Raw genomic sequence first — 51,101 nt, 5'->3', positions numbered from 1 at the left:
TTAAGATGAGGTCTGATTACACCCGTCAAATCACTGAGGGGAAAAATATAACAAAAACCCCTGCCAAATAAAAACTGACTTAGGGCTGCAGCTCCTTTATTTTAATTTCAAAACCATTTCAGCAATGGCCTATAATGGACTTACACAAGCACTTCTTGCAAGCATAGCTACCACCTGACAACTACTACATTTAAATAAATGTTTCTGAGTGTTGTGGCATCATGTACTTCAGGCAGATGACCACAAAAAACACCAGAGACAAAATGTAAGGATTTCCAAAAGGGATAAATCAACAGCAGCTAGCCCAACAGCGTACAAATCCATGGCCAGGGATCCTCTGAACTGACAGACTGCAACTGCCACCTGCAAAATTCCAAACAACTGATTTCCAAGCAGAAAGCCCCAGCTCAGACCTACACTGATTTTACAACTAGCATGTTTCTAGAAGTCACAGCAAGGCTTGACTTTGGAAAACAAATTTTTTCTGGAATGATAAGAGGGTGCCCCACTTGATGCCAAGACAAATCTCTGTGTAAAACTACATCTACAGATTTTGGAGAAGGAATTCATAACTGAATGCACTCCCAACATTAAAACTCCTTTTTCCAGCATAGTTACACTCTTTCTAGCAATTTTTAGCCAACCCTGATCCTTTGAGTTGCACCACTCAGATTCTCTCTGAAAGCAACAGTTCACAAAGGTGTTAAAACATGAGGAGATCCTTTGGACGTGGCTCACACCCATTGCTCCACACCAATACCACACCACAACCCAGCCAACTTCACAACTGAAAGCTCTTTACATTCAGAGATCTGCACCAAAGCTAATAAATTCCAAGCAGCAGGGTTTGTTCACACCAGAGGTTACCATGACTCAACAAATCAATAATCAACAGCTTCAACTCACGCAAAACTGACAAGGCTGAAAATTTTTAATCACATTTCAGGAGATTAGTCTGGTTTTGCAAATTGTGCAAGACTTGACTACAGCTGTGTCACAAGCCGCATTTTGGACTGCATATTCTCCCTCAATTTTTTTTCAGTATTTCAGGAAGAAAATAAACTGTATTTGGCACAGAGTGCACTGTATTAGTACAACAGGCACACAGCCAGCATCAGCCTATTTCCTGATCTGTTCCACTTCTTCTCATCATCCTACTTATAGCTCTTCAGATCTGCTTCTCTTCCTGCATCACCCCATAAAGGTAAGTGATCCAGAGAGTCAAAGATACATTATGGTCTCTTATCACCAAAGAGCCATAATTTTGCCATGATGATTCAGGAATCTTGCCCAAACAGTACTGCAAGAGACAAGTTAAAGAGTAAGAACCAGAAATGCATATGGATTAGTGTCAGCAGAAACATTAAACAGAATACTACATGAAGGCAAGTGCTCAAAATGCTCAATTTCCAGATTAAAAAAAAAAAATAAAGTATTAAGTTTACTCTAATTGAGTTCTTTTTTTTTTTTCCTTTGTGCATAAGCTCAGGGCAAGGGGAGTGTCATTACACACTGTAGTGTTAAGACTTAAAAAGAGCTTTTTGTGCAGATGATGTTAGGCAGCATTACAGTTATTACATATCTCATATCTCTCTTCAGTCTAGACAGCCCAGTTTAATTCCAGTAGTTTTCTCACCACCTTGGTAACTTCAGTAAAAGGTTGTTTATTGCATGGAGAAACACGGTGTTTCCCAGCCAAACCGTAAAGGAATTTTGGGATACAGATATCTCGTCAAGTGTGAAACTTCCATTTTTCATCTATAAATGCAAAATAGAAAACTTGTAATAAATCTCATCCAAAGGAGTTTCTATGGTTTATAAAATTTACGTCATTTTTTTCATCCAGATTTTCCAAGTTTTAAAAGCGAAAAATTATTCAACTAAGTTATTATCAATATTAGCAACTTAACAGTCTGAAGTTTGGTCAGCTTATATAACAATAGTTAAAAAGACAGAGCAAAATTATAAATGTTTACAGACGTCTGAAAATCCTGTTGAATTTCTTTCTGGATAAAAGAAAAATAGTACATTGTACTCTAAGAAGTATAATGCAGACATTTGGAATAATCAGTTCAAATAATCAAAATCTAGTCCATTGCTTAAGGTCACTTTATTAAATTTGTTTAAATAAAAATTTTTTAAAAGGACAGCATAAGTACAATGATTTTTGTAACTCCGTATGGAGCGGGTTTTTTTTGCTTTGACAAGTATTAACCTATTTTATCCTTTTTTTTTTGTAGTAACAGTACCAAGGAATAGAACTGGAATTACAGATATTCTCCACCAAGTTATCTGCTTATATCAAAAAGGTCAAACTCCACTGCAATATGCAGCATTGGGCCAGTAACATCAGAAAAATGGCAAAAAAATATTACAGGGGAAGTTCTCATAACTACTCAAAACAGACGATGACTTGAGAAGTCAGAAGATGCACAAACTTGGAAGAAAAGTCATGTTTCTGGAACCACATGCTGTCCTAACAAAGTCCATCAAATTTTGTACAGTGTATTATTTTAATAGTGACATTTTTCTTACATTGTGGCATTTAGTACATGTGAAAACAATTATTTCACTACTGCCACAATATGCTTCTTCCTCTCTGGCACGAATGGCATGGATCCTGGCTTGCTGTGCTTACGACGATTCAGCTCCCTAGAAACAAAACAGAAAAATGAAACTCAGTAGTCATCACAAATGTTTAAGAAATACTGTCTTCCTCCTCAAGCTACTAAGGAAGTCATCCTACAAAGAAAGCCAAAAAAGTCAAAAATTGCTCTGTTTCTAACAACCAAAAGCCACATACTCCTTTGGGAAGAAGGACCATCCCTTTTGTAAGCAATTTTAAAGCTGGCTAATTTACAAAGGTTTCCAAATGAGCCTTTCCTTGGGAGCTCAGCTTGGTTTTCATGTCAACATGATCAGCTGCTCAAGTTTGTGGAGTTTTTAGCTAATAAAGATGACTAAGACCCACCACTTCAATGTTAATTCAATGGCTACAGCAAAGCATACCACCTTCTACTCCTAGAAATTCCAACGTGGCAATGATCCAGGTGGCATAAAACATTCATCCTGGAATCTGGCATTATCAAAAAAAAAACCAAAACCACAAACCCACAAGAAACCGAACAACCCTCCACACACCCCATAACAGCCCATCCTATTTCCACTGCAGTGGGGCATCATGTCATGCTTAACTCAGCACTGTGGCTCTTTCCAACATGGCATCTGTTGCCATGTCTTCACTGTACTTCTGGGAAGCAGCCAGCCCTCACTGCTACTGGCACTGATCTGCCTTCTCCTTACAATCAATCCCAGCTCATGATCCCTCATTCAGAGGCTCAGAGGAGCTCTATCACTCCCACAGGCCACCGCCACAGCAGCACTGCAGGAAGAGAAGTGAAGCCAAAGAGGAACACGCACTTGCGCCGCCGAGCCTCCCTCATGATGCGCTGCTCCTTGATCTGGCAGTAAATGCTCTTGGGCAAGTGTCGGTGCTGAGCTATGCGCCGGATCTGCGGGTGAAACTGGAACTTCTCTTTCAGCTTCTGATTGTAATTCATAGCTGCCTTCTCTCGAGGTGCAAGCTGCAGGGAAAATAACACAGACAAGCACGTTATAATGGAACAGGGATTTAATTGTCAATCTCTTCTACAAAACAAAATTTTAACTTTTCATTCGCATGGCTTCTTTCTAGTAAATTCCTTCAGAATATGGGTAGGTAAGCATTAAAAAACCTAAAATTCCAACATTATCCCAATGCTCAAACACAAAACGTTATCATTTTAAAGCTGAGTGGAGTAACCCAATTTAATTCCTGAGAATCAGATTTTAATGTGCTGTAGAGTGACAAATGAGAACATAAATAGCTGACAGTAAACACTCTTCGATTAGTCTTCCCTAACCTCGCATGACGACCAACTTTCCCTGTAAAACAAAGATTTTCATGCATTTTAATCACTAGCCAGTGTAATTATAAATGCTGTAGAGGAACTGTCTTCATGAACAGCTTTACAGAAAGCTCTTCAGATAGCCTGAATCTTACCCAGCACCCTGATCCCCTAGGAAGCACAAAGCATGGATCACATTTCAAGTATTAGCTTGACTATATGGCACACAGAGAGTGCGTGCCAACTTCCATCAAGCAGCTAAAAAAGTCTTACTATCACAACCACATGAAACACAGGTGAGCTGGTATTGCCATAAAAGACTATTTTTAAATTAACGTTTAAAATTCTGTCCAAGTCACCATCAACAACACCAAAAGTAAGAAACATCTCCTGACAGCCAATCTACAGAAGATTTTTTTTTTTTCAATTAGGCTTTTTTCCTTTGGTCCTAATGTCTATTTATCAAAAGGAAAAAAATGTGTTTCCTGTGGTTTTGTTTAAAGCATGCATTGCTTCATGAGGAAGAGCAATCTCTATGTATTTTGGATTTACTTGGATCTTTGGGAATTTCAGCTGCATTTCAGTCTAGTGAGTTTTCATATAAATATAAAATTTGTTAGAATAAATTCAATATGATTTTAATACCATCCTCTTTTTCCTACCCTCCTGCCCAAACTATCTAACTCCAATATTTCAGACATCTTAAAAACCCTTCACACTTTCAATTAAACCATGGCACCAGTCTTTTGCCATCCCACATTTATGTCACACTACTATCTCCACCTGAAACATTAAAAGTAAAACAAAAGTTCAGGCAACTTCTATTTATTCAGCTTTGCAAATGACTCAGTGTCACTAACTTCTCACTTTCAAGAAAAGACAGAAACTGATGCTAACAAAAAAAAAAAAAAAAAGCAGTAACAAAACCAACAACTTTATTACACACACAGATGGAAATTTCACTTACAATATAATGAGACATGTTTTTCCCCCCCTTGAAATCAGCAATTGGCTATTTATTCTCCACTCTGGAGGTAACTTTTGTGTGTGACTTCTGGTAGAATTTTTCATGAATTCTGAATAAATAAATATGGCACTCAGATGATTTTGGTCCAGAATACCATAAATGGTTTGAAAACAAGCATTGATAAAAACTACCCCAAAGGAGCTTCTGATTTGGGATAATAAAGAAACCAGGTACCAGATACAGAGTTGCTCACGGCTCAAAATATTCTTATTCAGACATCAGAGATACATGATGCTCTTAACCTGTTTCTCCACACCTTCTTGTTCATAAAATCCAAATCCTTCTACTTATATTCATTGTGGCCTCTGAAATCAAAATTGAGTATATTTTACAGTCTAAGCCCACTAAAGCTACCCTCTCCTTTTACTGAAATTCCTTCTTGTGAGCCAGCCTGTGAATAGCTGGTTCACTCTCAGTAAATCCCAGGTGTTCCCACTTTGCAGAAAACTGCCAACATAATCCAAATTAAAGAGCTTTATTTTAATTAAATGCAATGATTTTCCTTTAATTTTAGAAGAGCAAATTGCTGCCGATTTAGTACAACCTTGATGATTCTACAGACAAGTGGTGAATCTGTAAATTAAAGACACATCCAGGACATCTTATTTAAAAAAATAATATAGATTAAGACATGGTAGAGCCTGACTCCATTTTTATGGGTAATGTGGTATAGAGAAAGGCACATATCTGCTGACTTTCCACCCAACCACCAGATGCCAGTAGCCAATACACCCAGCTGTGCTACATGCTCCCTCATCCACACGATGGGAAAAGAAAATTTTGCAGAAATGACAAGTTTCCTTCATGAGAGATAGCAGATAGCTAAGAAGGCACACTGCAATAATGCACTGACTTCCAGCTCTTTCTAGCAAGTCACTTTACAAAGGCCAGTGTGAACAGCTCAAGAGAACAGTGTTGCTTCCCATTCTGTTTTGGGCTGGAGAAGATGCACAGCACAATTTGCAGGATTAGATATTTCATTTATAGGGACTAGAACACTTTCCAATTTAATATATGTAATAAATTAGGATTTATGTGACATCATGAGGGGAAGACATGCTTAAAGGTGACATATGACTTTTTTCATGGGTTCAAATAATGAATGTGCAATTTCTTTCCTACATGAGGAAAATGAAGATGTGGCAGAAACATAACTGATTTGTGTCACTACAGGAGGACTTCACAGCAAATATTTAAGGTGAAAAAAGGGAAAAATAACTCCTTAAATGCAACCAAGTTGTCAGCAGTAGGAAAATGCCTCTTTGAGTAAACTGCCCATGCCTCTTCTCCTCCCTCCTGATGACACAGACTGCTTATTTTTCCATCTAAGCAGAGGGAAAGTAAGCATTTTTGCAGAGCCCTGATTAGAAGCTAAAACTACCCTTAAAAATTCTTCTCTTCAAGAGGGCTGTATTTAAAATTTCACATTATTAAGACTTCTGTAATTCAGCATGGAAATATGAAATGAATGTTTATCTGTCCTCTTCAGGTTGCCCTTCTAGGTTAGGGCAGGCAAGAGCACAGATGCAATATATTTTTAGAATCCAGATATATCCCAGCAATTTTCTACACCATAGCTTGTCTTTATTTATTTTTCTATTGCTCTGTGGAAAACACCTTCTGAATTTATAGCTATGAAGTTCATTATTCATTTTTTCCTGGACCAAAGATTTTGATCTCTTCACATCTAAATGGATGACAAAAGCAAAAAACCAGAAAGGTAATGTAGAGCAATGTAGATGTTAAGAGCATAAAATCATAGCTACAGGGCTGAAGATGCAGGTGCACTGAATCACAAGCTGAAAATCACTAAGAAAAGAATGCCATGACCCACAGTGTCTGGTACTGCTTGTTATCAGCATTATCTCAGAAAATGGAACCACATACTAGAAACAGACTGAAAGGATAAACAATTGCTTAAGACAGTTTTGACGTGCTCCTGCTAATGCACTTTGCTAGATCAAAACCAAGATTTCTAACAGCACTTTCTCCTCTCTCTACTAGCCCATACTCAAAATCTGGTATTTCTGCATTTTGAAAGAAAGCAGTAAACCTATGCCTCACCACTTTTCACTCGCTCATCAGTAGTTTCACTAAAATTCTAAGCATCCTAACCCACTGCTCTGTACCAATTCATAAAAGTAACAGAGACAAAATTTTGCAGCTGTTACTCACAGAAGCAAAGTTACTAAGAATTCACATTCTAAGAAGTGCAGGTATAGTTTCTGTTTTGATGTGGCAGTAGACTGAAGAGCAATACAGCTTTTAAAAGTTTCAACTGATGGTTCATTACTTTCAGTACAATTCAGAAAAACCTAGCCTATCCTTTTCTTTCCATCAATTACATTAATTGTACACTATTAACTGAAATCCAGGATATTACTGCTGCTTTTTCAGCCTTTCCACTCAGACCAGGTTCTATTTTCCTCCTCAAAAGTCAAAATCATTTACCTTTTCATATATCCCAAACTTCTTCAAAAGCACAGGTAAAAAAAGCATCAAACATACTTAACAAGCCATATTTTATGTATTTGAACAGTCTAGAGTTTCTCAAGTCTAAACTGAGTCTTTTGCTTCTGGGCATGCAGAGATAGATGTTCATTGCTTTAAAAAAACACCTGTTACATCCTATTTAATAAAACATATTAATCAATTAATGAAAATTTATTAAAAGCTAAATGTAGAAAATTATTTCGAAGCAACCTTTGCAGTAGCTCCAACATAGACATTTGGGTTTTGTTACCCCTACATAAAACCTGTGCAGACTTAATTGTCAGTGGAGTAGAGACCCAAGATGCCTCTGGCTCCTCCAGAAACTTTTCTTCTTTCTTTCATGTTTCACTGATTTTGAGTAATGAGTGCAGTGCCAAATACATTAAAACCCAAAAGAAACATGCATGTCAGAACTGATGACTGCTCGGGTACAGCTCAGAAAGCACAACTTTCCAACTGGATAAATGTTCACCAGCCACAACATGAGTATTATATATTCACTATAACTTCCTTTGAACTTAGCAATGTGAAAAAACAACTAAGTACTCACCAAAGGAAAAAAAAAATGTTTGATTACTATTTTTCTTTCTTTTTCAGGATGTGGATTTCTACCCACCCCCAGCACAAAAAATATCCATCTTAAAATACAATGTATTGCAAGATTTTAGCATTATATCAGAAATACAGTGACCTCTGGATGAGTCATTCAATCAAATCTTCTCAGCAAAGAAAAACAGCAGACCAAGCAACTAAGCATTTAAGACATATTTTGACACTTCTGACAGAATTACTGAATGTTCAGCTTTGAATATTCAAAACATTCAAAAAATAGCCACAGACTGTGGAATGACTGGACACTTATAAAATAAGCAAACATATGCCTGTGAAGATAAGAACACCAACACTCTAAAAAAAAAAAAAGCAGATACTAAAAAAACATCAGTGGAACCTGCTAAATAGCCATTAACAGTTGCATTCTTAGGAATCACAGGAACTACCAGGCTGGATCAAACAGGGGTTCACACTGAATCCAAGCAACATTCCCAAGATATATCCAAGAACGTGATGAACCATGAGGACTCCTAAGTCCTATTAGCTACAATTGCTGAAAAATAAAACTTCATAGTGCTTCTAAAAAAATTTTAAACAACTATAGCCACTCCAGACAGCTTCAAATTCCGTATCTTGCTAAAGTCACGGCTTCAACAACACCATGCACGAACACATTACCACATAAGATATAGGGGTGTGAAATGTTCTTTTCTCATTGTAATGTAATTCTTCACAAGTTCATCTCTGTTCTGTGAAGTGAGAGCAATTTTTCTATGCCCCTTTTAAGCTCTTCCTGTATTTCTAAATAGTTTTGCCTTCTTAAGATGACTTTTGATGTTGCAAGGTGTTTTCTCTAAGATAGGATGATAAATTGTGGGAGGATTTTCACTTCTGACAAAAAAAAACTTTAAAAAAAAACCAAAAACAAAAAACAAAACAAAACAAAAAAAAAAACAGAAAAAAATTCCCCCAAGAATAATTCAAAAAACAGGGAGGAAAAAAATCAAATAATAAACCACATATCCCTTGACCTGTGTCATAGATAGTTATTGATTTGGTTCTCTTGGGAGCTGACAGCCCAAGTGCTGTGACAGAAATACACACCCTTACACACACATTACAAAAACTTCACTTGGGAATGATCCCACAAGAGCAGAACCATATTGCGGGTGCAGCCTCCAAGGGGCACATCAAGCAACAACACTGTACTCACAAAGAAAAACAACAAAGGCTGTTTTGTGTAGGATTCCAGTCAGGTCAAGGAACACAATATGTGCAGACCATATCCAATAGCCAGTAGTCACAACTAAGTAGTGTCTTTTTTTTGGCCCATCCATGTCCGGTTTTCACTGACACAAATACTACAGAAAACAGCAGAATGTCATTTACCAGAATGTCATTTACATTCTGAACACTTAAACAATAGCTAAGCTGTCCTGTATGCAACATTTCTGCAATGTAGGAGTAGCTGTGTTTGCCTATTACTTCCCAGAGTCAATTATTCTTACTCTTTCATAAGAAAAGCAGTCAATGCCATCTAGTAGTCAGTACAGTGAACTTTTTGTTCACATCTGAAAATATCAGGAACCTTTCTACATGAAAATGGTATTTGTGACATTCTTTTTACCCACTTGTCCTTCACATGAAGGGCTCAAAGTAAAGATGGAACGTCAAAAATACCAAACAATTCTGTAACAGAACAGCATCCTAGAGAGGAAACATCATGATCTCTTGCTAAAAATATAGTGAGCAAATGGAGACAGCTTCAGTTAATATAATAAAATTAAGTGAAAAGGGTGTTGCCATGGGCATATAGATATAACAGAAAGAACACAGATAATATTTCTACTCAACACTGCACTATCTAAACAAATTCAACATGAACGTTAAATCCAAAAGTAAAGTCTCTAATGAGCTTTGTGGAATTTCCAAAATTAGCAACTATGGAACTCATATTTAAGTGTCTGACCAAAGCACCACATGGGAAAATACCAATAATCAATGCAGAAGAGCAGGAGGGAAAAAAAAAGAAAAAAAAAAAGAAAGAAAAAAGAAAGAAAAAAGAAAAAAAAAAGAAAAAAAAAAGAAAAAAGGTATCCATTAAAAAATTAAAATTAAAAAAAAATTCAACCTAAACAGTCATTTGTAATCACAATTACTGCAGAGACCACAAAGCTGTGGGGTGTTTTTATCTACTGCTCTGTAGCAAAACTGAGAATACTAACAGGATTTCCCAATATCTATGGTGGGCCATGGCTGAAGATACACGTTATTTTAACTGTGTTGCTCCACATCCAGCGCTTCAGAGCACACAGCAGTCCATGAATTATCCTGTTTCCAGTGTAGCTCTAAGTACTCCTCCAATCCCTCCACCTGCCACCTCCCCCAGCTCTGTTTCACTTCCCTCCTACAGATAATTCAAGTTGATGGAGCTTCAGGTAATCACAAGCAGTCCTAGACATTAGTATGCAACAGATCCAGCATCTCAGCTGTACCACATTCTTCCCTGAATCACAGCTTCCCTTTCCTCTCCCCACAACCTTTCACAAGATCAAACAAAAACTCCCCCAGACATTATCTGACAGCTCTGCTGATGGGCTCAGAAAAGGCAATGTAAGCACCTCCAAAATACCATAACAATATAAAGCTACATAAAGGGATTACTCCCAGCAGACAAAGTGCCAGATTCATCCTCCAAAGTCACTCAATACTTTGACTCAACTGTGCAGATGAATCTATGCAATTGGTAACTGAAAGGGAACAGCTAGGCTTTGTCTGTACACAAACATTTGAACAAGTATAACTGAGAAGACTTCTCTAATGAGGCTGGTGATCATTCACACTAGGAACACCTCGACCAAAGAGACTCACATTGAATTAATCAGACTTCAGATACCACCCTAGTTTGCCCACTTGGTATCTGAGAGTTACAAAGTTTAACAATCTCGGTGTCAAACTACACATCAGTGCAAACAGTCTACTTGACAACACATATGCTTACCACAGCATGATTTTTTTTAATATACTTTTTTGTTAACAAACTGCATGAATGAACACAAACTAATAACATGCCAGTCAAAATCTTTAAAAGTAGTAATTCTAAACTTCAACAGAATCACTTAAGTATGGCTAAACAGAATTTATTACCTTTTTCCCAGTGGTAAAGGATGAATTCTAACCATTAGCACACAGGTTAAAAATTCAAGTCTAGTTTAGATAGAACTGATGATTATTGTTAACATTAAACAAGACCAAAAGAAGTCATCTTGTATAGCAATAATGAGGCATCTCATTTTCTTGTTATTATTATAAGCTGCAGTAAATGCAATGAGGTGTAATGCACATGTCAATCTACACAAATGTCAAACTATAGTTTTACAGCTTCCCTTCGTCAAAAAGTTGAAGAGGCTAACTGGTTGTAATAACAAAAACCCCCAAACATCTTGTGATAACAAAAAGCAAAATGCAACTCTTACCACTCCCAGTTTTTCAGAGGCATTAGCTTTCCACAGGCGAATATTCATCTCATCTGAGCCACACAGAATGTATTTGTTATCTGAAGTCCATTTCACAGTGATGACGTGCTGCATTCGTTTGGTATGATAAACCTCCCTAGAGCAGAGAAACATTTTTAAATTATCTACCATCACGTTTCTCACCATTACCTTTCAAATAGCAGAAAGCATTCTGCTCAAGGCAAATTTTTTTGTATTTTCTTGCTGTTGTTTTTTTAAAAATCTGACTTTTTAAAACACTGCTGATCTTATCTTTCTATAGGTAAAGATACAAAGGAAGTGTGATAGACTGATAAAGGACTACCTAGGACAAGATGCTTTTTAAATAAGTGCTTTCACAGAAATAATAGTAAAGAGTTATTATTTAACTCTTTTTGCAAAACATGGTAAGGGTATACAGAATGAAATGCATACTGTTCCTGAAATAATTTTGATTAATATGCTTTTACATTGAGAGTATTACAGAATGGGAATACAGAAAAATAGGTGCAAAAGAATCTGACACCAAACAGCAATGAAACACCTCCCAGCTCTTCATTTATGATATGGCAATGGATTTGCTACTCTTCATTGTGATTCCCCTCCTTTACCCAAAAATGGACTCCATTTCTTTTTTCAATTCTGCTGTTGAAAAAAGTTTCTGCATGCTACATTTAAACCAATATTTAAGTTAAACTCTTGTCTAATTTTCATGAAGTATGTATAAAACAAATTTATTCTTTTATTTCTGCTATAAAATAAAGGACTAAATAATTTTTTAGGGAATTTTAGCTATTTATTAGCATTCTGAAAAGAAGGAAAAAGTAAGGCCTATTTATTGCCTACCAATAGCCACTCCATTGATGCATCAATCATGCTCTACAGCTTATTCTTCTTTTTCCACTCAGTTATTTTTGCAATGAAAACCAAATTAATAATGTAAAAGAAACATGGAAGCAACCTATTCAAGTGGTGTGGAGAAACTGGACTGGGGTTGAGCTGAAATGGTTGTGAGAGAAAGAAAAGTAATCAGTATATCAGAATAAATAAGCTTTAATAAGCTTAATCACCTCTTTTAATTCACCAGGAAGCAATACTCTACAAGAACAATTATGTGGAAGATCGAGCACAACTACCATCAGAAAACATTAATACTCACATCAGCTTTTCAGTGTTTAATGGCATGTGTGCACATCTGCACTTCCACAAGAATTTCTATGTTTTACTTTCCTTCTACCACGTGACTCAGTAACAAAGCTCTTCTTCACCCACCTTTGGGGAACTAAGTCCTTTTCCTTTTCATACTTTGAATTTGCAGGCTTTGCCTATCCTGTGGCTGTCATCACAAGGTATTAAATGTCATTTTTCAGGGACAGGAAAAACAGAAAACATGGCCAAATAACCTGGATCTGTCATTTAGAAGTTTGCACAGAAATACAGTTCTGTTTACTAAGCATTTACTAAATTTAATCAACTTCATAAAAAAACCTTATTTCTTATGGCTAAACAATTCCACTATTTAAATTTTCATTTAAAAATAAAATAAAAAGCATTTGAAGTTAGGAGTTTTTCAGATTGGCAGGACACCAGAAGTAAAAACTAGAATAGCACCAGGATCCTTATTTACAGGTATTCCTAACTGCCCTCTCAGTTTTCCAAGCAGGATCAGATCTTCTATTTAGAGACTTTCTCCATTCTGTGAGATTAATATGAACTGTGCAATTCTAAAGAAGCCCAGCTTCTAAAAAAATTTAAGTGTACCAGAACACTCTAATCAGCTTACATGAAGCAAAATTTTTCAGTTGTAAAGTTTCTCCTCACTAGATTTATGGCTACAATACAAAAGGAGGAAAAGTGTGGACCAAGAAAAAACCCCTCCCACAGGCCTTGGCAACAATCTGCTAAAATGTGAAATAAAGCCTTTTACTGTTGTGTTATGGGGTCTGCAAACTTCTCCTCAGTGATGTGTATTAACTTTGCACATCACCACTTCCGTGAACATTATTAATTCCTACAAAGGAGCTGCTAACCATATTGTTTAATAATGGAAGTCAGAAAAAAAACCCCAAACCTACAAAGAAACTGCACCACCTAATTACATTTAAAGTATTATTGCAAGACAAAAAGAACATAAAAACTATCTGTAGATTAGATATAGAGGGAATGTAAATAGCCCCTCCCACTATTTAATGCAGCACAGGAGCACAAAGTTACACAGCATGCACAATTTCATCAATCAATAATAAAAATATACTCCTTCACCAAACCAGTATTGCAACATTTTCACCCTCAAACCACCTAGACCTTGCCTTAGTAACAACCTTCTGGGAGGACAAGGATGGAGAGAGGAAGTCAAGCAGAAGTAAAATAAAGTTAAGAATAAAGAAAAATGAGGAAGAACTGACAAGAAAGAATAATGAGGGCAGGTTTATGAAGATCAAATGATACCAGAAAGATCAGATAACTTGCTCCAGTTTTTATCAAACTGAAAGAAAACCAAAAAATAATAGAGACACAGTAGATTCAATCTGAACTCCAGCAAAATATTTAATATACTGACTTATGAAACCTTACATGAAAAACAAACTCCACGTGAATTGTATTCAAAGCACTCTACTACAAATCAAACCCAGGTTAATAAAATATTAACAAAAGGTAGTAAGTGCACTGAAACAAATCACAAAAGGGTCCCAAAACTGATCCTCGGGTATTCATACAGCAATCTATTTTATATAATGTCTTTAGCAATCATCCACATAGGATGAAGACAATCCCTAGGAAACCAAACGCTACAATGCTATAATACATTGCAAACTTAAGTGGTGACAGAAACAGAACACAGCAACCTAAAAACATTAAAGATGCATCGACAGGGAAATCAGATGGGATTCACCACGGTAAAATACAAATGACGTGAGCACAGCAATCCACTCTAATTTTAACTCCATATTGTGGAAGTACTGCTACTTGTTCAGTAGTTCTACTCTTGATCCATACTCCAGAATTAAGTCAACTACACAGCCTGTCAGTTTCAAGCTACCCACAGAGTAAGATTTCAACACTCACAGGAAGAAAAAGCCCCAATGAAGATGTTAATGAATGAATTAGTAATTTTGAGGATTTGGGAGGAAGTCACTGGAATGAAGAGAGAGAAAAGGTGTAAAACTACTCACCTGCTGTGACCTTTGTCTACAGGAAAAATGCGTATGGACTTATCAAAGCTGGCAGACACAAATTCTTTCCCAGTGGGTGAATAATCCACGTCAAGAACAGCAGACACGTGATCCATATGCACCATCACAGGTGATTCAAGAAAGCGCATATCAAAAGTGTATAAGCTTTAAAATAAATACATCAGTAGCTTAATATCATAACAAGTCCTAAGTACATTTTACATAAACCAACTTAAGGATAGAGCCATATTGCAGAGGCTCCTCAAAACAGCTCATAATACACAAGAAGAAAGAAAATGGCATTGTTTAGGGTTTGAAAGAAGTTTGTTGATCTGAGGATCTAGTTATTGGATCAGGTTTCTTGCTCCCTACCAAAGGACAGATAGGCTCCACTTCATCATCTGTCCATGGGTCAGACTGCAGGAATCACACAGGCCTCCTTTATTCCATCTTCCCACCTAAGTATGCACCCTGAACTTGTAAAAGCATCTCTCAATCATTACAACAAGCCTATCAGTTCTGAAAGATTTCTTAATATTCCCATGCTGCGAACTCCTAGTAATTCAGAGTCTACTGTAAAGTTCCATTTGATTGGCACCCTTTGTTACTGCCTAATTATCTTCAGCAGGAAAGTGCAAGGAAAGCTTGGTGTAGCAAGTCTAGGAGTGCAGGGAAAGCTTGGTCCTTACCCATGGAGATGCTAGTTCAGCAGAGCACACTATCTATAGAAAAACATTATGTTAAAAGTAAACACCCAGCTGCTGGACCACAGCTGGTTTGCTCTTAAGGACTTTAAAGCTCAGATAAGGCCTACCTCTACTCCCTTTGGATGAAGCAGCTAGACATAATCACCACGTAGATCATCAAATAAGCATATGTGCTTTACAGACAATGCATTTATTGGAACCTGATTAAGATATACTATTTAGTGGAATTAAGTTAAAAATTCAATTCAACACGTCTCTCACCTTTCCATCTGCAGCTGAATGCATAACTGAAATTAAACATATCTCACTGAATACAATAATGGTGATTATTGCTTTTTCTTTCTAAATTCCCCAAGAGAAAGTATGCAGGATCTTATTCAAAATTGCTACTCCATACAACCAGCAAATACTTGCATATGCATTGTTAATGTGTACATCGGCCTTTGCATATTAAATGCTTCAGGCTGCAAGAGGACAGTTGTCCCTGACAGCAGCAGCTATAGTTTTTAGTTTAGCAAGAGGAAGAAAAAAAAAATTTTAAAAAAACCCAAACCAGACAAAAAGCAAATTCATAAAGAAAAACCCCAAACTTATAAACAAACAGATTAGGTAGTCTGATAGTTTTACCATAACATAAATACAAGAAAAACAGCACATTGAATACAACACCACTTTCAAAGTCTGAGCCAGATTCCATTTCCTTAGAAAAACAGCCTTAAGATAAGTGATAAAATTCCTATGTTCTAGAAGAAAACAGTGATCTATTGTTAGATCACTGACTTCCTGGAAAAAAGGATATGGAGCATATTTGCAATGGCCCAGTTTTGAAGAGACAGCTTTTTCAATATCAGATTAGCTGTTCACATGAATAGTATCATTCAAAAGTAAAAAACTGCTCCAAGACATCGAAAGGATAAGTACTGCAGTCTCCAGAACTGTCTCACAAAAGATTAATTTATTTTTTTAAGAAATGTTCTCATGAAAATAGCTGATCAGTACAATGGATCAAGCTTCACAAGAGCTGGCAAGAAAATAAACACTTATATTGCCTCAGACTGGACCAACAGTACTTATTTTCTAGGGCCCATCTCAAGCTATACTTGCATTGGTTCAGCTGCATTTATTCTAAGTTACACTGCTTTTTACCCCCCAAGTTCTGAGACACACAGAGAGAGGCAATCAACTACCAATTCATATTTCCTAAAATCAGTACTCCTATAATTCTCTAGGTTATAAAACTATTCAAATTTTAGAGTTTGAGTAGTCTTTTTAAAATATATTTTAGCATAATCATAAATAACCAAGATACAGATGAAAAATATAACCTGTCCAGGATTATCAAAAACCAAGGTTACACTTACTTGTAATCTTCATTTGCTGCAGTAAAAATGAAAGCTTCCATAGGGTTCCAACACAGTGTATTTGTCCTCATGTTCAAGATAACCTGAAATGTATTTACACATTGCTACCTTGTTACAGGCTGTAAAAACTGCAGTTCAAAACTTCCTACATACCCCTGAAGACAAGCACTCAGCAGATAGAGAATTATGGCAGAGGAATAGTACATGACAGAATGTTTCCTCAGCAGTGTTAGAGGTGAAACCCAGGAACCTCCTGTCCCTCAGTGCATGTTTACTGCTTTGGGCTACACAACAATTAAATTTTCCTCTGTAAATCACCTTAGAATCAAATTCTTCTAAGTGGTCATACAACATGACAACCTGCTAGTGGTCAACAAGTAAATCTGGAACTTCCAAAAAATTTCACTTCTCTGTTCTATTTACCAGAACCTTTAGTTAAGTAATCTATAGATTACTTACACACCTAATTAAATGGTATTTCAAGGGACAGAGTCATTAACTGAAGCTGTGAACCAGCATTTGCAAAGCAATTGTAACATGTTTATGTTCTCCCAGTTATCACCCCTTCATTATTTTATGTCTAAAATTGCGGTTCACCAATTCTCCTGGCCAGTTGCCATTTCTTGTGGAAGTGCCAAGCAAGGCACACAGAAGTTCCTGTGTTGTCAGGTACTCAGCACTCTCACTGTATCAGCAGTGAATCATTCCTCACACATTTGTAAGATTTGCTTGCTGCTTGTAAGCATATGGCCAACAAAGAGGCCAGCTGGCCCTGAAGCAGGAGGAAGGCAGCTGATAACAGATTAATAAAACCCTTCTGCTTTCTAACTGCAGACTAGATAAGAGGCACTATCAAGCTGTAAGTTGGATGTCCCCACCTTGGAGGACAGCTGGGCCCCTGTGGGACAAGGGAGAAAGTCATCTGACACACCAGACACTGCAACTTTGGCTTCTGCTGAGTCTAAGAGGAACTTCCAACCATTTACTTGAAAATAAGAACTATACAGTACGCCTGACGCAAAGTGGATGTGTAATTACAGAGCAACTGATTAACAAACTGAACAACTCTAAACAGGATTTTCTACAATGCTCCAGGCCAGCTATAATCCTACTTAAAAATCCTGAAATTTGGGTGTTTAACGCTATGGTACTCAAACCAAATTTTTGTTCTTGGCTTACTACACTGAACACCATAAATGTACACGCATATTTCAGAATATAGTTGTACAATTATAACCCTTACAGTAATGAACACAGTCTCAAAACAAGTTAATAGTGATGATTTTACTGAACATCCCTCCAAAAGATTGCAATGAATGTGTCTATTGAATGAATGTCTATTCCTGTAATTCTCATTCTCCCTAAATCCTCATTTCCAAGGTGATACCATCCTGTTCATTAGAAAGTCTGTGCTGCAGAACACTGCTTATTTTCAGGAACTGCATGCAACCAGAAGTGAGTGCCATCATCAGATCTCTGAAGTGATCTCCAGTTTAAAAAGTAGACACTGAGATGTCCTCTGTTTACACTAACGTGACAACTAGAATTTGCTCTGATTTCAGTATTGTTCTAGTTATAAAACTTGCACAAAACTGGGAAGTTAATAATCAAGGACTGTTCTTTATTCCTTCCTGTACAAGTTTACCAGCCACTGCAAAATGAGCACCCAAATAATGTTAACCCACCCTATGTATAGCAAGTACTTCAAATCATGTTACAAAATAACTTCAATATTGCCAAAAACCCAGCTCTTTCAAAAGGAATCAAGTCCTGTCATGCTCCAAATCTCTATTTTTTCACCAAAATTTACAAGCCTTCAGTTGATTTCAGCAGTGGCTTCTGGAATTAAAATACTGCCTAAGAAATGAGACTGGCTCTACAGTTCTAGCATTAGGTTTAGTAACAACTATGTAAGGCAACCTGAGCTGGACGTTATTTAAGTAGCTGTAAATACATTAATAATGGCATTTCAGAACGATCTAAATCCATGCCAGAGCCATTTTTAACTGCTATTTTTTAATCTATTGTATATATTAGAAAATGGGTAAGTTTAAGTCCCCACTAAGACAACTGAAAATTGTGAAGTCCCCAAAGACTTGGTCCTCTGGGTTTAATTATTTTAACTGTGAACAGTTGCTTACAAAGAATGTCACTCTGGAAATGTTGAGATTACTTTAATACAGAAACATTATCCAAATAATTAACCTGTCTTCCTTTACTACCTACAAGGTTGAGATGAACACCTAAGAATGTAACAAGCAAGAGAAAACACAGTTCCTGTCAGCTGTTAAAATGCTTAAGTCTATCTTTACACCACCTTAAGCTTTCCTGATCCCACAGGTTGCACAAGAATGACTTTTGAAGTATACCAATTCCTACCAAAACATCTTCCTCTTGTCTTTCAACAGAATTGCTTTCATTTATCTTTCCCAGCTTTTTATTAGACTAGTTCTTCTTTTGAACCTAGGTAGCATCTACCTCATCCCTCCCTTTTTTAACACTTAAGGCTCTGAAACACACACTCAGGACAAATGGGCAACAGAGCTCCTGCTTCAAGATGTGAGAAATGTGTGAATAGGAGTGCATGGGTGATGTACTCCTATTCCCAATAATGAAGGGACTCCCACTGAGTTCCAGCTGCTCTGCTGATCAAATCCCAGGAATGCAGCAGTGCCAGAAACCAGTGCCCATACATAAGTAAGGTACCCCTAACAAGCAAAATCCTTCTCTTAGGAGTTCCAGAGCTCTTAGCTCTCAAAGCAGAAATGGACATTTCACCTCCTCTCCCCAGCAGAATTATCCCTATCCCAGGAAGAAACCCAGTACTGTGCCCATGGAAGCAAGGAAGTACTAACCAGTGTTTTATTCCTACAGAAGGAAATGCACCTCAGCATGCTGTTTCCATGAGATACACATATACAAACATGTGCAGAGTCTACAATAATTCTACATGCACATGTATGTACAGTCATATATTTGGTATATACACATATGTAAAATTCTGTTAGATTCAAACTTAGTTCACAAAGGATCAAGCTGCATCCTTTGACCAGATGCTGCAGCTCTACAGCACTGGCTGGGTTCAGTTCAACATTCAGGTCTTTAACTGGCATCACTGACAAGTTTCTATAAGCACTACCTCAGTGGCCCAAATGAAACTTCACTAAAAACTGTTGGGGCGCAGAGAAAGAAAGAAAGACTGTTATGCCAACAACATGCCTTTTCACAACTAAGCACCATTTTAATGTTGTAGTGTGTATCAGCTCAATGACACTGCTGATAGTATGTAACACAGGAGAACCTGAGTGCATATTCAGCCAGAATATTGTATTTCAAGAAGAATATTGTTAAGATAGTTCTTGGGCTTAGAACTACTGAACTTGATTGAGGTTTGATATGTGTGTATGAATTACCAGCCTCTTATCTAAATAAATACAAATATTCTGCTAAATAGGAATCTTTGGATCATGGGTATGTTCCACGTATAAATATTATTTTGATTACACTGCAAAGGATTTCTGAATGTTTATGGTGGGTATATAGGGAAGGTTTATCTCCCTTCGAAGGAAAAACACCTTTTCAAACACAGAGCAAGGCTCTCCAGTGGTGAAGTAACCTTGTTTCCTTTTGGTAAGGAAGAGAAAAAAAAAATTTTAAAAATCACACATACATAGACAGAATGCAATAAAGGAACATAAAGTTCTTATTGTGAAACTGCTGTCAGGTCAGGCACTTGATCAAGAATTACAACAGAGTGAGCATGACAGCCTGTCTGAATGCAGAAAAAGGCCCTTCTAACTCTGCATTGTTTAAATCCCAACCTTAATTCAAACTCAGAAGATTCAGACAATGAAAATTCAGTTAACTCAGATTTCAGAGCTTCTCATTCTCTACTGTCACCAACAGTTACAGGCTATTAATATATTCAGTATGATTATTAGCACCAGTAATTAATCTTGAACAGAAAAATATTACCTTCTTTAATGGAGTTGATTTTCTCATGTCATACAGCACAATATTTCTGTCAGAAGCACAGCTTCCCAAAAGGTAAGTCTGGAAAAAAAAAACAACAAAACCAGTGTGTATGGTCTTTTGAATACTTCTAGAGTGTGGTTAACAGCTTACATCAGATACCTAAGCTATTTCACAAAGCTGGTCATGAGTTTATTTTTCAGTCAAGGAAATACATTCATCAATTTTTCTGTGCAGCTAATTATCTGTTTTGCTGTGGGGAGGGTGAGAAGTCTCAGTCACAGGGAGTAGAATACTGGAACAGATGAACTGGCAGCTCCTCAGCCACTTAACTGCTACGCTGTATGACCGAGGTACCAGGTATGTTATTGTTGTGGGCAGAGTGGAGGCTTCCCTGCTTTTGTTTCTCCTCTCCCATATTAACAGAGACAAAAGATAGGAAGATAAAATTATATGATACTACATTCCAAAATAATAAAATATATTTATAAATAATATGAATCAAAATCTATGTATACATCCCCCTATATATTCCAATAAAACATAAAATCCGAATTTGGAAGAAAAAAATCAAGATGGTGTAAACAGAGTTTAGATCTCATACTGCTCAAGAAAAATACTCATTTCCAATACATTACACAATCATTACCTCAATGGGATTAAATTTGACACTGCTTATGCTATCAAAACCCCAAGTCAGAGAACATTTGGGGGTTGTCCTTTGTTCATCCCAAATGTCCACTTGATGGCCACAGGTAGCAAAAACAGGTTCCTTCCAGTGGTGATCAATTCCTGTATACACTGTCTTTAAGGAAAAAAAAAAAAAAAACAACCAAAACAACAAAAACAAAAACAACAACAACAACAACAACAACAACAAAAAAAAAAAAAAAAAAAAAAAAAAAAAAAAAAAAAAAAAAGAAAAAATTTTAAAACACAATTGTATGCATAAATTCTCCAGGATGTTCTGTTAGAAAAAAATCAACAAACCTTTGCACATGCAGCCTTACATAGTTTTTCTCATTTATATTACTGAAAATTAAGTCACCATTGCTACTAGAAACTAAGCCTTATCGGATGTACCCCTTCCAGCAGGCAAGTTTTCTTTTCCATTTAAGGTGCATGTATGCATTTCTTGTTAATTTGCAATGGACGTGGCACTAAAGGCATATTTACAAAATCCTGACTGATTTTAAAGCAAATGAAAAATTTAGGAGTGCAACTGTATTTTCAGTGGGGACTTGAATGGATTCCACAGACATTGCAATAACTAAAGAGTTTCAAACCATCTATTTGAAAAAAGCATTTAATGTTTTTCTTAACACAAGCGTATCATAAATTCAAAGTGCCAAAATATCTATTTTTAGACTGCTTTTGTCAATAAGGAAGATGTAAAGCTAGTATTTTATATTGAATGGCTGTGAGATATTGATATGAAAAGTAAGTTATTTAATGCAGACTAAGCACTGACAGTACACATCTGAAGAGACTACAGAGAAATGTGACCAGTTTGCAGGAAAGGGATAATTAGTACAGACAGAGCTAAGCAGTCTTTGTTGGCATTTGAGGAGTCCTTTCTGGTTACATGTAAAGTGAGTGTAATAAAAACATGAAGATACTTTAAAATTTGATATAAAATTTGATACCAGCAAATTACAACCCATTATGATAACAGGTGATATCAAATTATTTCTCTCTCCTTCAAAAGCTAGATAGGAAATGATTCAAACTTAATGCAAAAGAAGAGGTGTGGAAAAATCAATACTTGGATTTACTACCTTTCCAAGAATTGTATGAATAGGTTCTTCTTCTTCTCCGTATTCTGGGCTCTCCATTTTCCACTGCTTCACAGTTTTGTCATCACCAACCTGGAAATATTGGAGAAATCATGTACAGTTTTATGCAAATATATTCCCTTTTTATTTTTCTAGATGTGCTTTGCAATTAAATACAGGCATCCTTAAAAAAAAAATATTCTGTGATATAGACAAATGCTTCCTCCTGCCTGTTCCTTGTTCCATTTTATACCTCCAAGCCATAGATTAGCTCTCCTGGTCATAATATATTATTAAAACAGGTACATGGTCTGGCTGCTGTGAACATTCTTTGTAGCAGCCCACCCGGCACTGTGGTTTTGATGTGTGGCTGAAACAGCCCTGATGCAGCCCCCAAGCCTTGGCTGTGCATTCCCCACTGCTCCCACCCTGTCTCCATCATCCCTGCCTCACCCACCAGTGACAGGCTTGGGGTGGGCAGCAGACTGGAGGGGACAGGGGCGTGACAGATGTCCTGAACTGGCCAAAGGAGTATTCCATACCACAGAACAATGCTCTGCAATAAAAGCTGCAGTATTGGGAGCAGAAAGAGCAGGTGGGGGCTGGCTGCACAGTGGCTGCTGCTCAGAGATTGTCTGAGGATCTGTCATCTTCTGAGAGCAGGCGATTGATTCCCAGTTCATCACTTGTTTGCCACCACCACGTTTCCTTTGCCTATTCCACTGTCCATCTTGAAGCACAAGGCTTTCCCAGTTTCCAATACAGATAGCTGAACAGGAAAAAGGTGAGCTGGAACAATGGCGATTTTGTAAGGCTACATTTTGTGATTTTTAATCAACTGGCAAACTAAACTGCAAATTATCTTCCGGAACTCACTTTGGTGAGCCTGTAATCAGTTAAGAGGCACTTTCCACCTCAGTTGCTCTGCTCCAAATTTTGTTCTACCTCTTGCACTAATGCCAGCACAAGCTTTTGCAGGGCTGTGCAGTGACCTGGATCAGGAGAACAGGCCTAAAAAATGTTAGCTTTACAAGTTTATCTGGCCCTCCCTCACTGCACTTCTACTGTTTCTCTCCCTCTCTCAATTTTCAGGCAGACAGATTGTCAAAAGGGGAGTAACTAACTTGGAGTCACTTAGGATTTTTAACTGTGACTTTCCCTATATCCTAACTACTGCCCCTGTTACCTAGTACATACCTTAGAAAAAAATAAATATACTGTAGTGAGAATGGCTCTTCTATGACCAGTTCAAACAAAGCACAACCTCAGGACACTTCCTGTTTTCAAAACCACTTCTTCTTGTTGTATTATCTTAGAACTGTTTTAATGCCAACAGGAAGACATACTATTTCCAAGCAGTTTACATGCAAATGAATCTGTTGTGGTTTTTTATGAATTAATAAAGCTTTATTCACCTGGAATGGTCTTAACTTAATCAGATTATTTTTAATCATAGTATATGCAAATGGTTACTTTTTTACATGGTATATGTATATGCAAATGGTTACTTTTTAACTTTTTTACATCTTGCAATGAACATAGTCCATTTACTACTTTAACAAAAACTACTTTACTAGTTTTAATTGCATGACCATCTGTTAGCTCTTTGCTGGTGTTTATCCCTTCAATGGTCCTGAATGATATCCATATCACAGCATCAGAAAAAATTTCATCCTAAATAGAACTGTGGGGTTCACCGACACATTTAATAAGTGTATTCATACAATATTTAAATGTTCTATGGCAGAGAGTAAGCTTCTCAGTGGAAAACAGATGGTGAACAGGTACTCTGCTGCTGCACTGCTAAGGAGCCACATAATACTCACAGTGAAGAAAGATGTACCACAGAAACGGGCACACATGCCTCGAACAAAGCCTTCGTGGGCTTGTATCGTGCGGATACACTGTCGTCTGGTCAAGTTCCAAATTTTAACCTGATAAAACCAAAAAAGCAAATATTCCGTAAGCTTTCTGCAGCCCACAGCTGCAGTTCCCAATTCAAGTACAAGAGATCACACATGTTGTAATGAAGGGGCAGAGTTGGCTTGGACACCAGTCAGATTTTATTCTGTTAAAAACTAATTATTTCTTCCTTGAAAAATAATTTTAAAAGTGAGGCTCTTTGGTTCTTACCCTCCCCCCGACTTAAGCTGTATACTTTCTGCATTTTGCACTCCCCTATTTTTGAACTAGAATCCGTGCTAAAAAAACAGCAGCAGTTATAAATTTAGCAAAATAATACCCCTTTAAAGACAAAAGCACAAATAAATTTGGAACCAACAAATTTTTTTCTGTCCAGCTGCTGTACTATATTGTCTATAGATGTCCACGTCTCACACAGGTTTCTGTTTCAAAGCTTTTGGGCTCATTTAAAAACCAACAACAAAGAAATGGAGGTCACTTTTTATATTTTTATGTATTTACAGTACCCAATACTTTACTTGTTCTATCAGTGGATAAGAAATTTGGATAAGAACTTTCACAGAAATTTGTTCCACTTCTCTCTGAAAAGGTTAACCTCCCTTATACTACTGCATGACATGTGCACTTTCTATAAAAAGCAGAAAGCAACCAACTGCCCAGAAGGCACCTTTCAAGTATTGAAGTACTATCAAATGAGCAATGTAAGGGTGAGAAAAGACAGGTAATTCAGAAAAGACAAGTAGTTTTTTATGCCACTACTTCCAATTAAAGTGTCCTTGATTGCTATTTATAACAGTTATGTAAAACAATCAAATATATACAGGGTTAGTCTTTTTTAGGCAGTATGAAACCATGTTATTCCAAAAAAATTTTTGGTTGTATGCCTCTTCACCCTAGCTAATCTGGCAGTTTAACTTCTTTAGGGGGAGGAGTGGGCAGGGGTCATGTGGGCAGCAAAAAGCAATCGCATGCATTGGCTTTGTGTGGCCAGGCTTTAGTAATGGGAGTCTACAGGGGTGGCTTCTGTGAGAAGCTGCTGGAATCTTCCTCCAGGCCCAGCAGAACCAATGCCAGCCAGCTCCCACACAGACTCACCCTGGCCAAGGCCAAGATAACAAGAAATGGTGGTAACAATTCTGTGATAACACATTTAAAAAGGAATAAAAGTTAGTGGGCAAATGTAACTGCACTCAGAGAAGAGAGGAGCAATAATACGTGAGAGAAATTACTCTGCAGACACCAAGGTGAGAGGAGAAGGAAGAACTGAGGTTCCTCTGAGCCTGTTGTGAAGACATGGTGAGGCAGCAGTGCCCCTGGTGCCCATGGAGGAGGTTAATGGGAGTGAAGAGATCCACCCCCACCTGTGGAGATGAGTGAGGCCAGATGCAGCCAAAGCAGGCAGTGATCCATGGCAAGCCCTTGCTGGAGCAGTCTCCCGGCAGGGACCTCAGGACCCACAGAGAGAGGAGCCCACGCTGGAGCAGGCTTCCTGGGACTTGTGACCCTGTGGGAGACCCACCCTGGAGCAGCCTCTTCTTGAAGGACTACACAATGTGGAACAGTCACCCAACCAGCAGCAACTCATGAAAAGCTGCAGTCTGTGGAAAGGACTCACGCTGGAGAAGTCATGGAGAACAGTCTCCCATGGGAGGGACCCACGGTGGAGCTGCAGAGCACCTCCTCTCCCTGAGCAGAGGCAGCAGCAACTTGTAATGAAGTGACTGTAACCCCCTACCCTCATTTCCCTGTGCTGCTGGGGAGGAGAAGGGAGAGCTGGGAAGGAAGGAGGGGTGGGGGGAAGATAATTTTAATGTCTTATTTTACTTCTCATTATTCTGTTCTGAGTTTGTTAATAATAAATTCAATTATTAACCCAAAGTTCAGTCTGTTTTGTCCCTGGTGGTAATAGGTGAGTGATCTCTCCCTGTCCTTATCTCAACCCATGAACCTTTCACTACAATTTGTCTCCCCAGTTTGTCTCCCCTGTACAGTGGCAGAGTTATAGAGCAGCAAAAAGTTTCACCTTCTGTGTGAGGATGTAGGTAACATGCTGAACAGAGACAAAAAAGTAAGGTGTGACAAAACCAACCAAACAACCCAACAAAACACAAAAGAGAAAAAAGATTGTAAGCTTACCTCTCCATCACAAGCTCCAGACAGCACAGTAGACAAACTTTTTGGATGTTTGGCCATGCAATTAACTCCATCTCTGTGGCCATCAAGTGAACTAAGAAAGGGTTTTGCAAACACACGTTCTAGCTTTGTGGCATTCAGAGCTCTTGTGTACTCTCGGGCAACCTCAAATGGATGCAGTGCAGGGTCATAGTTCCTTGGAACTGCAACACAAAGAAAACACATTAGAAACCCATGCTGGAGCAGGTCCAGAGGAGAGATGAGCAGAGGGATGGAATACCTCTCCCATGAGGAAAGGCTGTGAGAGCTGGGGTTGTTCAGCCTGGAGAAGGGACGGCTCCAGGCAGAGCCCACTGTGACCTTTCAGTACTTAAATGGGGCTGTGAAAAAAATGGGGACAGACTTTTTAGACAGTGTGTTATGATATGACAATGAGTAACAGTTTTAAACTTGAAGAGGATAAATTTGGACTAGATAGTAGTAAGAAGTGTTTTACAATGAGATGGCACATGCCCCATCAAGGTTCTGAGCAGCCTGAGCTAGCTGAAGATGTCCCTGTTCACCAAAGGGAGGGTGGGGGGGGTTGGACTAGATAACCTTTAGAGCTCCCTTCCAACCAACAAAACTCTGTTATTCTGTGTGTAAAATCAACACAATTTTGAGCAGTTTTAATAACGAATGTGCAAAAAGCAGAACTCGACGTACCAGGAATGGAACACCATTAAGTGCGAAAATCTGCAAAGGGGCAAAGGGTAACCCAGGAAATACTAAGCGCAATCTCGTACACCAGAACAGAGATTTAACCCCCAGCCTCGCACTCCCGCTCTGACGCCGCGTCCAGACCAGGCTCTGGAAGCTCCAGGCTCTGCCACCCCGGGGTGCCGCTCCCGGCAGCCGCCGCTCGGGCCACGGCAAGGCAAGCTCCCCTCCGCAGGGGCACCGCACGCAAACCCCCGCCCGGGACCGGCCCCGCGGGGGAAACTCCCGGCGCTCGCAAGGAGGGAAGCCCAAAGCCCACGGCCCGAGCTCTCCGATTCTCGCTGCTAGCGGGCACCAGCGCAGCGGCGGAGGGGAGGGGACCGGAGCGGAGCAGGGCGCGGACGACGGGCGACCGAACGCCATCCTGGGCCGCCGGCCTCATCCCTTCCGGGCGGGCTGTGCCGTGCCGTGCCGGGCCGTGCCGTGCCGGGCCGGGCCGAGGGCCGATGCCGGAGCCCCGCTCACCGCGCTGCAGGTCCAGCTTGGTCTCCCGCACGTAGTCATCGGGGTTGCGGCTCAGCACCTTCACCCGCATCCCGCCGCCGCCGCCGCCCGGCACCGCGCGCGCACGTGACCGGATGCGCCGCGCGGGCCGTTCTCGCGCGAAGCCGCGAGCCCCGCCGCGGCCCCGCCCCTGCGCGCGCGCGGCCGGCGATGGGCGCCGCGGGCCCCGCGTGCGCGGCGCGCGAGCCGCTGTCGCGGGAGCCGGCGCTGCGCTCCGTGCTGCGGCACGTGCGGCTGGAGAACCTGGCGGCGGGAATGAGCGGCGGCGTCCTGTCCACCCTGGCGCTGCACCCGCTGGACCTCGTCAAGATCCGCTTCGCAGGTGAGGCCGGACCCGCCGCCCTCCGCCGTCCCGCGCTGAGGACGTGCCCGAGCTCGCCGAGCCCGGCGCGGGACCTGCCGCGCTTCCCGCTCCGAGCCCGCGCTGCTCTGCCCGCCCCTGCAGCGCCACGGTGCCGGGGCAGCCCCACGGCTCGGAATGAACGGGCCGTGAGCCCAAAGGGTCTCCCATTCTCTTCCCTGTATCCCAAAGGTGCTTCTTGTCACTTGCAGGGAGCGTGAGGTGTGCGGCAGCCTCGGGCTGGAGAGCTGCCCGCCTCTTCCCGCCTTCCGCGGCCGCCAGGGCCAGAGGCAGCCGAGCGCTGCCCGCTCTTAGCAGGCGGGTTGTCCCGAGCCCGCGTCCAAAGTTCACCTCTATGCCAAAGATTTTCAACACTGAAAGCGTAGCGGTGGTTTTGGAATAACCTTGGTTGTTAACAATAGTGGTATTGTTTTGCAGAAAATTCTGTAACTAGTTTGTTTTTCCGCAGGGAAACATGGCAGCTTCTCTTGACTTTTCTGCTGATTTGAGAAACTTGTGCACCATTTATCATATTTTCTTTCAGCGAGGTTGAAACATTTTACTGTATCTTTGGATTGTTTTCTTAACTAGATACCTGGATGTTTTAAGATCTCAAAACCAAGCTGTCACAGAGACATTTTACGAAGTTCAAAGCGTTGTGTGTCCTGGTTGGGCACATCCTGGGCTGCGTTATGGAAAGCACAGCCAGCAGAAAGGCTCTTTTCTCTCTGTTTTCCATTTGTAAGACTAGGTCAGAAGTACTGTGTTTACTTTGGGGCTCTCCAGGACAAGGAAGGAAGACAATGACACACTGCTGTGACTGCAGTGGAAGCCACCAGACTGGTGAAGGGGCTGGAGCACATGGCATAGAACAGGCTGACAGAACAGGATCCCTTTGGCCTCAGAAGGGAAGGGCTGAGGGGAGCTGAAGTTGCAGTCTGTGACAGTGTTATTGGAAGACACAGAGAAGGGAAAGCCACATTCTTGGAGATAGATTCCTTGGAAAAGGAACAAGCACAAGCGTGAACATGGAGAATTCCAGTTATTTTACTGTGAGAAGGGTCAGATAGTGGAAAAGGTTACCCAGACAGGCCGTAATCTCTTCAGCCATGGAAACATTGAGGAGTCAACTGGTCGTGTCCCTAAGTAACCAGGTCTAATTAGATCTGGTTTGAGTACAGGTTTGGATTAGGTGGCTTTTGGAGGTCATGTACTTTCACGTGCTTCTTTGGGTTGAAAATAACAATTCCTATGTTTTGTCTTCAAGCAGGAAGCAGGAGCTGATATCAGAAATGAATGTTGTGAAGACTCTTGGCAGCATCATTGACAGAAAGACTTGCATTTGTGTCTCTGATTTGCGATGTTGTTTGATATGTTTATAAACTTGATCTAGTGTCTGCATAGTAAAAAGTGTCACAAATGTCTTAGGGAAAGGTCTAGCAACACTTATTCAGGAAAGGAGAAAAGAGGTGTTTGTGTTCTAGTTTTGAGTGGCTGTCAAGGTGTTGAGGCGTTGTCACACTGTCCTCAGCAAAAGCATCTTGTCTTTAATGCTGAAGTCTGTCACAATGTGTGTGGGACGCAGAGTTCAAGGGGAACAGAGTTCAATGTGGCACTGAACAGAAAATGCCTGTGTACCAGGATTGATTTTGTTGGGGACACAAAAACTACACTTGTAAAACTTTGAGATCAGTTTTCAGTACAGTTGCAATCTAGCCATATGTCTGTAGTAAGAATGAAAGCTGCTGCTATGTTGGCATCACAGAGTAATTTAGGTCAGAAGAGAGCTAAGGAGTTCACCCCCCATTCAGATAAGCTCTGCTTAGATCAGTTTGTTCAGTCTTGTGTACTGGAGTTTTGAGTAGCTCCAAAGATGCTCTTCAGGCAACTTGAAGTGTTCGAGTATTTGGCCATTCTGCTGGGAATTTTGGTCAGAATTCCCTGTATTTCAGCTTGTGTCTGTTACCTCTTATCACCTTCACCATGGACTGTACCACATATCTCATCAGTAATCAACTTAGTCCTTTGTTATTATGGTAGGAGCAATAGTAGTTACCACTCCAAGTTTTTTGGACATCCATGTTCTACATGATCTATCAGACAAAAACTTGTTGTTTTCTGCATTTTTGAAGTGGTATTTTCTGAACATTTGGACAACCAGCTGTTAGGTTATTGGGTGGGAGAAGAAACCTTTGAGTAATCTGTTAAAAACTGACTTGGGAATCAGTAAGACATGACCCATTGTTTTATAGAACATTTTAAAGAGAAAATTTGAATTTATGGGTTGTTACTTAGGACTTGTCTAAACAACTTAGAGAAACGTGTCAAGGGTGCCATCCATATCACTTGAAATATGATGCAAAATTGCTGGAGTGCTAAAAAGAAGAGACAGAAAACCTCAGGTCTGCTGCTCATCAAAAATGTACAAAAGTGAATTTATTTAGCCTTGTCAGATTAATAGGAACTTTCCTCTTACTGAGCTAAGTAGTTACCTCTCATTTTTATTTATTTTCCCCCTTTTTTGCCTAAGTTCTTTAAGCTTATAAAGCTGTAAACCCCAACTCTTGCATACTTGTGAAATAATGCTCGTGTAATACAGCTGATCAGTTATGTTTCATGTTCATTTATTGCTTGCTTTAGAGGCTGTGGACTCCTGTGTTGGCTTGGAGGCAGTTGAACTTTATGCTCCCTGAAATATTTTCCAGTATAATTTCTTTCTTTCCTAGTGAGCGATGGGTTGGAGCTGAGGCCAAAGTACAATGGAATTCTTCACTGTATGAGCACAGTGTGGAAGCATGAAGGGCTTCGAGGCTTGTACCAAGGGGTGACTCCAAACATGGTGGGAGCAGGGGCCTCCTGGGGACTTTACTTCTTCTTGTAAGTAGAACTGTAAAATGTGTCGCTGCCTGGGCAATGCAGTGTTAGATATACATTGCATCTTCTTTGTGACGTATAAAAATGTGCTAAGGGACTTACAAACTTGTCTTTCTCTTAGCTAGTCCAGGTTTGTTAACGTTTATTATGGTTTGCTGTTTTAGAGTTTAAGCAGTTTGAGTCAGAGAGCTGTTCCTTTGTCAGGTACAGTGCATTCCCTTGATGCTGTGAAAATACTAAGGAATTTGAGAGGTGGTGATGCTATTAGTAAAGAATTCTCTATAAGTGCCAATACACTGTTCTTAAAACCTCACGAAAAGCAAGAATCTAAATTGATTTTTTAAAAATTAAAGAGCATGAAGTTTTCTACTAAAACTAAATGTTTGATTATTTTTAATCATTTTAGTGACTTTTTTCATTGTTTTTGTCAATTGATGAGCTTTGCTTTTAAAACCCATTTTTTAATATTCTACTTTATTAACTCTGTCACTGCTTATTCCTATTAATTGAAACATTTTAGGGACTAGTTAGCCTGTTCAAAGCTCACTTGTCAGTTGTCTAGACTGTTATTGTTGTACTTCAGTTCTTAAGCTTTGCTGTAGATTGCTATTGACACTTCATCTTCTGTTGACAATTTCTTAATTCACAAAGATTGCAAACTGGATCAAGAGAAGAACGTTCAGTGTATTTCTGAGCTAGAGGGTAGATACCTAGCACTGTGGGTCCCAATAATCTTCTTTTAGAAGTTAATTCTTGATATCTGGTAATTTTCAAGATGCAGTCCTGTTGATACTGACGGTTTAATTACACAATTTGAATATATATTTCCATAGTTCACTTTAAAGAGCTAACTGCTCAGAGACAATTAATCAATTAAATAACAGTAGTTTGGATGCCTTTTCTTCAAAAGCTGTGTACCCCCATGATCTTAAGTCAGGTATGACATTCTGGATTGGGTTTTTTGTGATGTAGATCTGTTTTCACCTTCACTAAACGATGTTGTACATTTTCCAGTTACAATGCCATCAAAGCTTACAAGAAGGAAGGGAAGATGGAAAGTCTCAGTGCGAGCGAACACCTAGTGTCAGCTGCAGAGGCTGGTGAGGTTAAATGAAAAAATTAATGTTCACTTGTAGCCTTTCCATGTGCTGCTACCTGCCTTTGTGTGTCAGTGCAGCTTTTTCTTACAGGTGGCCAGTGTGAGTGTTCCAGCCCAGATGCAATAGTTTGTTGTCTGTAAATAAAACAAAGATGTCTAGCACAAATAGGTGGATCACTGTGGTCCTTCAGTTTTGTGCAGAATTAGCAGTTGTCAAAATGTCTTTTGTCCTAGTTTTCATTCTGTGTAAGCACTTCCATGTTTAGTACCGTACTGGGTCCCAAAATGTAACTATAGAAATCTGCTGCTATCAGATTGTTAACTTGTGAAATGTTTAACACCTGGACCTGGAAAGGAGGTGGCCTATTGAATCATGGAATGTTTTGGGTTGGAAGGGCCCTTAAAAATAATCTAGTTCCAACCCCCTGTCTTTGGCTGGGACACCTCCCACTTGACCAGGTTGCTCAAAGCCCCATCCAGCCTGGTCTCGAACACTTGCAGAGGTGGAGCATCCACAACTTCTCTGGGCAACCTGTTCCAGTGCCTCACCACCATCGCAGTAAAGAATTTCTGCCTCGCATCTAATCTAAAGCTACTCTCTTTCAGTTTGAATCATTCCCCCTTGTCCTGTCACTACATGCTGTACAGGCAATTTGGAAGACTTTTTATTAGGATTTTGCAGCATTAATTTAACACTGAAATATAAGGCATATTGTTTGACATGAGATGTCATAATGAATTCTGTTACAGTGATATTTTCAATAAGTTATAAAGCTATAACAGGTTCTTGCTATTAACCTGTCAAAATTATTAAGCAAATCTCACATCGCTGAGGTGTCCATTAAATTTTGAATTATTGTATACTGAAGAATAGCTCAGATAATCAGTGGTACATTAAGAAACTACATTTAATGTCAGATTATACTACTAACTGTGGAAAGATGAAGCAAAAAAGGGGCTGTACTAGGAAATGCAAAAATACATGTGCCCTGCAAAAGTACCCCCAGCAGGAGTGAATTGGATTTGACTGTGAGCCTTGAAGGGAGAGAGAGGGAGCAATGGAGGGCATAAACTTCTCCTGTTTTGAACAATATGAGCACTCTGGTAGGCAAAGTAGCTTTGTCATTGTAGAAGCCTGTGTTACAATGGAATGAACAAACTGAGACAATCTGTGGAAGTGGCATAACCACGAGAGTAACTTCTGTCTGTTCTCAGGAGCCATGACCCTCTGCATTACAAACCCAATATGGGTAACCAAGACTCGACTTGTGCTACAATACAACGCTGGCGTGGATCCATCCAAGCGGCAGTACAGAGGAATGTTTGATGCTCTCATAAAGATATACAAGACAGAGGGCATACGTGGCTTATATAAGGTAATCACATTTCAGAAAAATTCCATGATTGCCTGGCACCACCCAGTAGTATGGTGAGACTTCTAAATATTTGTCTACAAAAAAAAAATCATAATAGATCACTTTCATTCTGTCTTTCCCAATGAAGAGCTGCAGCAAAAAGGCTTAGTCAGAAGAAATGCCATTATACTAGTGATAAACTGCTTTGTAATTTTATTGAGCCTTCCTGTAATTAGAATTTGGATAAGCAGGACAGCAACAATGTAACCTATGTTGCTGGTAGTACTTTCTTGCGTTCTATCCCTTATCTCTGCATTTCTAACCTCTTCTGGAAGATAACATGACTAAAGTACTTGCTAATTTTTTCTTCCACAATGGATAGTTTCACAACTGCTTATTTGCCCTCTGGTTATTGATGTCTGTAATCTGTCAGCTCTAGATGCATTAAATTTGCAGACTTCTAAATATGGTCTGCATATGTGTGGGTTTTTTGTTCCCTTTAATTTAGGAAAACAGAAGGCAACGAGATTTGGACTTTTTCCTCCTCCTCTCTTCAGATCATTACGTCAAGATGCATTCATCAGTGCTTGGAAGTTGTGAAGAAACCTATTTAAGTTCAGTCTGGCTCTTCTCTTGCAAGTGATGCTGCAGAATATAAAATCATAGAATGGCTTGGGTTGGAAGGGATCTTAAAGATATTCTTGTTCCAACACCCCTGTGTATACCCTGCCCCTGTGTTGGGTAGGTATGCCTTCCACTAGCTCCTGCTGCTCAGAGTCCCGTCCAGCCTGGCCTTGAACACTGCCAGGAATAGGGAACAAGACCACTTTCTCTTAGAAATTATCCTGATTACTGAACATTAGATTATTTTATTTTCAGTGAAAAATGTGATCCTTCCTATTCTGTAAGACTTGTGTGCTTCATGGCAATGAATGCCAAATTCTAACACCAGGAACATGGCACCTTACTTATTCCTAAATTGAAATTGTCAGGTTCTCTGGTTTGCCTGCCTGGATGTCTGCTCTGTTCCATGTAGATAAGTTCTGATTTCTTGGATCTGTTAGGTTTTAAGATGTCCTTCCACCCTTCTTTTCAGATTATTCATGCGAGTAGCATGTGTCGCCTTTGGCACTAGGAGCTTCTTTGTAGTGTTAATCTGCAAGTGTGGGACTAAAGCAGCTACTTCCTTTGAAAGAGCAAATTACTTGCTTAAATCTGCAAAGAAGGTGACCTAAATAGGTCTTGAGTGACCTACATAAGTATGCACACTGAGCAACTTCCATTTGACGTCAGGGCTCTCTCAACCTTGTCTATACTGGGGAAAAAGGCTCCTCTTCAGGTGGCTCTTTGACTTGTACATGCTTTAGCTTCCTCCATTTCAGTGTTTGGGGGAGCTTTTCTTTTTCTTGCTCAATTTGAAATTGTACAGCTAAAGCTTTGTTAATTGTCCTGAGTCAGGAGTTGTAGTATGCACAGTTGTCTTCTTTTTGCTCATAATCTTAGTTTCAGATAGCATTCCTTGTAGCAGATAAGGGGATCTCAGATAGTACCACCTTATAGTAAATGAAGGGATCTCAAATAGAGCAACTGTCTCAGATAGAGCTGGAAATAAAATCTGGAAGCAGTTTCTTTCTGTTTTAGATTTATCTCCTAAAGAATGGTATTTCTGACCAAACAATTGAATATTGCTTTTTTTTGCACAGATGCTGTTACTGATCTGAGCAAATCCTTTCAGTCCTTTGAGGTACAAACTGGTTATGTCAGGCTACATCAATCTTTCTAGCAGGGATCAAAGCTGCCTTTATTAGCTCTGCTGGATATTGATTGTTCATCAAATACAGTTTGTCTGAATCTGGGTTTCTCAGTAAGTTGTTCCTCTTGAGCTTGGCCTGGTTCTGAAAAGGCAGGAGGAGTCTCCTTTGCTCGTTATTCCAGTAACCATCCAGTCAGTGATCTTCCACACCCTCCATCCACTGGGCTTTTTGTCTTTTGACCCCCTGATGACTGGGGACAGAGCTGCTCTGCTGCACACCAGGCTGAATTAAAAAACAGCTTGGGGTTATGTTTCAAAAACTTCCCTGGCCAAGATATTTCAGTGAAAAAATCAGTTTTGCTTTGAAACATTTTTCCATAAGAATACATTGTTTTCTATAATCAATAAAAGCCTGGGTCAGCTCCTATTTTACTGAGGCACATTGACTGACAATTGCCTCACTCCCTGTTTGCATTTTTTAATATTGGGCCAACATTAAAAGTCCCTCAGTCTTTGGAAGCTCAGCACAAGACTTTAATAAAGCATGCTGGTATTTGTGTATGAAGTACTACCAGTAGATGCTTTAGGACTCAAGGGTGCAAGTTATCCAAATCTTCTGGCTTAAGTTTAAGCGTTTAGCTCTCTTAAAGGTTGTTTAACATTCTTCTTTTGTTGGCAGGGAAAGTATTATCTCATTTTTCTATGATATAAATACATTGTTCTAATTCTTTCCAAGTGGAGAACAATTACTTCCATTGTCTTTTAGTTATTTTACTGATTAATCACTGGGAAATGTTTGTGAAGATTTTCCCTGCTATGACTGTCCATAAGTTTCATACTGGGTTTTTATTGTTTTTTTTGCTGACCCAGATAATTTTTTCTTTGACATTTTTGGGGTTTTTTTTCTGCTCCTTCTGTTTTATATTGCTTTTATTTTCTTCTTTGATCCAGGATTTCTGAAAACCAAAGTTGTCTTTTTCCCTCTGTTGGGGCCCTTTGGCTTCAAACTTCACTTTGTGCTTACAGCTGACAAAATACAGATATGTGGTTTAATTCCACTTGTTCTCAGTTGGGAAAGTTTTTTTTCTGGGACTTTCACTAGCCCTTAATGCATTTCATCAGTTTGTGGTCACTGATGGTGAGTTCATGACCATTATTTCTTACTGTGAGAAGAAATTTATCCTCATGTATTAAAGAAATTCTGAAAAATCATTTCCTGAATGACTGAAAAACTTTAGAAATCTATATGTAGCATTTGGAAAGCTGATCCCTGAAGTGGTAGTTTGTTTATTATCTGTGCAATTTTTATGCCTGCTGTAGTTTTAGTTATTGGGGTTTTTTCTGCAATTTAGGAGTTTTATTATTTTGTCTTGTTAACACTAATTCAGTGGACTCCTTCAGGGATCCCTTCTCCTTTTCACCTTCTCCAGGTTTTTAATCATATTCTAATAAGTCTTCAACATTTTGGGCTTCCCTTTTAGTCTAACACAGAGCTTTGCATCTGAGCACATTTTTAAGTTCCTTTTTCTTGCCTGAATGGATCATAGGAAATAAAACTGTTCTTTCTTTTTTTAAACTTTGGTTCTTTGAGTGCTTTTAACCACATTTTGATCACTTACTCTGTTATAATTGTACCCCATAAGTTTGCATTGTACCCCAGGAGTTTGCAGCAAGCTTTTGAGTCCCTTTCTGGCCAAGATGATAAATCCTCCATTTATTTGTGTTTTTCAATGCAAGTGACCAACTCTTCAAAAAGAATTATTCCTTTTCAGAGCCCCTGCAGCTGGCAGTTCATTTTAATGGAGCTAGTCCTGCTCCTGGGGGAACTCCTGTCTTTTCTTTCTTGTGGAGACAGTTCAGAAAGCACTGTTTTCCCCCTTCATTTCAACTTTTTTGAACTTGAAGGTTGATGTGTATTTTCATGTGTTTGTGTGTGTAAGAAAGACAGCGCTGGAGCTGCTCACTCTCTTCTCCCACAGGGACATGTTATGGTAGTGAACATGGCAGTGTCAGGTTTATGGTTAGATTTGATAATCCTAAAGATCTTTTCCAACCAAAATGATTCTATGATTCTATGTAGACACAAATACTTTTAGTGTAGAACTATCTCATGGACACACATTTTTTGTAGAGACACACATGCAAACACCTGCATATCTATTTCATAGGCTCAGTCCTAAGAATGTTTTGTATCTCTGCTCCTGGTGGCTCTTCTCTGAGTTGCCAGCATCTGTCATTGCTTCACCAGTCTCAGGTGATAACCAGACCCCTCAGTGCCAGTCTCTGGAAATGTGCACTGAGCAGCTTATTTGCAAGACCACAGCTTGATTTGTGATCTTGCAGTCCTAATCTGTGTTACCAGCTCGTGCTCTGTGAGGTGGAGTCCCTGGGCCACTTGTTTCATCTCAGTGACTCAGTAGGTGACTTTAGGCTGTATGGCAGAACAGAAGCATTTATTGAGTGTTGGTGTGGTGCCTGCCCTTAAGGATACCTGAGTCAGACTGCTGTGCAGGCACAGTCTGTACATTAAGGGAGGACAATTGTAGGGGTGTGAGCTGTGCTCTGTCAAGTTGTTGAGGTTTTGTGCATTACCCTTTAACCTTGTTTTATCCTTTTTTTAGGGATTTGTGCCTGGTCTGTTTGGAACATCACATGGAGCCCTTCAGTTCATGGCCTATGAGGATTTGAAAGAGAGATACAACAAGTATAGAAACAGAGTATCAGATACAAAATTGGTATGATGCTTGAGAATAAAAATGTGTTGTGGCATGTAAATAAATAGAAGTGGATTCCATTTGTCAGGTTATACAGCAGCCAAATGAACAAAGTATTGGTAGATTAAGTGAAGTGAAGAATATATAGAAGGAAATAATACTTTCTCACTTTTTAGGAGCAGGCAACTGGTTTTCAGTGGTTTTGAAAACCAACTTCTTATTTTGGCAACTGTTTTGAGAATTTTAGAGGATGGAATGAGGGTTTTTCCTTATTTTGTGGAACCACAGGGGTGGTATTAAACCCTGGAAAACTGTTTGGGTGCACGTTGGGCAAAGGTAACTACTTTTGGAAGAAGTGTTTCTCTTGATGGGAATGAGAAGGCACAACACATATTTTGCAGTCAATTACTTGTAGCACTGCATGTAGTAAACTGACATTTCTTTTAATGCATTGTATTATAAGAGGGAAAATGTAGAGTATTGTTCAGTTATGTATTTAAAAATCAAATAAGACTTAGGGAACTGGCTAATTTAAACCATACCTAAGGCAAGCCTGACAATTTTTGTTGCTTTTAGAACACTGTGGAATACATAATGATGGCAGCTGTATCCAAAATATTTGCTGTGGTAGCAACATATCCCTATCAAGTTGTACGAGCTCGTCTTCAAGACCAGCATAACACATATTCTGGGGTGTTTGATGTGATCCGCAGGACGTGGAGGTAGGTGTGCAAAATTAAAAGCCCACATGAGTTTTACAGAATGAGAGCTACCTTTACTGGCTTCTTGCTAACTTGCAGAACCAGTAGAGTTCAGAGCAAACAAAGAGTTAGTTGTACAAAGTCATGTTGTGCAAGATGCCACCAACAGCAGTAAGCTAAGGAGAGAGGAGGAGATTGGAGAGAGTCAATGTCCCCTGCAGGTTTCTGTTGTTTATTCTGTCTCCCTTCTTTCTTCTCCAGCAAATTTCACAAGCTAAAAAATAACATTGTCATGGCTGGTTTGGGACACTAAATGAGGTCTCACTTGAACTGCTTTGGATTATCACATTGGACAGGAGCATTGTGCTGCTGGGAGTTGTGACTAATCCAAATTCCTGGCAAGGTGAAGTGAGCTAGCCAGAGCTGATTATACTGATGTCCCTGGGTTACCCTGGTGCCTGACTGCATTTGTAGTCTGGTCCCAGCTTCCTGTAGGACCTTTAGAGACCTGTGACCTCACACCTGTTCATATCTTCTCACAAACCTTCCCTGAGCTCTTCCCTGAGCTGCACAGTGCAGGGGGGAGTTTTCACACAGGCCTGTGTAGTTGCTAAGGGTGGCCACCTCTCCATGAGCATCCGTGGCTTTGGGCAGTGCTTCTGGGTTGGGCCATATTGCTGGAGAGCTGGGAATGGGCTCCTGGGCTGTCAAGAGGGGCCAGCTCAGTAAGTGACTGAGGTCTGTTGTTCCAGGAGCACCCCTGGTTCAGAGGCTGTGCAGCCACTTTGACTGGAGGTAATTCAGAGCAGAGGTAGCTCTGATGTGTCAGTGCTGAGCCCTTCAGTGCTGCAGGCTACGGGAAGGCTTTTTAGTTCTGGTGAAGTGTAGTACAGCCATTCTGGAGCCACTGCTGAGCTCATGATGAAACAAATGGGACATAGGGAGGGTTGTGTAAAACACACCCAAGCATTTTTCAGGATCTCTGTTGACTCCTCCTTCCAGGTGTCCTATGCCTGTGAAGCCTGCCCCTAAAGAGCTGAGATTTAATGTCTCTAAAAATTTTTAACAGCCCTAGCGTGACACACTGATTCAAATTGGGTGAAATTAGATTCTCATTTATTGGCCAGTAGAACGGAAATTCTGGAAGGGGTGCTTAAATTCATAAAAAGGGAATGATGACTTTTCTTAGTTGTTGAGCCAGCTCTTGTAGCATGAAGAAAGATAGTAAATTGCCTTACTTGGACAATACCCACAAAAACCGCTCAAAGCCTTGGCTAAATAACTGATCTACATAATGCTATTATGTGTTCAGAAGAAAAAACAACGGGTTAATACTTGATTCACTTTAAACACTGTCTGAAATTGTTATTTCTAACCTGAAGTACATCTCTCAATGGGAGTGTGAGAAATAAAATGCCCGGCTTTGTTTTATGTCTGATTTTTTTTCTATTAAAAGACATTAATTAAAACCTCTTTTTTTTTTCTTTAAAGGAAAGAAGGTGTACATGGATTTTACAAAGGAATTATACCTAATGTAATCAGAGTGACTCCTGCCTGCTGTATTACCTTTGTAGTTTATGAAAATGTGTCTGGCTTTTTACTTGGTTTTAGGAAAGAAAACAATTGAAGGTATGAACTTGTGTTCCTAGGAAGGAATCTATCCTTTATTTTTTATATTTATGATCTGGGAGAAATTTAGTTCAGCAGTCTTCTTTGACACTGTGAATTGATCTGGTATTTTGAGGAAAGAATGTAGAGACAATAAACCCTGCCAACATCTCTCCTGTTGAACGTTCCTGCATTGCTGCCTTCCTCTCTGAATCAGCTGTGTCTGCTTGAAGCAGATGTCTGCAACTGTGAAATAAGAGTGCTGTGACTGGGTGAAGGCAGCTGCACAGCAATCCCATTCATCCTGGCCTGCCTGGAATAACCCACTAAGCAGTTTCAACAAGTCTCAAGATAACAGTTGGTGAGATTCTGCTCCTGCACAAGTGGAAAAGTTCATATGAAAGCAACCCTGGGGCCTGTCAAAGCGTTCTTAAATCTCTGAGTCTCATTAAAATGAGGAATGTCATCTGAATCCACCTCTGTGTTATTCATCAGATTTTGGGATATGGAATGCTCCAGACTCCATTGTTCATCCAACACAGAAGCGCTGCCTCAGCTGGGTGCAGTTTGGAAACTGAAATTGTTTTTTTAAAACAGCTGTCCATTCTTGGGTTTGAATAATTGCAAGTCTGATGAAGCTCAGTTCTTGTCTCATACCAGGACAGACTTGCACTGTGTTTTTTGACTTGGTTTTAGCAGCAGACCGATGTGCTGAAAGTGCATGCATTGCTTAATTCATTTTCTCTCTTTCATGCTCTCTCCATCTCTCTCTCTGTGCCAGAGTCTGTCTCCATTAATGATGCAGCTGACCAAATATTACTAACAAAATGCATATTTGAAAGTGAGCTTACATTTTAAAGATGAGAATTTTTTTCCAAAAATCCCATAGTGATGCAGTGTTCAAGCCAGTGTATTAAATAGGATCACATTTACTTTCAATAGTATTCTCTGGAAAAAAAATGTTTCTAGTCTAAAAAAATCCTATGCACAGGACTTTCTTAAAAAAAAAAAACAGAACAATCTGTTAATGTGTTTGGATTTGGTTTAAGGAAAAGATTGTTAATATATTGATTGCTAATTTACTGATAAATTAAATTCCCTTCTCAGTAAATTTGTATAGTAGTTATGGGGATTTTCCACACCAATAATTTCCATCAAGGATATGTACTTTTTAGAGTTCGGGGTTTGGTGGTTTTGGGTTTTTTATGTCTTTAAGAAAAAACATTACTGACCCTAATATCTGCCTCCTGCTGTTGGTAAGAAGATATTAAGTATCTAGTAAATATCATTTAACCAGGAAATGAGCTAGCAAAGGCTATCCAACAGTTAGGGGGAAATCATCAGTTTCGTGGGGAGTAAAGTAATCACTTAGAGAAGTTTCCTGTTTACCAGACTAAACGAAAGCAGCAAGAGCAATTTTTAATAAAAATTTTACAGATTAGGGACTTGGTTTAAATTTTAAGTTAAAATCTGGAAAGCTACAGAAACTACTCAGTATATTGAATCTTCATTCAGCGATCCTTTTGGTTGGTTTTGTAGATACTGTTGCCACATACCACATTTTTTTGTATAACTAAATTTATTCATAATTTAAACTTTAAACTTTCTCTTCCACAATCCCATCCCCTCTACTGATAGAGTTGATAATCTCATTGGAAGGAATCTCATCTGGGGCCAGCAAGGCTGGCTTGGTTTTTATTACAGAAGGCTCAGTGTGTATTTAGCTGAAGATAAATTTACTGGAACTTTACCATGTAAATTATGTAGATCCAAAACAGCAGCTTCTGCCTTTGGAGGGTGCACATTGTGTGTTTTGTGGTACACAGAATGAATTCAGTGGAACACTGAATTAACTCTACCCCCCAGGTCTAAAATATATTGTGAAGACATATGAAAATATCGTAAAAGAGAAAAAGCTGTGCAGGTACTAGCCTGGATTAGTGTGCTCTGGGCCCAGAACAGCTTACTCCTGCTTCAGGATAAATGCAGGGTGTGAGCATGTGCACAATCACTCCCTGTGTGTTAGCTGACGTTCTGTAAGTTCACGCCACAGCTCAGCTCATAGTAACTTGTTTGTGTTCAGGTACCTTAAAACCATCGTCCAAGCCAGTGAAAACATTGCAGTTCTTCAGAGACAAAATACCAGCTGTGTAACTTGCTGGCTTGCAGCAAATCTCACACACCATCTTGCAGCTGGGCAAGCCCAAGTGCTCCTCTTGCAGGTGTCCTCCCCTGGTATCTGCAACAACAGCTACAGGCAAGAGCTACCCATCCAAGAGATGCCTGGGGGAAATCTTACAGCTTGTTCACAAAAGAAAATGAGATTTAATTCGAAATAGCTGAAATAAATTCATTATCTCAGATTTAATGGGGTTTTTTTTCTTTTAATTTCTGGGAAGAATGGAGATTTTTGCATGTTGTACATGCTTTTCATGAGTTTTTTTTATTTCGTTAATGAAAAATTGGTTTTGTAATACAAACATGACTCTTGTTTCTCTTTAGAATGTGTACAATTTTAAAAATATTTGAGTATGCCACTTGCAGCATTTGGAAGAAAATACTTAAAACACTGAAGCTTATGGTCTCTTGGCATGATCGGTGTTGTCACTTGTCATGCAGCTGTGACATTATTGTTTCGCTTTACCAGTTCAATTTTGGAAAGCTTAGGCATTTCAACCTGTCTTCTGTCTGTATCTTCTGAACTGTTTAATATATCTAGCTTTTAACCAACACCAAAGTGATTCTGTATAACTGAAAGGCTAAATCCAGGAGAATTATTTTATTGGAGCAATGAAATTAAGTGTTGTAACTGTAAATTTATTTAGTCTCTGCATCTTAGTAGTGGAGACCAGTCCTAGATATTGCACTGAAATCCAGTTATTGAGAAGCAAGAGAGGGAAGAAGAGCTTAGACAGTCTGGTTTTGCTCAGTTATTCATAATGAGGTATTTAGCACTTACCACATTGTCTAGGTCACACTTAAGTCACCAGGAGTTCATTAAGACAAGACTGTAACAGCAGAGCATCCTATTCTGCAGTCAGGTTTACAGGAGTGCATTTAATGTATGTTTTCTGAAGGCTAAAGCCAACACCTGATTTTACTTTCTTAGAACTTTATCTATAAAGCCTTCTAAAAAAATCGTGTATCACAACACCATGTAAAATACCTTAAACAGATTAATGTTCAATAAACAAACCCAGATTTCTTTTTTGTAAAAGTTCTTATTTATTTGATACAAAAAGTTATGGTTAATTCTAAAAACAGTGGTGCTATTACATCAAAAAAAGAAATTTAAAATGTTAATGAACTTGGTTTTGATATTTGTATTCTAAAATGATTATTATAAAAAGCCTCTGCCATGTCCAAAAACAAGACAAAGACTACAGATGCAAGGCTTTGGTGCCTTTCAGTCCAGTACTTGCATCCAACTCTATTGAAATAAATTCTGAAAAAAATAGTACAAAATTTAAAAAATAACAACAACAAAAAAAGGTATTATAAAAAGGGAGGGAAGTTATTTTGGCAGTTCTTCGATGATGATTCGGGAGACTGAATTCCATCCAGTAGAAGCATCTCCCCGTGGATAATCTGAGCACGTCCCAACCCAGATGGCAATATCCACCAAGCCAGCGTTGATCCCTTCACACAGACCTTCCACTGGTTAAAGACAAAAATCAGGTTACCTCAGCAGACACAATCCCTTTGTGTTTCACAACTGAAAGTGGACTCAAGTGCCTAAGAACTGCTTGTTGCAAGCTTGTGCTATTTAGTTAAATGTAAAAAGGTTTTAGAATTTTAAAACTATTTCAGAAATAAAAACTATTATTTAGAGATGTGGCAACATCAGGTACAGGCATGCAGCGCCTCTGTGTGTGCTGCTGTTTGACACGCATTGCAGCACCTGAAGGAGAGCACCAGCCACAGGATGGCTAAATGGGAGGTATACCTGCTTTAAATACCCAGATTTACACGCTGGGAGCTGGAATATGGCTTCATACCCTTCCAGACATCTTTCTAGCAGCGATGGGAGGGGGTGGGGGCATAGCCCTGCCTGGTTTACAGCTCAGCTCTGTAAAGGTGATTGCCACCCCGTAAGCTTTTTCCACACATCAGTTACTGCTTCTGCCTGAAGTTGCACTCCTGATACCCACTAGCACCACTAGATGGGTAATGAGGACGAGTCAGCTCCACCCCTATGCTGAAACAATCCCGTAAGAGCTCTAGACTTTAGATTTCATGTACTCATGCAGTACAGAGAGGAAAATGAAAAAAAGGACACAGACTTTACATTCCTTTTTCTTAGTATCACATCCCTTTATGTTGAATGAATTAGCTAATTTGCCTCTGCTAAACAAATGCATAATTATTCTCAGATATTTCACTTTGGAGGTACTTTTGTGCCCCACCTGAAATCAGCGTAGAAATTGCAGGAGGAAAGTCTCATTTTTGCACAGATAATGTGCAAATACCAGTATTTTAAGCCAGGATGACACTGGCGACGTGGCAGTAAGGGTGTTTCTCCATGGGTTAATACAGCACAGACTCTCTGTAGCCATGTTGTAGCAGAGATCAGTAGACCTGCCTGGACAGAAATCTCTTCCATTTCTAAATCTCAGGATATAGGTACCACGAAAAGTACCACAGCAAGAAAGTACCTCTTAATAAATCATTATAATACTGTTACTTATCAATGGCCAACTCTGAGACGGCAGAGTAAGAGAATAAGTGTGAGTTGGCCACTCTCTGCGTTTGGTAAGCCCTGCTGCCTTCTGCTCCACCTCTGCTCTCCAGCATACGTACCTGAGGAAGTTCTGTGTATGTTAATAGTAGAGTTCAGCTCGGGGCTTCCTTGATCTAAGTATATGATGGCTTCAATGGGCAGTGGGCCAGCGCACTCGGCCCCGTTGAAGGTGAAGTACCAGCGCTGGCAGCAGGCGCTCCTGCACTTGAGCCGGAGCGAGCCGCTGAAGAGCACGCGGAGGGCGCTGTTGGAGCGCATCTTGGTAAAGGTGCATTCCTGGCAGGACACAAAGGTGCTTTGCTACAAACCTCTGCGTTTGAGCCCATTTATTTTCTATATATTTATATTTAGGACGCAGATTTAGGAATATATTTCTTTCAAAATGGTTTGGCTATTCTCTTTAGGCCCCCCAGGGGAAAAAAAAATACAGCCCGGGAAATCCCTTGTGGTGCAAAGATGCAGATCAGAACAGCACCTCATGGATGGTAAAGGAGAAACATTTTAAGGATTACAAAAACTCTTAACTTTATTTAGATAACATCTGCTGTTAAGTTGCTAGCCTAGTTTCCTTCTAGGATTTAGGTAAAGGGATATAAGCTTTCTGAAAGCTGCACTCAAGCCACGAAATCACACAATCATAAGGGTTGGAAGGGACCCCTGAAGATCATCTAGTCCAACCCCTAAGTCCTTGCACGACAAGACAGCACAGTTTCTGTCTCTGCTGACAGAAATCCCAGACTTAACGATTATCACAAGACTTCTGAGCAGTGTATACCCAATAAAGGCTACACAATTGAAAAATAAATACTTTCAGGTTTTTAAGTGGTTGTTAACTTGTCTTCAAAATGCTGGATATCATAGGGGAAAAAAAGGGAGAAAAAAAAGAAAAAGAAAAAAACAAGGACAAAAAAGAAAAAAAGGAAAATAAGACAAAAAAGATTTAATAAAAGAAAGAAAAAAGAAAAAAAGAAAAAAGAAAAAAATAAAAAAGGAAAAAATAAAAAAGGAAAAGAGAAAAAAATAAAAAAGAAAAAAAAAACTAAAGACAGTTCTGCAAGTACAAGGCGGGCAGTAAGAAAAGTCTACTGTAAAAGTTGATTCTCCCTCTAGCCACAGCGCAGCAGTTAAACTGCTATAATCACTCTGGGCTTTGCCTCACAGCTGGGATTGAGCAGGGATTTTTTCTAAGTTTTACACCCGGGGCTGCAGTGGAGGACAGACAGTGTCAGTCTGGGTGACCCTGGCAATTCTGCTCCTGAGCAATGCTGATCCTCTGCAGTAGCATTCTGCAACTGCAACCGAGTTTCAGTGAATAACCACTATGAAGCAAGAGTTATAAAGACAGGTACAATTAACAGATTAAAGATGTTCATCCCTTCTTAAGATTGAAATGGTGAAAACCTTGCCCTGTTTTGGGCAAGCTAGAGGTACTTTTTTGGTATTGTGACTTTCAGCCTTACAGTTGCAGACCTGGTCTACTGAAGGTACTCTTGCACCAGTTACAAAATTCTTCCAAAACCCTATTCCAGGAACGAAACAGGCACATAGCTGAAACACACTGAGAGCAATCCAAAGCAGCTAATCCTTTGAGAAGTTCACCCTCGCATGGAGAAAAAGGCCCCAGCAGGAAATCCGTGGGGCTGGTGCTGCCCAGCTGGCAGAGGCCGGCCTGGAGGCCGCTGTGGCTCGCGGTGCGGAGCCAGCTTACCGCGATCTTCCCGAGGTCGATGCCGTAATTCAGCGCGCTCCACGAACACTGCTTGAAGTTGGGGGTCCAGGACTCCTCGATGCTCTCGCGCATGCACTCGCCCTTCTCCCCCTTCAGCCCGTCCCTTCCTGGGATCCCAGGCGTCCCAGGGATCCCATTGGCTCCTGGGTTTCCATCCCGTCCAGGAACGCCGCTGGGGCCTTGCAAGCACATGCCATTATACTGGAAGACACAACAGATCTTGCTGCTTCCATCCCTCAACTCCGAGGCTAACCAAGGCAAACACAAACAAAACACACACCCCCTGTTGTGCCACAATGGGCTATTTCTGCATCCCCCAGAAAATGGCTCCACAGAAGGAAAAAAAAAAAAAAGGAAGAACAAATTTTCAAAGATAGGCAGTGCCAGCAGACTGTGCTGTAAAATGAGATGCCTTGTTTTAATGAAAAGATGCATAAATTCTAGAATACCTAGTCCAAGAATTAAAACCTGTTGGAAAACCTTACAAGAGTCAAAACATTTCAATACAGAAACAAAAAAGAAGTCACATGTTCATAGTTACTTTCTCTTAACCCACCATTGCTTGTAAAACTGTCTATGCTAATACACGTTCAGTATTTTTTTTTTTTAAGAAAATTTTCCATTTCATAAAGAGCAAAGGTTAATGCCACTTTCCTTCTGTCACTGCTCCTCTGGTGAGGAGGTGACAACCACATCATGATAATCAAGCCCCACAATTCAGACTCCTGTATGCACACAAATGGATGGTGATATGGATATGGGAAGCTGCACCCTGGAATAAAGCTGAACTCAGAAACCCTGTTTGTAACAGTGGGAAGGCACACGTGGGAGGAGGAGGGCACACTAACATCCTTCCTAACATCACAGTATTAGGAAAGGTCAAATGTTGCCCTCCCAAACTCCATGTTAACACACATTGCCTTCACACCTTCTGAGACCTGGGGCTGCCCACCTTGGAGAGTAGGTTTGTGAAGCCCAGAGCTCCTTCTCCCAGCAGTCTGAGTGCTGGGATGTGGGAGAAGCACTGAGCATGGGAATGCTGAGCAGGAACCTGCAGGGGCTGGCCATGGCTTTTACTTCATGTGCTCTGTCCTATCTGGTGACTGACTGTTTCCTCCAGTCTTCATCCCAAATCCTCACAGAGAGCTGTATTCTGCTCTTCCACTTTCTCACATTTATCTGTCTTCATCTAGCTTAAACCACCTAATCCCCACTGGCTTCAAAAAGAAACAGTGCTGCAGCTATTCCCCCTCACACCCTGTCTGCACTGCAGGAGCTGTAAACTGCAGCCCCCACCCTCTTTCCTTTGTCAGACTGGGGAATTTTCTTCACTGAAGCTGTGCCTTTCCACAGGCTCTGGTGCAAAAAACCAGCAGAGCCATCACAGGCTTAGCTGGACCCACACCAAAAGTAAAATCAGTGACTATATGGAGAGGTCTAGTGAGATGAGGGTTTGACTAATGGTTGCTAGCTTTCCCTTACTACCTTCACCAAAGAAAACCCTGCTGGCCAAAGGCAGTGGAAATATTGGAATATTTCCACAAAGAAAACCATGTTTTAGAAAACTGAGCTGAGAGAAGGCTGGTTGGCAAAGCACGCACCAACCCAGGAGAACAATGCTAGGACATTTCTATTTCACACAGCAACAGTTATCTGGTTTTGCTGTTGCTTTCCCACTGGACTCTATTTGAAACAGTGACTGGCTCTGGCTTTCGCATGTGGTTACTCACCACAGAAATCCTGCATGTGGAAATAGGCAAGAGCTGGGTCAGGCCAAACCTGTGGCCTATTGCCCCCCACCCCCAGAGACACCAGGAAGGGCTGGCCTGCCTTAACACGGGGCTGCCACCCACAGCCAGACAGGGAGAGCACCTCAGCCATGGCACATCCCAAAAAATAAATGGGCGCACAAGAATCACCTGGGCCTTGGGCTCCACTCCAACTAAAATTGTCTGTCTTGCCAAGTCAAGTCTTTTTCATGTTTTCTTAAGCTGGAAATGCATAAAACATACTTCAAACGTCCACTGAAGGCAGGATCCCCCCTAGGTCCTGCCTCCACTCTGTCCTGGCAGGGCTTCTGCTGAAGCAGTCTGTACAGCTGGGCTGTGCATGAGTCAGCTGCCATGCATTTACCCACACTTTGCTGCTCACTCTGCTGCACCCAAAAAGCACTGAACAATTTCAAAGAAATGAGAGACCCTGAAACACGGCTCAGAAAATGTTAGCTCACCCATGTGTACAGACTCCTTATTCTCAATGCAATTCAACTTCCACAATGAAAGTGAAAAGGCAGTGAAGTAGTGTGAAAGGGAAGGAGCTTTGCTAGCAGGGGTGCTTCCAGCACATCCCTTTAGGGGATCTCTCTGGAGATCATGGAAGAAATGGTCATACTGCTGATTTTCTATTGAAGGTGAACAGCAGTCCAGCAGCTCACAGAAATACCTTCACATCTGCTTTCTCCATTCCAAGGACTGGAACATTTCCCTCCTGTCATCTATCCCTGAGATGGGATAGTCCCAATGCATTCAAGTTTCTAGTAGCAATGGAATTGCAAACAATGGTGTGCAGTCCCTGCCGCCAAAGGAAATAATGCATTCATTTTCCAAGGAAAAGCACGCAGGTAGCTCGGGAAGCGCGCAGATAGTGTTCGGTAAGCACGCAGATAGTGTTCAGAGCATGCAGATAGTTTTTCTCACTACTATTTATCCACTAGCATTTTAGGAGCTAAACAGCAGTTAACTGCTGATGTTGGAAGGAACTAAGCAGCATTTGCTCCTCATGTTGGAAGGGCTCTGAGACTCCGGCGTTGCCCCTGCAGCGCAGAGCCAGCCCCCGGCACCGGGCACGGCGGGGAGCGCGGGCTCCGCCGACCCCGGCCGCCATCCCCGACCCCGGCCCGATGGGAAAGCGCTCAAACACACCCCGGGCCGCCGAAACCCTGCGGTTTGTGTCAAAGCCCACAAAGCCCCTTCCCCGCATGTTCCTGATTCAGCAGGGCAAGGGCGGAATTAACTGGACCGGGAGATGCCCAGCGGCGCGGGACCGGCGCTGCCCTGCCTGGAGTGGCCGCGAGGTTTTTCCCAAAGCCTCTGATCTATCGCTTTTTTCGTATCTTCGCAGGAACAAAGCGGCTGCGTGGCTCCTCCAGCCACCCCCGGCCCGCCCCGCTCCCGGCCCCCGGCCCCCGGCCCCGCCGCTCTCACCACGTCCACCACCTCCCGCTGGCGGAGCGCCTTCTGCTTCCCCTTGGGGCTCTCGGAGCCGCCGTGCGGCGGGGCCGCCGCCAGCAGCAGCGCCAGCAGCAGCAGCAGCGGGGCGGCGGCGGCGGCCGGGCCGCGGGGCATCGTGCGGGGCGGGGATGCGCCGGGGCCGGCGGCAGCAGGAGCCCGGGTCCCCGCTCTGGGCGGCAGCGCGGCGATAAATGAGCCTTTCAGAGCGCGCAGCCCGAGCTCCCTCCCCGGGGAGGCCGGGAATTTCCATCCTGTAACCGAGCGAGACGGCCAGGCAGAGCCACCCCCCCGCAGCCATTGGCACGGGGCCGGGGGCTCCCGCCCCCTCGGGCCGGCCCCGCCGAGCTTCCCCCGGGCCGCGCCGAGCCGAGCCGAGCCGAGCCGAGCCGGGCGGCGGCAGCGCTGCGGGGCCGTGCCCGGCTCTCCCGGAGCCCCTCCCGGCTCTCCTCCCGGCTCTCCCGGAGCCCCAGGCAGTTCCTTCCACGTCTTCAGGTGTTTGCTCGGCACTCGGTAGCTCCTTTCCGAAGGAGCTGTGTCTGCAAGAAACCGCCTAGAGCCACAGCGGGATCCTGATGCACCGCGAGGGGAAACTGTGATAAAGCGTCAGATTTCACTTTAACAGAAGTCAAGGTAAGGACGCAAAATCCTTCTGAACAATAGAGGATTTTGGACTTTTTCGAAAAACTTGGTATTGCCAGACAGAACATTGGCAATTTAGTATCAGAAAGAAAGTTTTTGGCTACCCCCTGTAAACCATCCCATAGTGCTTTCATTCGAAATCGTACTTTGCTTTTCATCATTCTAGAATTGAAAGCACTGTAAAATAAAGGATGTGATATGTCCTCAAGAATTCAAAATAGAAATAAAAAATGTTTGAGAGGTAAGTTCTGTCTACTGCAAACTTCGTGGTGTTTGTAGAGGTAGAGTTTCCAGAAGGGGGAGATAAGCTTTAACACATTTTTTTTCCTGAAGTATTTAACAAAACCACACATTTCTCCTGCAGGAAAGAATGCTACAAGAAGTTGAGTCATTCAAACAGGCTGCATGGAGCCACATTTTCATGTGGACTGAACCCCTTCATGTGGCCCTGCACTTCAAGCCACTGCTGCCTTTCTCCACTTTCCATGTCTGGGCCGGTGGAACAATAGCAGTGAAGTGAGAGCTACCCCACAGGTCAGTCACACTGCTGTCATCAAC

At 40.6% G+C, this 51,101-nt stretch overlaps 3 protein-coding genes across 3 annotated transcripts; 1 reads left to right on the top strand and 2 right to left on the bottom strand.

The window, feature by feature from the left end:
• Positions 1 to 916: 916 nt before the first annotated feature.
• DCAF13 (DDB1 and CUL4 associated factor 13) lies at positions 917 to 27,878 on the bottom strand. The gene is made up of 11 exons (XM_038127314.1): positions 27,722 to 27,878; positions 26,501 to 26,700; positions 24,268 to 24,375; positions 22,445 to 22,534; positions 21,316 to 21,471; positions 20,670 to 20,747; positions 16,695 to 16,777; positions 14,627 to 14,791; positions 11,436 to 11,571; positions 3,421 to 3,584; positions 917 to 2,652 (listed from the first exon to the last, which is right to left on the bottom strand). Exons 1-11 carry the CDS (start codon positions 27,789 to 27,791, stop codon positions 2,565 to 2,567), a joined length of 1,338 nt encoding a protein of 445 aa, XP_037983242.1. The 5' UTR covers positions 27,792 to 27,878; the 3' UTR covers positions 917 to 2,564.
• On the top strand, positions 27,868 to 42,567 carry SLC25A32 (solute carrier family 25 member 32). The gene is made up of 7 exons (XM_038127316.1): positions 27,868 to 28,082; positions 30,827 to 30,977; positions 31,989 to 32,074; positions 33,289 to 33,449; positions 37,803 to 37,916; positions 38,472 to 38,617; positions 40,088 to 42,567. Exons 1-7 carry the CDS (start codon positions 27,911 to 27,913, stop codon positions 40,221 to 40,223), a joined length of 966 nt encoding a protein of 321 aa, XP_037983244.1. The 5' UTR covers positions 27,868 to 27,910; the 3' UTR covers positions 40,224 to 42,567.
• Positions 42,568 to 43,563: 996 nt separating this feature from the next.
• On the bottom strand, positions 43,564 to 50,477 carry CTHRC1 (collagen triple helix repeat containing 1). The gene is made up of 4 exons (XM_038127317.1): positions 49,878 to 50,477; positions 46,654 to 46,875; positions 45,005 to 45,221; positions 43,564 to 43,861 (listed from the first exon to the last, which is right to left on the bottom strand). Exons 1-4 carry the CDS (start codon positions 50,016 to 50,018, stop codon positions 43,719 to 43,721), a joined length of 723 nt encoding a protein of 240 aa, XP_037983245.1. The 5' UTR covers positions 50,019 to 50,477; the 3' UTR covers positions 43,564 to 43,718.
• Between the last annotated feature and the right edge of the window lie 624 nt (positions 50,478 to 51,101).

Source organism: Motacilla alba, chromosome 2 (assembly GCF_015832195.1).
Source record: "Motacilla alba alba isolate MOTALB_02 chromosome 2, Motacilla_alba_V1.0_pri, whole genome shotgun sequence".
Lineage (NCBI taxonomy): Eukaryota > Metazoa > Chordata > Aves > Passeriformes > Motacillidae > Motacilla > Motacilla alba.
Note: the sequence above shows the minus strand (reverse complement) of the source record. Positions and strands in the feature narration are given on the sequence as shown.

Coding starts and splice junctions, on each gene's coding strand:
- DCAF13 (XM_038127314.1), bottom strand. CDS start 27,791: ATGCGGGTGAAGGTGCTGAGCCGCAACCCCGATGACTACGTGCGGGAG. Junction 22,535..24,267: donor GTGGTACATCTTTCTTCACT/GTGAGTATTATG, acceptor CAATATTTCCAG/GTTGGTGATGACAAAACTGT. Junction 3,585..11,435: donor CCTCTGAAAAACTGGGAGTG/GTAAGAGTTGCA, acceptor TTTTCCCTGCAG/CTTGCACCTCGAGAGAAGGC.
- SLC25A32 (XM_038127316.1), top strand. CDS start 27,911: ATGGGCGCCGCGGGCCCCGCGTGCGCGGCGCGCGAGCCGCTGTCGCGG. Junction 28,083..30,826: donor CGTCAAGATCCGCTTCGCAG/GTGAGGCCGGAC, acceptor TTTCTTTCCTAG/TGAGCGATGGGTTGGAGCTG. Junction 38,618..40,087: donor GTGATCCGCAGGACGTGGAG/GTAGGTGTGCAA, acceptor TTTTCTTTAAAG/GAAAGAAGGTGTACATGGAT.
- CTHRC1 (XM_038127317.1), bottom strand. CDS start 50,018: ATGCCCCGCGGCCCGGCCGCCGCCGCCGCCCCGCTGCTGCTGCTGCTG. Junction 46,876..49,877: donor AGCGGGAGGTGGTGGACGTG/GTGAGAGCGGCG, acceptor TGTGTCTTCCAG/TATAATGGCATGTGCTTGCA. Junction 43,862..45,004: donor CATACACAGAACTTCCTCAG/GTACGTATGCTG, acceptor GTCTTTAACCAG/TGGAAGGTCTGTGTGAAGGG.